This window comes from Puma concolor, chromosome C2 (assembly GCF_028749965.1).
Source record: "Puma concolor isolate L17-30 chromosome C2, mPumCon1.1.hap2, whole genome shotgun sequence".
Classification (NCBI taxonomy): domain Eukaryota; kingdom Metazoa; phylum Chordata; class Mammalia; order Carnivora; family Felidae; genus Puma; species Puma concolor.
Window position 1 is genome coordinate 72599758 of NC_141675.1, and position 72089 is coordinate 72671846.

Consider the following 72089-nt stretch of genomic DNA (forward strand, 5'->3'; position numbering starts at 1 on the left):
GTATTTTTTCTGGTTTTCTAGTTGTTTAAAGTGAATAAAGTAAACCTGTTCCTTTTCTTCATTCATCTTGGCTGAAAGCATAAATTAGTCCACTTATATTTAATGTCATTACTAATATATTTAGATTTATTTCTATCAACTTATTCTGTACTTTCATGACTTTCTTTGTTGTTTTTTTCCCCCCTGTTCTTCTTCTCTCCTTTCTTGATAGTGTGTTTTACACTATCTTCTAGGATCAGTCATATAAGAAGACCTCAGGGACCATTTTTGGAAGTGTATAGCGGTTTTGAATACCTGTAGGTAGGTGGCCCCATAATATATATAGTTTATAAAAAGAGTACAGTGCAAATAAAAAATGAAAACCAATTACCACAATTATCACAACAATAATTTGTACTGAATTATCTAGTTAATTAGGTAGCCAGTTCTCTTTATCCGTTTAATATTTACTGAACACATGGATATCATGGACAATGCCAATTTGCGTTAGTTCTTTCAGGGAGCTCATGTCTGTAGTATGCTTCAAAGACTTACTCTAATAATAAAATTTCAGGCATTTTCTTTAGTCTATTATCATATTGGTTTTCAGTGATCATATGTCCTCTGTATTGATCTGTATCTATCTATATCTATATCTATATCTATATCTATATCTATATCTACATCTACATCTACATCTACATCTACATCTACATCTACATCTACATCTATGTCTATCTATCTGTCTGTACCTGTCTCCTTTACTTGGCTTGATGGATGAGACGGTAGAGATTTAGGTACCAGCATGTGGTAAGTGCTGAAAAAATATTTCATTGAATTGCACAGAATTGTGGAAGTCAAGTTCCAGAACTATTGTCAAAACGGAAACTTTATGGTTCCTCCCCCAATTTTCCAGGCAAAAGTTGACCCTGCTTTTGTTTTATGACTTCATTATTTGTGGTCCCATGAAATCTAGGGCCTCACAGATATTAATATGACTGCATCCATATCATCTCTGTTGAGTGTTACTCTATATTATTTATAAATCTGTTGTTATTTAGATGAATATTGACTTATCTTCTTATATACTTGGCCTGTTATTATCAAGTGCAGCTCAAGCGCTTACATCAGTATCATCTGCAGTGCTTTTTAATAACACAGATTATTCTAATTTACACCAAAGAACTATACAATCAGAATCTTTATGGAGGGCTACCTGGAATTTACATTTTAAACAAGTATCCTAGGTGATTCTATGGTTTGGTAAATACTGACCTAGGCATTTGATCCTGATTTATCAAGGAAAATAGTCCATGGTTATTATTGCTGGGGAAGTTTCCACCAACTCTGTTCTGTGTTCTGATCCTTCTACCCCAGTCTTACTGATTGTTAGAAGTCTCTCCTAGAATACTAATGACTTATCCATTTATGAGTAAGTTCATTTCAGACTGCCTCCCCACCCCATATACTACTAGCAAATCAATCTTAATTAAGAATGTCAAATGAAAATGCAGTGCAGTTGTGGGTTCAGCAGCTAAGTGCTTCTCTTACTAATGAGACTAAACTCCCAGGTGTTTTGGAGGACTCGTTAGCATAAAATACATGGGTCAGAAGTCTTTGCCACAACCATATGTCAGCTCAGTCCTCAGAGATAGGCTACAATGCAGCCAGAAACTAAAGAACACTTCTCCTTTGCTTTATTTCTGTGGGCCAACCTGGACCTACTGTATGAATGAAGCCCTATATTCAGTCTGAATAGGCTCTGCATAAAATGAAGGCTAGCTGTGTGCTAAACTGGAATTGGCACTGAATTCATGGCTTGGCTGTATCACTTACTGGCTTTACGACCTTGGGCAAGTTTGTTACTTTCACTTGGTTTCAGCTTCTCTGAAAAATAAATATAATCATGCTCTACCTGTTTTAGCAGACTATCATCACAATTCAGGAGATAATACTTCATTGTTGTTCCTAGTATCTCAGGATTCAAGAAACAAAAATTTCTTCATAGGATCTTGATGTTTTGTATTCCCTAAATATATCTGTCCCTATCCTATGTTCCTACTGGTCTATATTTTACCACGTATGCGTTGGGGCAAGATGGAAAAACAATGATTTAAGTAGATGTAATGCATGATGAAGTCACTCCATTAAGCTAAAACTTTAAGTCAGCAATGATTCATTTATGAATTTTTTCATTAATTTGCTAAATATTTATTGACCTACACCTACTGGTAAATAATATGTATGTGTGTGTGTGTGTGTGTGTGTGTGTGTATATATATAAATATATATAAATATATATATATATATATATATTTGTATACATATGTATATAATTTGTATATATACATATCTGTGTGTATGTATTTGGTATGAGTGAGTAAAAAATTTTTGATTAAGCATAAATCCAATCTGTCAAGAGTCTAAGTATTAGCAATAACTTCATGGCTGAATGAGGATATGTGGAAATGCTACAGAAGTTGGCCTGCGGAAAGGTTATGTAGCAAGAACAATAAAGCATTTGTTAGAACAACAAAGCATTCTTCAAATTCAAGTTATGCTCAAGGCAAAATCATGCTTGAGTGATGAATGACAGCCTATCAATCAAAGTAAGTTTCAATGTCCAAGGTAGGAGGGAGGGAAATTTCAGCACCTTCTTTCCACATCAGATCTGCCTCTTTTGTCCACCTGTTTGCCTCCTAAAAAAATGAAGAGTTGTGACCTAATTCATGGTGGTCATTTAAGGGATGATCCTGTGTTTTACTTTGAAGTGATAAGCTGGTCTAAACAGAGCCTGGCTCCTGGGTCTGGTAGGCAAACTAAACTCTCATTTTAACCTCTTCCACACATGCTGCTATTTGGATAAGTTAAGCCCAAGTCTGATTTGCAGACCTGGTAATTTATTTTCCCTTCAGTCCTTCAACTTCAGTATTCATGGTGTGCTAGAGATGGTGAGATACCAAGATTTAGATTTGGGGGAATTAGTACCTGGCGATCTTTGAGCCTAAATAATGTGGGCTCTACCTTTTACCAGTGCTTGTACAAATTCATATATGTGGTATAATAGGAAATATTATTAATAACTAGAGACAAATGCCAAAAGGCTCTAAGTTATATAACATTTGGGTTATAAAAATCCCGAGTTAGGAACAAAAAATACAGGTATATATTGACTGACAGAATGTTTGAGCTGCAAAAGTCCTTGGATATTATCTAGTCCATTGCTCTTCACTCCTTTGGGGCTTGAACCCTTTGAAAATCTCATGAAAGCTATGGCGCCCCAATTTTTTATATGGTATGACATTCCTGTAACCCTCAAAACTGTGTACATAGATTCATGAACACACCTCCTAATCTTGTCCAACATCACCATTTCATGAATCTTGAAAGTGATTCCAGATTTGTTCATTCACAAATATTTACTGATCATCACTTATGTTCCCACTATTTTGCTAGTTGTAGGGAATATCAGGATAAATAATTTCTGCCTTCTTGACTCAGGAAATTCTCCAAAGTTTAAAGTGAATTGCCTATGATGATAAAGACAGTAAGTGATAACATGGAATCTTCTAACTCCAAATCCAATCACAGAGGTAAACAAACTGAGACACAGAAGAGTTCTAGCACATAGTATTTTACCAGATAGAGTAAAACTTTGGAGAATATCAGCAAGGGCATTTAGGCCTGGACATGTGGGAGGATTTCTGTAAGGGATTTAGAGTTATCAAAAGTATATTCCCCAACTTGGGAAGTGAAAATATTCTAAAACTGATATATGATGATGGTTGCACTGCTCAGTAAATTTCTAAAAACATTCAATTGTACATTTGAAATAGGCGAATTTTATAATATGTAAAATACAATTCAATAAGGGTGTTAAAATATGTTTTTTGAGAATGACATGTAAAGAGCTTGGAAGTTGTCACTCCCATGCTTACAACAAGAAAAACACTGAACAAGCTGAAAAGCAGTAACTTTTCTTAGATCCATCAAAGAACTGAAGTTACAGAGCAAATTGCCACACCCAAATCTAGAAAGACTGGTGAATATAGAGAACCACAGCTGAGATCAGTTTATCTGAGGCAGAAGGCACTGTAGATATAAATGGGTAGGAACGCTCACATGATAATTTTGATGAATTTCTGGAGACTGAATATAGACTAGCTTGAGAGTTGAGACACCTGTAATACAGACTCAGTTTAAGAACTTAGTTAAGCACAAAGACAAGGGGAGTAAAAACAAACAAAACAAAGAAACACATGGAAACTAGAGGAAGCTGAAGCCTATGGCACCTACAGCTACAGCAAACATTAAACACAGCCTATCTCCTAGGAGAAATATTATCATACAACCTCACCAAAAATCACATTGCTTCTCAGCCTTTTGGCTAAGATCAAGTGTAAAAATCCCATTACCTGCTCCTATTACCTAATATATCATATCTGGCTTACACCAAAAATTTACCAGCTGTGTTAAAAAAAATACAAAAAAACATGTTCTGAAAAGAAAAAGCAAACATCAGAAACTAACTCAGATATGGCACATATTTTGGAATTATTAGATAGGGAATTTTAAATAACTCTGATTAATATATTAAAGAATCCAAGGAAAAAAGTAGATAACATATAAGAACAGATGAATAATGTAAGCAAAGATATGGAAAATCTAAGAAAGAATCAAAAGTAAATGCTAGAAAACAGACTATAAAAGAAATGAAAAATGCTTTTAATGGGCTCATTTCAAAGACTGGACACTGCTGAGGGAAGAATCTGTGACCTTGAAGACACATCAGCAGAAATTTCCCAAACTCAAATGCAAAGAGAAAAGATTAAAAAAAAAAGATAATATCCAAGAACTGTGGGACAATTAGAAAAGGGATAACATAGATGTAATGGGAATACGGAAAGAGAGGAAAGAAAGGAATGAAAGAAATGTTTGACTATAAATTTTTCAAAATTAATGACGGATACCAAACCATAGATTCAGAAAGCTCATAGAATATCAAATAAGATTAATACCAAAAAGTAATTACACTTATACATACCACATTCAAACTTCAGAAAAGCAAAAGCAAAGAGAAAATCTTGAAAGAAGCCAGATAAAAATAACATTTTACCTGTGAAGAACAAATATAAGAATGACATCAGACTTCTAGTGAAGAACCATGCAAATGTAATGGGAGTAGAGTGATATATTTAAGATTTTTAAAGGAAAACTACCAACACAAAAAAAAATTGTATAAAAAATTGTATTCAGTGAAATCATGATTCAAATAGGAAGGAAAAATAGACTTTCTTAGACAAACAAAAGCTGAGGGAGTCACCATTACACCTATACTACAAGGTTTGTTAAGAGTTCTTCAGAGAAAAACAAAATGATACAGGTCAGAAACTCAGATCTACATAAAGAAAGGAAGAATACCTGGGAAGAAATAAACGAAGGCAAAGAAAAATAGTTTGTTTTTCTAATTCTTTTCTATTATTGAAGTATAATTGACATACAACTCTCTAATTCTTAATTTATCTAATCAATTACTGTTTCTTCAAAGCAATCATAGCAACAATGTTCTGGGAGATTATAGCATATAGATAGGTGAAATGAATGACAGCAATGTTATAAGGGATGGGAGGGAAGAGTTGGAAATACCTTGTTATAAGGTACCTGCACTCTCTATGAAGTAGTATAGTGTTACTTGAAAGTAGAATTAAAAAAAAAAAAGCAGAATTAGATTACTTGTAAATGTATATTGCAAACTCTAGGGCACCTCTAAAAATACTTAATGCAGTATTTAAAAAATAATTTAAAAAGTGGGGAGCACCTGGGTTGCTCAGTCGATTAAGCATCTAACTTCAGCTTAGGTCATGATCTCGTGGTTCATGGGTTTGAGCCCCGCATTGGGCTCTATGCTGACAGCTCAGAGCCTGGAGCCTGCTTCAGATTCTGTGTCTCCCTCTCTGTGCCCCTCACTCACTCACCCTCTGTCTTTCTCTGTCTCTCAAAAATGAATGAACATTAAAATTTTTTTTTAATTTATGCAATTGATATGCTAAAAGAGGATAGAAAATAGAATTAAAATGTTCAACTAAAACCGTAGAGGGCAGACAAACAGGAAAAGACAAGAAACAAACAAGAGTGGAAAAAAATAGAAAAGAGTTACAAACATGACAGATATTATTCCAACAATATCAATAACTACTTAAAATGTGAATATGCCAATTAAAAGACAAATTGTTAAAACAGATAAAAAATACACAACTATGTTTTCCACAGGAAGCTCGCTTTAGATAGAAACATGCAGATAGATTAAAAAGTAAAGGAATGGAGAAAGATATACCATGTTAACACTAACAAATGAAAATTGGAATAGTTATTTTCAGGCAAAGCAGACTTCAGAACAAGAAAAATCTTTATCTGATGATAAAGAGGGGTATTGAATAATGAACAAAGGGGTCAAATCTATAAGAAGAAATTAAAATCTTTAATGTGTATGCACCTAACAACACAGTATCAAAATACATGAGGCAAAACCCAATAGAATTGCAAGGAGAAACAGACAAAGCCACTATTGTAGTTGAAAACTTCAACACCCCTCTCTTAATAATTGACAGATCCTGCAGGCAGAAAAGGACTAAGAATACAATTAACTGAATAGTATCATCAATCAATTAGATCAAATTAGCATGTATAGAAGACTTCATACAACAGCAGACTACACATTCTTCTCAAACTCACAGAGATCATTCACCAAGATAAACTACACTCTGGATGATAAAACACATCTTAACACTTTTAAGATAGTAGAAATCAAATAAAGAATGATCTCAGACAATAGTGCACAGAAAGACAGCTGAAAAATCCCATAACTAGACATTAAACAACACACTTCTAAAGAACAAGCGGATGAAAGAAGTCACCAAAGAAATGTTTAAAATATTTCAAACTAAATATCAAAATTTGTGGGATACAGCAAAAACAATGTTTCCAGGGAAATTTATGGCATTGAATAATTATACTAAAAAAGAAGAAAGATCTAAAATCAATAATCTATTTCCACCTAAGACAATTAGAGTAGGAAGAGCAGTTTAAGTGAAAGCAAGCAGAGGAGAAGAAAATGAGAAGAAATTAATGAATTCGAAAACCAGAAATCAAAGAAACCAAGAGCTGCTTCTTTGAAAAGATCAGCAAAAATGATAAACCTTAGTTAACCTAACCATGAAAAAAAAAGGAAAGGAGACACAAATAAGCATATAAAAAGGTACTCAACATCACATGCAATCAGTGAATTTTAAATTGAAACAGTAATGGGATACCAACTCTAATTCCAAAATAGTAACAACACCAAATGCTGGGAAGGATGCAGAACAACAGGAACTCTCATTGTTGGTGAGAATGCAAAGTGGTATATAGCACTTGGGAAGATGGTTTGGCAGTTTGATATAAAGCTAAACATATGCATACTATATGATCAAACAATTGCACTTGTAAGTATTTACCCAAATAAATTGAACATTTATGTGCACACAAAACCCTACACATAAATATTTGTAGCAGCTTTATTTATAATTTTCCCAAACCAGAAACAACCAAGATGTCCTTCAATAGGTGAATGGATAAATGTATACTGTGGTACATCCATACAATGGAATATAGTTTAGTGATAAAAATAAATGAACTATCAAGCTACAAAGCAACACAGGAATCTTAAATGCATATTAGTAAGTGACAGAAGCCAATCTGGAAAACCTATATCTCTATGATCCCAATTACATGACAGTCTGGAAGTGTGGCTGAATGGATTAAAAAAAAAAAGAGAGGACTCAAATAAATCAGAAATGAAAGAAAAGATGTTAAAATCGATACCACAGAAATACAAAGGACAGTAAAAGACTACTAACGGGGTGCCTGGGTGGCTCAGTCAGTTAAGAATCTGATGTCGGCTCTGGTCACGATCTCACTGTTCATGGATTTGAGCCCCACTCCAGGCTCTCTGCTGTTGGTACAGAGCCTTTTTGGATCCTTTGTCCCCCTCTCTATCTGCCCCTCCCCCACTCACATGAGTGCTCTCTCTCTCTCTCTCTCTCTTTCTCAAAAATAAACATTAAAAAAAAAAGGACCACGATGAACAATTGTATGCCAAAAAATTGGGCAGCCTAGAATAAATGGATAAATTCCTAGAAATATGCAACCTATGAGGTTGAATTATGAAGAAATAGAACATCTGAACAGACTGATTACTAGTAAGGAGATTGAATCAGTAATCAAAAACCTCTTAACAAACAAAAATCTAGGATGAAATTGCTTCACTGGTGAATTCTATCATATACTCAAAGAAGAATTAATACCAATAATTTTCAAAATAGAAGAAAAAAAAATAGAAGAGGAGAGAACTTTTTCAAACTCATTTTATGAAGCTAGCTATACCCTGATGCAAAACCAGACAAGGATGCCACAAAAAATATATATATACATGCCAATATATATGCCAATATCCCTGATGAATCTAGATGCAAAATTTCTCAGCAAAATAAGTAAACAAATTCAACAATAAATTTAAAGAGTCATACACAATGATCAAGCGGGATTATTCGAAGGATGCGATGTTGGCTCAACATGTGCAAATCAATCAATGTGATACCACATTAACAAAATGAAGGATAAAATCATATGATCATCTCAATAGATGCAGAAAAAGAATTTGACAAAATTCAACTTCTGTTTATGATAAAAACTCTCAACAAAGTGGGTCTAGTGGGAATATCAGTCAACATAATAAAGGACATATATGACAAGTCCACAGCTAACATTGTACTGACTGATGAAAGGGTGAAAGTTTTTCCTCTAAGATGAAGAATAAGACAAGGATGCCCACTCTCTCCACTTCTACCCTGCAGAGTATTGAATAGGAGCCGGTGGATAAGTGCCCCAGCTTCCTGTCCTTTGGCTGGAAAATTCTGGGAAGTATTTTGCAAATGTATCACAATCCCAGTAAAATTGAGATCCCAATGCTCCCAATAGTGACATTGACAAAACACTCTTATACTGACTTTTTCTCTTTCCTGTTTCACTGTCTCTACTCCCTCATTCCTGATTCTTAAGATCACCTCCTAAATAAACTACTTGAACTCTGGCTCTTACTTCTGGCTCTGCTTTCAGGGACAATTAAACTAAATAACATTTGTTTCACTAAGATATCTTTAAGACACAGGGCAATAGTTATGTTTCGTGGAATCATTATCCATAACAACCATATCACAGAAAATTCTTTAGGGACTTAGAAGCATGAATTAGGTACACGTTCTAATACATTCAAGAAGAATATTTTTCAGGGTTTGTTCAATAAACACTTCATGCAAAGCAGTACTTAAAAAACACTCATGTCCTGACCGGTTTTCTCCTTCTGTTGTGGGATTTATAAAGGCAAGAGGCATGAAAGAAAATCAGCAAAGCACTTTATGACAACCATATCGGTAAGCCAGAAACTCAAAGAAAGGTAATTATTAGAATCATCAGAAAGTGTTCTCAGTCCTGATGAAAGCTTTTCCTTGGGGAAGTTTTTGGTGGTGGTTATTCACACAAATTATTTCTCAGGAGCCCACAGCAGATTGACTGGACTAATTTTCAATTAAACTGCAGTGCTACTAAAGTGGTGGAAAAGTGAAAGACATTTTTTAAAGAGAGCAGTTTCCTATCTAATAAATAAATGCCTGCCATAGTATGAAATTTAATAGTAGTTGTGGCATTGTACATCAAAAAGTAAATTGTAGTATACAAAGTTAACAAATTCTCAATGTGGATGCTGCCAGCTTACTCTTTTCTAGAAGCATCAAGCAGTGGTAGATCATGAAAAACCACTACCTCAGCTGTTGATTCTGTATTATATTATGACCCACCTAAAGTAAGGCTATTCACCTTAGCAAGAATTATGAGTGAGGTCTTTGTTTTTTTCAAACTCGTGTGTACTAGCATGTTAGTGGTGGGAATTAATGTGAAATTTAATAACAAAATCATAGCCAAGGCATCTGCGAACATAACTGATGGACCTAGTATGTATTTTCATAGCTTATTTTGTTTGTATTCCTTTAGTGGAACCTAGTATATCATAATAATAATGTATTAATATTATTTTTAAAAGCTATAATTTCCTCGAAGGCAGACTGTGCTGTAATATTTTTTATTCTCTTAATGTTTGAATGAATGAATGAAATAACAGAATATGTTTCATCACATTTTTTATCATGCATGATAAACATCTGTTTTTGCTTGCCTGCTATCCCTTCCTTCTTCTGGTAATGCCACTTTGATTATCCTATAGAAAATATCCTTTCTTTATTCTCAATTCACTTATTTTTGGGCATGGAGTGAAGTAGAAACATGACTTTAACTCCATCTCCAAGACTGGGAAAAACTGTATTTTCCCTTCTTTGGGAACAGTGATTCAAGGATAGGTATATAAACAAAGTTGGTTTAATTAGAGTGAATCTTGGGACTTTTGCTGGATTCACTGGAAAAGTGGCACCTAGTCCAAAAATTAGTACTTATCTGCTCTGTTGTAGACTTCTCATCTACGAGAGCCAGTAAGTTCCCAGTTACTTGACCAGTCTGAGTTGAGTTTGTATCTTTGACTCCTGTTCCACTTTCTCCAAGATTTGGTAAATCTTCCAGATAAGATTCCAGTGGTGTCCTGTGATGCTGGAGTAGTCAATGGGGATTAATTAGCCTTCGCCATATTTTCCCCAGAAGTTTGGTGTTTGTCAAATGGACTGATAAACAACTAAATAAATAAGGGGACAGAGGGGAGAGAGAGGGAGAGGGAGAGAGAGAGAGGGGGGGGGAGAGAGAGAGAGAGAGAGAGAGAGAGATAGAGAGAGAGAGAGAGAGAGGAGAACCTGCCCAAAATCCTGAAACCTAAACCATAAAAAACTGATCATGTAACCATATGTTCCTACATCTATCATTTCACATGGAGCTCTTAGAGGTTAGGTCATCTTATGCTTAACATGGCACTGAAATACTAAGTCAGTTTCTTGAATTACTCGAGAGGTTTATATTACACGTGGCCCAGCATTCTTTAGGTCAACAAGCCAAGTTATGTATTCTCCTGTCTAGAAAATGGAAGGCTGACACCTTCCAGAACTTATCTCAACTCCATCTTAGATAAGAGCTTGGAGAAAATAGTAATTTTTGATGCTGAATTTCCTCATCCATAAAGGGAGAAGATTTATTTGTTATGGGTATAGCAAGGAACACAAGGCTGAATAAGACAGTCCTTTTAGTGTGAAAACACCGTGGTGATTTCATTTTCATTACTTTATTAAGGAGTGTGAACAAAGAAAAAAATACTGAAGACCTTAATGGAAAAGCTTCAGGGCTTTGCCTCAAAATTGACTGGATATTCTAGGATACAATGACAACTAATGGTATTATGTTTCACTGTTTCTAGAGTGACTGAGGACATATAATAAAGTACTGACAGAGAGAATACAGGTCAGTTTTATTGCGACAAAGGATTTTGGGTCATTAAAGTCAATCAATCTAGAGAAATAATCGATAGAAGAGGCACAAGAAAAAGTTGGGAGATCTCTATTTTGGTCAGTAGTAGATTTAGAAAGCATGTAATTTTAGGATTTAGAGCTATAAACAGGTGGCTTTTTTGGAATGTTCTCAAAACAGGGTTTGAATCTCACCCTTCTTCCAGCAACAGCCTCACTATGGAAATTGGGAAAGACATAAAACCTTGGTTTCTGTAAAGTGAAAATAAAAATAAATTTTCATCATATAGTTGTTAAAATAAATGAAATTATGATCATCATTACAGTTAACAATAACTATTATTTAGTACCTAATCGGCACATACAATATGCTAAGTGCCAGCCATATAATCTCATTTAGTTCTCAAGACACCCCAATGAAGCAGAGCTACTATTATTTACATTTTACAGATAGGGAAAATGGGGAGGAGGAGGTAGCTGCACAGAGAGTTCATGCATCTTGTTTAAGTTCCACATCTAGTAAGTGACAAAACAGGCTTTTCACTGAGACAATTTACTCCAGGATTTTACAAGGATTTTACAAGTGTCTCTATATTGCTTTTCTCCCAGAGCAGACAGTAACAACTTAATACATCAGAGTTGAAGCTGAATCATGCACATAAACTAAGAAAGATGACTGAAGATCACCCAAATAGGCATATAAGTAGACACGTAACTTGTCTCTGGCTCCATTTTCATAAATGTAGTGTTGATTCAAGATCTTCGTGCTTTGCTCTAGATCCAATGCCAAATCTGTTTTTTTTCCCTTTATCTGTGTTGGCTTTTCTTTTTTAAAAAATTTTTTTTTTCAACGTTTTTATTATTTATTTTTGGGACAGAGAGAGACAGAGCATGAACGGGGGAGGGGCAGAGAGAGAGGCAGACACAGAATCGGAAACAGGCTCCAGGCTCTGAGCCATCAGCCCAGAGCCCGACGCGGGGCTCGAACTCACGGACTGCGAGATCGTGACCTGGCTGAAGTCGGACGCTTAACCGACTGCGCCACCCAGGCGCCCCTGTGTTGGCTTTTCTATTGACTCTCCCAAATGATAACTCCCTCATTTCTTTAGTTTTAGGCAGAATGGGGCAGAAATTTACACAGTAACATTTACTTAACAGTCTCCAAATTTCTTAAATTATGATGACTACAAAAGTCACCATTTTAAATCACCAGTTTACCGAAATTCTCTCTGCATCCAGCAAAAAGCCTGGACATTGGAGTATCCAAAATCTATAAAGAACTTGTCAAACTCCACACCCAAAAAACCCCAAATAATCCAGTGAAGAAATGGGCAAAAGACGTGAATAGACACTTTTCCAAAGAAGACATCCAGATGGCAAACAGACACATGAAAAAATTCTCAACATCACTCATCATTGGGGTAATACAAATCAAAACCACAGTGAGATACCACTTCACACCAGTCAGAATGGCTAAAATTAACAACTCAGGCAACAACAGATATTGGCAAGGATGCAGAGGAAGAGGAACCCTTTTGCACTGCTGGTAGGAATTCAAACTGGTGCAGCCACTCTGGAAAACAGGAGGGGGGTTCCTCAAAAAATTAAAAATGGATTTACCTTATGACCCAGTAATTGCACTACTAGGTATCTATCCAAAGGATACAGGAGGCACATGCACCCCAATGTTTATAGCAGCACTATCAACAATAGCCAAAGTATGGAAAGAGCCCAAGTGTCCATCAACTGATGAATGGATAAAGAAGACATGGTATATGTATACAGTGGAATGTTATTCAGCCATCAAAAAGAATGAAATCTTGCCATTTGCAATGTGGATGGAACTAGAATGTACTATGCTAAGTGAAATAAGTCAGCTATAGAGAGAAAAATATCAAATGATTTCACTCATATGGGAAATTTAAGATACAAAACAGATGAACATAAGGGAAGGGAAGCAAAAATAATATAAAAATAGAGAGGGAGATAAACCATAAGAGACTCTTAAATATAAAGAACAAGCTGAGGGTTACTGGAGGGGTATTAGGTGGGGGAATGGGCTAAATGGACAAGGGGCATTAAGGAGGACACTTGTTGGGATAAGCACTGGGTATTTTAAGTAAGTGATGAATTACTAAATTCTATTCCTGAAGTCATTATTACACCATATGTTAACTAACTTGTATAAAAAAAAAAAAAAAAAAAGCCTGGACATTGGATACTGACTCCATGCTTGCATAGACTATGACTCACCCAATGCCTTTTCCTGTTAAATGGATATTAAAGAAGATGGCCTACATCTGCAGTTTCAGAACCTCTTGAGATCCTAAAGTCATTAAAGTACTAAAGATAAGATTAACAAGGGAGAGATGTCTTACCAGAGAGTAAACATATTACAAAGGAATAATACTTGCATCACAAGGCATAGAGTAGACACAGATCAATGGAACAGAATACAAAGCCCAGAAATAGACACAAATAAATTAAACAGTTTAGTAGACTGTAAAGGTGCTCAAATCCATAGATTAATTATTCAGAAATTTCTTTCTAGCTATGACATAAAACTCAAAATCCATAAATTAAAAGCTTGATAAATTCACTTTCGTATATTCTTTAAATTGGAAAGATGACCATAAACAAAGACAAAAGGCAAGTGATACAATAGGAAGATATTTGCAGCTTAGCTTGCAAAAAGAGGGCTAGTTTTCCTGAAATAATGAAGCATTTCTACAAATGAATAAGAAAAAGACTATTAAACCAATTGAAAAAATAATAGACAAAGAATATGGATCAGTGGTTCACAGAAAAGGAGATAAAAATAGTACTTAATCATACAAAAATGCTTATCTTCATTTATAATATAAGAATTTCTTTTATTACACTGATTATGACAGTTTCTTCACCTGTCAAAGATCAAAAGCTTAACACACTGTGATGGTGAGAATGTGAGGAAACTGATACTCTTATACATTGATGATATAAATTTTCCTATGGAGGATGATTTGGCAATACCCATCAGAATTTCTAAAACTATAACCTTTAATCCAGTAACTCCACTTCTAGGAATTTATCCTATGTGTGGGGGAATTGACATTTATTTATGTACTGATATGAAGTGATCTCCAGTATATATTAAGTGAAAAAAGCAAGAGGCAAAGCAGGATATATGGATATACTATCATGCATAAAATATATTTGGAAAAATACATGAGAGCTGAATCTAGGGAAAAGAACTGAATGGCTGAAGCACACAGATGGGAAGGAGGTTTTTCACTATTTACCATTTTTATATTTTGTATTTTTAACCATAGGAAAATGTTACCTTTTCACTAAATGACTAAATAAAATTTATTAAATAAATATATTATTTAAAACATTAACATAAAATTTCTGAAATAACTACTAATACATCATACAGATAGAAACATTTTAAAATAAATTTTATAGCTATCTAAAAGTAATGAAGCATGTTAGGGCAAGTACTGAAATAAAAATTATAGGACAGGTATATTTTTCAGCAGGGTTATTTTGTAAGTACAGGGCCTAAGATTCCCCTCTTTAATTCCTATTTACAAAGCTAGAAAGAGAAAGCATAGAAAGGAGAAATTTTTAGGAGCCTTGGAAAGCAAAGCTAAGTATCAACCATCTACCAGGCATTTGGAGAAATGTTTATAAGGTAAAACACTGATAAGATGAGGGGAAAGGGATGGGAGACCCATGGTGTTATTCCAGGTAACTAAGTAGAAACAAGCCCACTTACATGACACATTTATAATGAGAGGCAAAGGTTTTGTGACCTGCATTAAGATACAAAGACAGTCTGAGGAACTCTAGAGTATCCCTTTGGCTTCCCCTCATGTTTACAGACTGGCTGCAGTAAGAGTATACTGACTACTTGGAAAGGGCCCAACCTGGATCCAGACACAATCTATCACCTAGCAGAGATCCAGTTTGGTAGAGGGTTTTCCTTAGAGATCCTATCCATGATGTTTTATAGATCTGAAGCTACCACTAAAGACCATGGCTTTGTTTTCTTCTTTTTTTCCCAGATAGTTTGACCTCAAAATGCTCTGATGTCAATATTTATATATTTTTAAATTTTATGCCATTTATTTGAAACTAAAGTCCTCTCTGTAATTTCTGAAAGGTTTAACTCTTATTTAAGACTATATGAGCACAGTGGACAGACACAAAACTTCCTATTTATGGAATAGTAAGCAAGGAAAATCACAGGACTTTTGAAAAAAAAAATTCTGCAGCTCCATGTATTACTGAGCATTTGGAGCAGTTGGCTCCCTCTGCAATAATGGATTTACTAAAAGGAGCATGTGTGGTCATTTGTCCATCTGCTGTCAGCTTCATTTCTGCACCATCATGTTTTGCTGTATATTGGAGGAAGATAGAAGTCTGAAAACTACATTTCAAAGACTCCCTTGACAGTGTAGTTCTTCTGGTCAGGTTCTATCAATGGGAAGACTGCAGGAGACTAGACTGACAGGCAAGAGGAAAAGAAGAAGCCATTTTTCCTCCTATTTTAGGATTTTAGTAGCTCCTCTGGCAGTGACAGCTGTACAGAGTGAATGCAGGCTCATGGGTTCTTCTCAGACAATTCAGTCCAGCAGCAGTGGCAGAAGGGAGTGCTTTATCATCCCCATCAGCATAGTGCTAAGGTATTCTGGTTCCAACAGCAACAGTGACAGAAGTCTTCTCAGTTACTGCAGCATTAGTGCAAATGTGAGTTCCACGCTTCGTGTAGTGGTGGTAATAGCAGTGGCTCCAGTGTCAGTTGCAGGTGCTCCAGTGGCCTTAGTGATAAAATTATTGTGGACACTGCACACCACCACTTTCCTTTTGTCCTTCAGCCTACATGGGTGGTAGTTTCTTGCTGTTACTAATATCTTTACCTCTGTATTTCTTTAGACCTCCCACCCCTTTTGTAACCAATGTTCTAGATTACATTTCCACCAATTGAAAAAGCTAGCATGGCTTCTTTTCCTTCCTGACTTATACAAAGAAGAAGAATTTTCAGTAGATTCATGATTTATGGTCTCAAGAAGATTTAAGATTTAAGAGAATGTTCCTTTTTGAAATCAGACTGAGATGTCATAGAAAAGGAACCATATGGGGCGCCTGGGTGGCGCAGTCGGTTAAGTGTCCGACTTCAACCAGGTCACGATCTCACGGTCCGTGAGTTCGAGCCCCGCGTCGGGCTCTGGGCTGATGGCTCAGAGCCTGGAGCCTGTTTCCGATTCTGTGTCTCCCTCTCTCTCTGCCCCTCGCCCGTTCATGCTCTGTCTCTCTCTGTCCCAAAAATAAATAAACGTTGAAAAAAAAAAAATTAAAAAAAAAAAAAAAAGAAAAGGAACCATGTAAGATAAAGAAGTGCTAAATGAAAATGAAAAATAATATTGTGATATTTTAAACCATCATAAAGACCCAGTAGAAAAGCAACATAGGGCACCAACTCATTATTTTCAAAATTGATAAATAAAGGTAGAGGATCAATCATTTATTTTTCTTTTTGGGGATGAACACTATTTTAGGGCACCAAATAGTTGGTGAAGGAAAATTCTTCTTTAAGAAAAGAATCACAGGGGCGCCTGGGTGGCGCAGTCGGTTAAGCGTCCGACTTCAGCCAGGTCACGATCTCGCGGTCCGCGAGTTCGAGCCCCGCGTCAGGCTCTGGGCTGATGGCTCGGAGCCTGGAGCCTGTTTCCGATTCTGTGTCTCCCTCTCTCTCTGCCCCTCCCCCGTTCATGCTCTGTCTCTCTCTGTCCCAAAAATAAATAATAAATGTAGAAAAAAAAAATTAAAAAAAAAAAGAAAAGAATCACAGCTAATAAATTCAGGATAAATGACAGAATTAGAAAATAACTATTTTGCAATACCTAATGAACTAATGAATGTAGGTTACAATCAACAGTGTCTGCTAAAACCATTAGGTGAATGATTAATGGAAAATTATAATGAATGGATCTTAACTGACACCACCTGAGCCCTGTAATTAATCTTAATGTCACCAAATGTAAACCAAACACATATTATGTGTCACATGATGTAAAGTAATAGAAATTACACAGTACTACCTATAAAATATCCCTGAAAAAAAGGACTTGATTTAACTAAGCCTGCAGATATAAGTACTAGTTTTAAGAAATTTAAAAAAAGGGGAAACAGAATCCTGTATGCTAATTTACACTGCAAAAATATATAAGCCAAATCCAGAATGTAAGAAATTCTAGTTTTCCCCCAAAATAAATGATATTAAAAAGGGGGGGGGGTGAGTACAAGGATGCCCATTAAAAGAGACTTAATAGAAAAATCTACCAGTTGCAAAATGGTCCTTTATCAATTGTTAAAAAGACAATTTTTGAGACAGTTGGGGAAAATTAAACATAAACAAGGAATTAGATATTAAAGAACTATTGTTAATTGTGTTGGGTGTCATAATATTATTTTGTGTGTGTGTGTATGTTCTTTAAGAATAATCTTTCTATTAAGGTATCAAGTTTTTATGGGAGAAATGATACAATTCTGTGGATTTGCTTTAAAATGCTCTAGCACTTTCCATAAAAGAACAAAAAGGAAAAAGAAAAAAAAAGATGAAACAAAGAGAGTGGACTGGTTATAACTGGCTAAGTGATGGGTACATGGGGACTCATTACACTATTTTTGCATGAAATTATTTTAGTAAATAGTTTAAAATAATTTTCTTTATAAAATACTTTTAAAACCAAGAGGCCTATGTTCATTTGTTCTTAATTTTCAGTTAACAGCTAATTTCCATATTTTATAAAATATTTATGAGCATAACAAATTTGGGGACTTCTTATTCCAATTGGTTTGAGTTCAAGTTTAAGCTGAGAAACCCTGCTCCAAATACACTTCATGGTAAATCATTCATACAGAGAACATTTAAAAGACATAATTGCTCTAAAGTAAGATAAACACCTAGATGGACCAGAAGGGAACATAAGATTGAAGCTGTAGGTCTTTTGGGGTTTGGATTGTTTATAGGAATATAAAGACAAATATTTGTTTATCAACCTGTTACTTTTATAAGATGATGTGTTTCTTGAGGACGGCACTGTATTTCTTCATCTTAATATGCCTAGAAAAGTGCCTGGAACGTATTAGGCAATAATTGAGTAAATCACGAACAAGCAAAAACCTTTAGGAAAAGAAAGCAAAAACCTTCTGGAAAAGACCAGAAATATGCTTCATCAGAAGAAAAATGTAAGTTTGAATTTGCCCAGGCACTAAATGGACATGTATTATTACTCTTCTATTATAGAAGACCAGTGAAAAAGAAGTTCTCTATGGGGTTGAGTTCCTACATGATTTTTTTCTTTCCATCAGAAGAAGATAGATGGAAAGATTGTGACCATGATTGACTTCTCTGAAGCAAAGTACTGCCAGGTCATGTATCCCTTCCCAAAAGAAGTACTGTACATCTGCCACGAGGATGGGGAAGGGGTAGATCTCTACTAAAGCCTCTTTAGAAATCCTGCTTGCTTACTGTTGTGATACACATATATACACATGTTGATGTACAAATAAATCAGACAGAAACTCATCCTGTATATCACAAACAAAATAAAAAGAATTTATTATTGAATAGCATGTGGACACATGATTTCTGCCCCATTTAAAGGTACAAAAGAGGTCAACCACTCCTTCCCACTCCTCAGCCACTTTTCCTGTAACTGTCCTATAGTTTTTCTTATAGGGACTTACCTGGACATTGCTGGCAAATTTCTGTGCTCACCCCTTTTACCACACAAGTTATATCACCTCCAGGGGTCAGGACTGTTTGCACTATCAAAGAAGGCTTTGGAGGTCTGCAATAATTACAGAAAATATCTAGAGATTGCTTGCATTATATGTGATATAAAGAGAATGAAATTCTTTTTATTTAATTTTCAATACAAAGGGTCAAATTATGGTCTAGCCAGAGAGGACAGATAGCCTAGTAATGAAAGGTCCTACAAAACCACCTCAAAATGAAATGCTAGACTGCCTAAATATTACAAATCTGAGTAAAATTCAGACTTCACACATCATATAAGTGGTCAATTGCTGGGTAATGTGCAGGAAAGGTCATTACTCCTAAGAGGAAACCTTTCAACTTATGTTGAGAGAAGAATCATGACTTTTTCTATTTATTGCTAGATGCTAATTAATGAAAAATACTAACATCCACATTTATAATGTTTAATTTTTTTATTTTTTATTTTTTAAACTTTTTATTTATATTCGAGACAGAGAGAGACAGAGCATGAGCAGGGCAGGGGCAGAGAGAGAGGGAGACACAGAATTCGAAGCAGGCTCCAGGCTCTGAGCTGTCAGCATAGAGCCCTATGCGGGGCTCTAATTGAGATCATGACCTGAGCCAAAGTCGGATGCTTAACCGACAGAGCCACTTAGGTGCCCCAAATTTATGGTGTTTTATAAAATGGAAAAATCCTTGGATAGAACGCTAAATTCTTGTGCCAATTCTGACCAGCCAGCAATGTAATCTTGGGAAAGTCACCTGACTCCTTGAGCTTTAGATTTCTTTATAAAATGAGGGGGCTTGAGTCAAGGCTCAATTAGGTGGTCTCTAAAGTTCCTATAAGCTCTGTCATGTGAATTTAGGCTCTGTAACATATGTGTGTACATTATATAAAGCACAGAGACATGCAGAGAAGTCAATGAGTAATAATACTGAGAAATTTTGGCACCATTATTGTAAAAGATGATACAGCAAGAAGGAGAGACAAAGAGAAAAGTAAATAGCATTTTTGCTTTTTATTTTCACTGAAGTTCATAAAATGGTCCAATTTAAAAGCTGTGGAAGATAGAAAATGAATTAAAATTGTAGGTACTAAGTGCATAACGAAACACTTAAGTCTTCTAAATATAAAATACAAAGTAGCTAGTTTTAAATGAAAGTCATTTCACGAGCATGAACTTTTCAGAACAAAAATAACCACTCTACAACCTATATCTTTTTTTTTTTTTGCAATCAACTGCCACTCTTTCTTTATAGAGGATATATGATGGCTGCCAAAATTAATTATAATGGTGTGTGTGTGTGTTTGTGTGTGTGTGTGTGTATTCTTAATCTCCCTGCTACATTTCAGCAGTCAGGAACACAAACCCCACAAATCTGGATGCTATTGTCAATAAGTGGTAGTTAGGAATTGCTATCAGAATTCCTAGAGTCTGTAGATATTATCATGAGATATGAATAAATGATACCCATTTATAACCTGCCAGCTCCTTTTGGCACTTCGTAATTTTATCTTCAAAGTCTAGTGACATGGTTAACAATTTTCTATCCATGCAAAGTTGTGCACTGAAGTGGGAGCAGCAGTGGCAACAAGTGAGAGATAGTGACTGACATGGCATACAATTACTTTAGGTATCAAGACTTTGGCATGTTGTTTATGGGAAATTCTATCTCATTAGAAAAGCATTAAGGGATGTGTTGGTGGGATTGCACCAGTGTAACTGATGACCTAAAGGCAACAGGACATTTTAAAATTGCTATTTGAAAATTTGTTTTATGATAGATGTAGAGTCATAGAAAATTAACATATTGTACCATAACTTTAAAAAATTTAGGAATAATAATAGGCAGTACCGTGTGGTGTTGAGGATGCTGGGCTGAATCAGATGAACTTTTATGCTTATTGTGCTTTCCTACTACTGGCTGAATGAGCTTGTGCAAACCATGTTACCTCTCCTAGCTTTGTTTTCCTCATCTGTAAGTTGATTGGCTCTACCTACCTCATGGGGCTGCATATGTAAGCTATTAGATATGAATGCACTTTTGCCTATGGTGAAGAAGTTAACTAATATAAAGGATTCTTCTTCATTACTATAAAAATGTTATTGCTAGACCTATTACTACAACCATAGAAGGGTTTAGAAAAGTCAAATTCCCTTTTTCTAGTATCTGTTCATGAAATATGGACTCCTCTAGCTTTGTCACCAGTCACAATTCCCCTGGATTCTATATACAATCTGAAATTGTTAATTTCATGTGTCACCTTGACTGAGTCACAGATGCCCAGATATTTGGTTAAACATTATTTCTGCATATATCTGTGAGGGTGTTTCTGGAAGAGATTAGCATTTGAATCTGCAGACTGAGTAAAGTAAATTGCCCTCCCCACTGTGGATAGGCATCATCTATCTCACTGAGGACTAAACAGAACGAACAGAACAAACTGTTGGAAGGGGAAAATTCCCTCTCTGCCTGACTGATTGAGTTGGGAGCAACATCAGTTTCTTCCCACCTTTAGATCACTGGTGCTCCTGGTTCACAGGACTTCATACTCTGACTGGAATTTATACAATTGGCTTTCCAGTTCTCAGGCCTTCAGATTTGGACTAGAACTTGCACCAATGATTCTTCTTGTTTTTGGAATTTCAGACTCAGAGTGCAACCATACCACCAGCTTTCCTGGGTCTGTAGGTTCCAGATGTCAGATAATGGGACTTCTCAGCTTCTATGACTTTTTTTTTTCTGAATAACCCTGACTACTATGCAATTCCTCCATGTTTTTCAAATATTTATGAGGGAATGGCTTACCTGTACTGTAGCTCTTGTTAAAAGTATTTGGTTAAAAAAAAATGTACTTGGCTAATTTAGGGATCTGCTTTATCTAACTCCTCATAATAACTTTCATCTCAAAGACTAAAGAAATGTGTGTTCTGGTTGTTTGGTCTAATGTGCATCTGAAATTTTATGTATTTGAAACTGACATCAAATCCTCATCTCCCAGACATGTTCTGCCTGTCCCATCAGAATCATACTTGTCCAGGGTACCTGGGTAGCTCAGTGTGTTAAGCGTCTGACTGGCTCAGGTCATGATCTCAGGGTTTGTGAGTTTGAGCCACACATCAGGCTCTGTGCTGACAGCTCAGAGCCTGGAGCCTCCTTTACATTCTGTGTCTCCCTCTCTCTCTGCCCCTCCCCTGCTCACACTCTGTCTCTGTCTCTCAAAAATAAGTAAACGTTGAAACAAACCTTTTTTTTAAAAGAATCACATTTTTCCTCATTGAAATCATTTCTAGAGACTGCTTCCTCACCGCTTGCATTCACTCTATAAACAATGCTACAACCAAACTAAGAAATATGAGAGCTGCTATTTATTGGCCTTTTACCTATGAGAAATTTACATCTTTTATCTCATTTAATCCTCACAGCCATCCAATAATATCATTTCCTCATTTTACAGATGAGGAAACTCTGGCTCATAATGGGTGATTGACTTACTCAAAGAAACATAGTAAACAGTAGAACAAAGCCACCCAACAGAAAAGTCTGTGTGGGCTCAGTTACCAGGCATATCTCTTGCTCCCATATCCCCTTTCTTTCTTTCCTCAGTTGCATATTTTAGTAAACAGTAGAACAAAGCCACCCAACAGAAAAGTCTGTGTGGGCTCAGTTACCAGGCATATCTCTTGCTCCCATATCCCCTTTCTTTCTTTCCTCAGTTGCATATTTTTTGTCCATCTAAGTTACTTAGACACAAAACAACTCATTATAGCCTGGGTTTAATATATTTTCTTCTGATATTTTATGCAAGAGTTTCAAAACATCCCAGACATGCATGATGACCATGTTTTTGCCTGTCAGCAATCTTTTTTTCTTTTGAAAGGATTCTATCAAATATGATAAGGTTGATATGTTCTGTAAATCCCTACTGACTCTTTTAATGCAATGATAACTTCCTGGGGCTGGTTCCTAGGGACAAAGCTTTATAGTGCATAACTTTTCAGTGAAAGATTTACTATGTGATGGAATTAATAGGTGCAGTGCATTTCACAGCTTTTCCACCTCAAATGGCATTTCTTAGTCAGCACAGTAGGTTTCCCATATGTATTGCCACAAATAGTAATTCTTCCTCAGAGTTCAGGAAGATTTTTGGAAACAAGTATTTCCAAATTAAATCTTATTCACAGTTTCCACTCAGCATAAACCAGCCTAACTTGATGAGTGTCTTTGACATGTTGAAGAATAATTAAATTTAATTTTCATGTACAAAATAGAAATACAAAAACATTTTTGCAGCCCTGCAGTGGCTGACACTATGCTATTGCTTTTGTGTCCTCAAAAGGGAAGGGAAATGGAATTCTAAGAGAATAGTGCATTCCACAAAGTTCTAGGAGAAAAAATTCTAGAATAATACAATCTCTGCTGATATGGCGGCTTTTATATTAGCTCTTAGCAATGAAAGTGGGAATGTACTTGATGGAATTTTTTTCTTTTGAAAAGGTAGAAATATAATTTGACCTATTTATTATCAAAATGTTCTTCAAAAATTCACTAATTTTTAAAGGATAGACCTGAGAGGGAAGCCATAGAATCATATATTCCAAATTGTCAGCAAGCTACTGGGATGGAATGGGCAATTTCCGATTATTGGATTCTTTAATATAATTAATAACACTAAAACAATAGCTCCATGTATTTAGAATCCTTTACAAATCAAGGCCCATGCTAAACTGCTTCTAAACTTCCCAATAATGCTTGGAGACATCTTGTTGTTATATATACATTTGAGGAATTTGAGCCTCAGAGTGGTGAAGCAATTTTCCTGATGTTACACAGATAGTACATGATTAAGCTGGGATTTGGCTCTGGAGTATGGATATCTCCAAAACTTATGATCTTTCTAATACAATATATCATAATTAAAAGCACAGTTTCAAAAAGCAGACTTGGACTTCCAAACTCTGGCACTGCCACTTATTGGCTGTGTAAACTCAACTTTCTTAACATATTTGAGGCTCAGAAACCTCATGTATAAATAATAATAATAACATTAATAATAAAACATTTAGTTGGGCTAAATGTGGGGATTAAATGAGATAATATACAGAGAATGCTTTTTACTCTCTGCCTGGCCCATACATAGCACTTGATGAGTGTTAGCTATTTTTTTTGTGCTCTCATACCAGGTAGGCCCTCTTTATAGATGTTAAGGCATAGGTAGAGAGTTGGGGATTCAATAGGGCTATTTCCTTTACACATAGTTGAATTAGTTTGGGGTCAATAAAAAGATATATTGATAACCTAAAAGAGAGTAAAATGTGCTTTGGCCCACAAACTAAAACTGTATTGCCAATGTTATTCAATTTGAACATAAGCAATAATTATGGAAGGGTATTATTTATTCATTCATTCATTCATTCATTCATCCAACAGATTTGACTCCTTTAAAAAAAATATTTATTTATTTTGAGAGAGAGAGAGAGAATGAGTGGGGAGGGGCAGAGAGAGAGAAGGAGAGAGAAAATCCCAAGCAGGGTCCACACTGTCAGCACAGAGCCTAATGCAGGGTTCTATCTTGGGAGCTGTGAAATCATGACCTGAGCTTATATCAAGAGTTGGATGCTTAACTGACTGAGCCATCTAAGAGCCCCCAGATTCAACTCTTTCATTTGCTTTTTTTCTCCTCTAGAGTATGAAAGTATGTGTCAAATTCACCTCTGGGTGGCAGACAGCCTGGGAGGCTCAATCTGTTGTGTCCAGACTCTTGGTTTCAGCTCAGGTCATGAGCTCATGATTTGCGAGTTTGAACTGCGTGTCGGGCTCTGCACTGACAGAGTGGAACCTGCTTGGGATCCTCTCTCTTCCTCTCTCTGCCCCTCCCCTGCTCTCTCTCTCTCTCATTCTCTCTCTCTCAAAATAAATAAATAAAATAAAATAAATCACCTCTGGGCAAGAGTTGGCCCTCTCTGAAAATTCCAATCTGTGTCAGAGCCATGAGTAAAGAGATGAATTTTATAAAACTTGAGGCAGCTTGCCTTCTTTAAACTTATAACTTGTATTCTGCTCTTTTATCTTAAAGATGTTTTTAAAGTGAGGTAGCTTCTGAAAAGAAAGCAGAGTGTCCTTATTGTCTAACTAATTTGGTTCTCTTTATTCAGGGTTCTCTTTAGTCTCTATTTTTTTCTGATTGTTTGAGTGGAGACACTAAAGGTAGAAGGAAAATGACTCTGAGGGACATGATGCCAAAACTCGAAAGTCCCTGCTCACATCTGCTTCCCTGAAACAGCTTTGCTCTTATACACAACTGTATAAATTATGCTGATTTGAAAGAAACAAAACACCTTTTGTGCTTGTCTTACTCTGAGTTTTCATCCATGCCAGAACTCTTTCTCTGTAAGAATAATAGCGAAGATTTGCTTTCAAAACTGTGCTCAGAGCTGGAAGTGGAGGTTGGGAAGAAAGAAGAAATTTGATTCTGTGGTGTATTTTTTTTTTAAATCATGTAGTAGGCTGAGATTCCCCCTGGTGAGATAAAAAATAAAATAAGGCCAGATGGTAGGATTGTTTATGGGTTCTGAAGTAAAAGTATTAAGTCATTAAAATTTGGAGGCTTCTCTCATTTATTCCAGCTTCTTCTTCTCATTAAATCCCTGTTTTATGTAGTTGGATGTATAGGGAGAAGATATCTAGGTGTCTGATGTGAATGCTTTCTTCCACTGGGCCTCAGAGCATTTCTTTGCTTCTCTCAGGTCTCCAGCCTGGAATGAATATAAAGGAGTATGCTTTCCTAATAAGAGTCTAGAAAGGTGCATGGCAATCCCTGTACTGGAGATAGAAGAAAGTTATCTACCCTAACTTTTAAGGCACTTAAAATCTGAATAAACTTTGAATCATTTCTTGACACAGGCTTTTCTGAGGGCTCCTTAGAGAAGAATTTATTCTCATTGATGAATATAGGAGGGAGGTTTTCCAGAATAATGAATCATGAATGGACATGCTTTAAGTTGATTTTAAACCTCTTGGCTGGTATTACCTGTAACATGGGAAAGATGACATGGTTTTGCTGGCAGAATTTTCAAGAATGAAATCAGTAAGTTCACTCATACTGTTGGATGTGATCCTGCTATTTCATGTAACTCTGGTCATGTAAATATCCTCAGAAGTAAGTAAATTGCTTGCATTAAAATGTTGTAAGCCACAGGTTGCATTTTTTTGAGTAATAATATTTCCTTGTTGAGCCCATATTTATCCTTATGTGGTGGTTAAGTCTACAGGGTTAGGGATCAGACTGATTGGATTTGAATTTGGGGTTAAATCTTAACTCTACAACTCATTAACCAAGTGAACTTGGATAATTACTCAACACCGTTAAGCTACTGTTTGTTTACTCATCTGTAAAATGAGGATATTAATAACTTGTATCTCACAATTAACTTAGGAAGCTAAATAGAGTAATGTATATACATATTTTTGCATTTTCTGGGCCACAGCTCCTGGCTCCTATTAAACAGAACTACTCATCTTAACTAAATGATATCTAACCTTTACTGTTCCCGATAAGGAGTCGTTGGTAGGAAAATTTACCAAAACAGATGAGTAGCCTGAAAAAAGGACACGGACAACTGAGCATCTCCTTGACGCACTCAATGACCACACGCTTTTTATATATGGTGAGAAAAGGAGTGTCTGTCTTAGGCTGGTGGGTGTGGTATGGTGTGGTATGGCTGCTGATGGTGGGACTACCATGTTAAGCTCACGGGACTCCAACCTAAGTAAGCAGAGCTTGTTGAAGGTTTGTCAAAAATTTGGATCAGAAAAGATTGTGGGAGATTTTCATTGCTTTGGATTAATCCTTTCCTAGGACTTTCTCATTCTTGACCAGTGCTATGGGGACAACCAGGGAGAAAAGGAGAAAAGAACAGGAAATAGAAGTCCTCAAAAGCCCTAGGGAGAATCTCCTCTTTTGAAGTGAGGAAAGAGTATGGATAGACCCTGCAATGCACAGTATTACTGGAGTCTTCATTCAGGCCTTTCTTGATTCTGAACTACATATTGTGAGCTTTCAGAACCTCTGGATTTCAGGGGTGCCTGGGTGGCTCAGTCAGTTAAGCGTCCAATCCTGATTTCAGCTCAGGTCATGATCTTACAGTTTGTGGGATTGAGTCCCCATGTCGGGCTCTATGTTGACAGTACGGAGCCTGCTTGAGATTCTCTCTCTCCCTCCTTTACTTCTGCTCTCTCTCTCAAAATAAATAAATATTAAAAAAAAAGAAACTCTGGGGTGCCTGGGTGGGTCAGTCGATTGAGCATCCGACTTCAGCTCAGGTCATGATCTCACAGCTGGTGAGTTGGAGCCCCGCGTTGGCCTCTGTGCTGACAGCTCAGAGCCTGGAACCTGCTTTGGATTCTGTGTCTCCCTTTCTCTCTGCCCCTAACCCACTCGCATTCTGTCTCTGTCTCTCTCAAAAATAAATAAACATGAAAAAAATTTTTTTAAAAAAGAAACTCTGAATTTCAAAACCTCTGAGTCTATGTTTCCCTATTTAAAAATTTTTCTTCTAACAATACACAAGTGTTTGCATTCCATATATTCTAAAAATAAAATACATGAATACATTCTTGGGAAAAATATCGTGTGTGGGGGGAAAAAGACTCCCTTTATTACCACTCAGAAACAAATTAGATATGGCTTTTTTGGGTAATTTTATCGTAATTTTTAAAATTTTTAAAAAATGTTTTATTTTTTTTTGAGAGAGAGAGAGAGTCAGCATATGAGCAGGGGAGGGGTAGAGAGAAAAGGAGACACAGAATCTGAAGCAAGCTCCAGGCTAAGGACAGTTAACTGACTGAGCCACCCATATGCCCCAATTTTATTGTAATTTTTATTGTAAAATTATAAAAATGAGCTCATACTATAGGTATTTTTCTACATTTTTTTCTTTTTACTCACTAAATCTATGAGACTTCCGTGATAGTATTTATACATCTAACTTGTCATAGACTCTGGGTCTGGAGCTCTTTCTTATCCACCAAGACAGCAGGCGCAGAATTAAAATGCAAGAGAGGCTAATGTTCAGGAGGAGACAAGAGTAATGGTCCTTGGTCCATTCTTATTAGGATCAGAAGGTCTACAAGTGTGATGGACATGCAGAAAGAGACAATGAAACCGTGAATATAACTTATGTGTGTGAGAGAAAGGGGGTTTCGAAGATATGCAGTGTTAGGGGTTTGGGTCAATACAAAACAAAATCCTGGGGCGCCTGGGTGGCGCAGTCGGTTAAGCGTCGGACTTCAGCCAGGTCACGATCTCGCGGTCCGTGAGGTCGAGCCCCGCGTCAGGCTCTGGGCTGATGGCTCGGAGCCTGGAGCCTGTTTCCGATTCTGTGTCTCCCTCTCTCTCTGCCCCTCCCCTGTTCATGCTCTGTCTCTCTCTGTCCCAAAAATAAATAAAAAAACGTTGAAAAAAAATTAAAAAAAAAAAAAATAAATAAATAAATAAACCAAAATCCTAGTGCTGGGCAGATGGCTATTTACAGCAGGCACCAGACACCTTCTGTTTATCTTAACTTGCCTAGGGGATAAGAGAGATAGAACATGCTACCTTAGGGTCAACAAGTCACCTTTCTTTTGCTAATTAGCTCAGCTTTGGGCAACTTCACCCTGCTGGCAGTCTATATCCCTATTTACCTATTTACCTATCCTGGTCCTTCCCTCCTGTGAAAGCAGCTTTCTGTTATTGTACTATGTTGGGGCACTTCCGCCTTTATTATCAAATCTTGGATGTTTTCATCCTGTGGCTTCTTATTTCTCTATGCCTTTGTTCTATACTGGGGCTGGGGGTGCTTTTGCCCTGTTTACCTAATCTTGGATGCTTTCATCCTAAACCTTGTTAACCCATTGGTGCAAAATTCCTAAGCCTATTCCCCACACTAGTTCATTATTTTTAACTGTTGTATGGTATTCCATAGTATTAACAACTGACAATTTAAGAATTTCTCTATGGATGCTTGTTTAGTTTTCAATGGTTTATTATTACAATCATATTGTAGTGAACATCTTTTTTTTATATATCAAATAAATTCTTACAAATAATTGTTGGTCATCGGATATGCCATTTTTAAAAATTTTATTATTTTTTTAATGCTTGTTTATTTTTGAGAGGAGAGAGAGAGAGAGAGAGCGAGCATGAAAGGGGTAGGACAGAGAGAGAGGGAGACACAGAATCTAAATCAGGCTCCAGGCTCTGCCAAGCTGTCAGCACAGAGCCCTTGACATGGAGCTTGAACCTATGAACCTTGAGATTATGACCTAAGCTGAAGTTGGATGCTTAACTGACTGAGCCACCCAGGAGCCCCAAGATATGCCAATTTTAAATTCTGATCAAGCTTGTGATTGCCCTTAAAAAATTTGGTACCAATTTATATTTCCTTACAGTGGTGAGGAACTTGCCTTGCCAACTCTGCATATTATTTCTCTTAAATTTTTATTATGAATCTAATAGTAAAAATTATTCCATTAATATTTTTAAATGCATTTCCCTGATTATTTATAAAGTTATCCCTTCATGTTTGTTAGCCATTTGTATTTCTTCTGTGAATTATTCAAATTCTTGACTTTCTTCCATTTGCTTTATTTTTTTCTTTTATAATTAATTGATAGGTGTTCTTTATATGATTTGTATACTAATCTGCCATCATGATTTTACTTTTTTATGGTGTCTTGTAGATGGGGTTAAAATTTGGGGTTAGTCAAATCTGTTGATGTTCTCCTTATAGTTTCTGGATTTGGTATCTTATGTAGCAAGCATTTCTAAAATGTGCTCTATTTTCTGCTAAATTTTGTAGTTAGTTTGTTGTGTTTAATAATCAATGTGGAATTAGTTTTGTATGGTTTTGAGGCGTGTGCTCTGAATTGTCTGTTCAGATCATTTGTCCATTTTCTATTTGGTTTACTTGCTTTCTCATTGTTTGGAAGGGATTCTTTTATAGTATGAAATAATAGTATGAATTTTATTCCTTTATATAATCTATTAATTTTATTTATTGTGTCTTTTCTTGTTCAAACTTAAAAATATTCCATATTTTCTTCCAGTGTTTTTGTTCTAGTTTGTTATATTTCTTACTTTAATCATGAGGAATTTATTTATTTATTTATTTGATAGAGAGAGTGCAAGTGGGGTAGGGGCAGAGAGAGAGAGAGAGAGAGAGAAGAGAGATAATCCCAAGCAGGCTCTGTGCTGTCAATGCAGAGCCCATAGTGCAGGGCTTGAACCCACAAACTGTGAGATCGTGACCTGAGCTGAAATCAAGAGTCAGATGCTTAACTGACTGAGCCACCCAGGTGCCCCAGGGATTTTTTTATCCTGGTAAGATATATATAAAATTTATCATTTTAACCTTTTTTACATATACAGTTCAGTGACATTAAATATATGTTGTGCAGTCATCACCACCATCAATTTCCAGAACTTCTACTTCCCAAACTCTATACCCATTAAATAATAACTCCCCATTTCCTTCCACCCCCGAGTTCCACCTTCTACTTTCTGTCTTTATTAATTTGACTACTCTAGGTACCTCATATAAGTGAAATCATATAGTATTTGTCCTTTTGTATCTAGCTTATTTCACTTTTGTGAATAAAGCCACTAAGAAGATGAAAGTGTACAAACATCTGCTCAAGTAGGAATACTTAAACCCATAAATTCAATAATTTAGATGAAATGAATCAATTTCTTGAAAGACACAAACTGCCAAAGAAGTTATTTATTTTTTTTGAATTTGAGAAGGCCATGAGAACCCTGAGAATTTCAGAGTAAGGTATTTGTGTCTCTGTTTCAAAGAACCTAGCACAGTACTTGCTTCATGCTAGATGCTTGATAAATTGTGGTTATTGTTATAATATAACATTACATAAAGCATGTGAAGAATGAACGAAGAAAGGAATGGCATACTAAGTTGGATTTGGGTATGTCTTGCTTAGAAGAGTTGCATTGCTTACATACTTTTGGGACCAAATTATTCATTTATTCACTGGTCTGTCATTCTTTTAAGTTCTTTAGAATGCTTATTGGATAAATGAATTAGTCTGTGATACTAGGTACTAGGAATATGCAGATAAAAAACATGACACCCATCCCTGAGTAGCTCATAATTTAGCAGGCCCTAATTGGGCATATGTAGTGAGATACAGAACCAAGATATTCCCAAACAGAATAATATAAAGTGGTTTATCTGGAATAGAAACAACACCCAGTACAGTGGAGTTCAGCTGAGAAGTTAGGGAAGTCTTCCTAGAGCTAATAGTTGAAATATGCTCTGAAGGGTTTATACTTTGTGTGAATTCACTTTATAGGTATATAGGCAGAGAAATGAGCAGAGAGAAGACTGGGAAGAGTATTTCAGGAACTGGCTTGAGCATAGGTCCATAGCAATGAAATGCTGAGGAATGTCAAGCAGTCCAGTGGGTTAGAGCATAAGGTATGGAGGGATTAGCTAGAAAAAATAGACATGGAAGAAAATGCAAGTCCAAAGGTAAAGGATTGGATTTCTTACAGAATTACTACTCACCAAGTGTAAGTCCATATTAATATTATAAGGGGAACTATTTGGTGGTAATGGTAGAAGAAAGAAGATTCTTCAGCATGTCTTCAAACCCTATACAAACAGCAACCCATTTGTCATCACATAAAGGTGCCCTTGATTTCATCAACTGCACATTTATTTTGAATTATGCCTTTATAGTATTTTTAGATATGAAAGGTCTATATTATTGAATCAGAAAATGTGTCTATATTTTATAATTCCACATCAAAGATGTTCCATAATTACTCTTAATAGGAGTTAAATCCATTATCTCAATTTATAAAGATCAGGAACTTAATTGCAAACCACATTAGTATTTGAAATCATGTGGCAGTTTAAGGTTTGCAATCTACAAGAATGTGACTCTGAGAATTAAAGGAAGGAGGAAGAAATAGGCCCAGAATGAAAAACATACACCAAAGAAATCATTGCAGAAAGACACCTCATACAGTAAAAAAAAAAAAAAAAAAAAAAAAAAAAAAAATATATATATATATATATATATATATATATTAATCTTAGAGAACTTGGGAGAAAAGTTGCTAAAATACAGTCAATCTAGGGATGAGAATAATAAAACACTTGTAGGAAATCTCACTTCCATGACGTATAGGATACATACTTATTAGTTATTTCCCCACAGCCAGATTTTTAAAAATACAGTCTTTATAATGTACGCAATACATTTAAGTCTACTTGGGAGGCTGAAAGTTATTCTGTAGTGAGGCCTCTTGGAAAAACCACCATTTCTTCTTCCTAAATCCATGCTCAACTCCTTAAGGCATCAAAATCTAAATAATGTTCCATTAAGATTAAATACTATGAGGATCATATAATGTATAATTAATCAGTTGGATAGGATAATAAGTCATTACATCCACAGACATTTATTGAATACCTATAATGTTCCACAGACACTGTTTTGGGTGCTTGGGATACATCTGTGCAAAAACAATTCTTGCCTTCATTAAGCTTATACTGGATAGGAAAAAGTTTCCTCTACTCTTATATTCAGTAAATGGGGGTCTCCAAATTAAACTAACAATAGACATTAATAGGAGAAAAAACACACAATTTTTACTAATATTCATGTGCCCAGGAGTTCATAGAAAAGAAGTAAAACTCAAAGAAATAGTTAGACTCTGGGCTTATAGACTCTTTTAACAAAGAGGGTTTGGGGCACCAAGGGACAATAAATTGTGGGGAAATGACTAAGAAATATATGGGGGAACTAATAAAAGATAAGGACTATTTTATTTTATTTTATTTCTTTTTTTAAAGTTTATATATTTATTTAGAGAGAGAGAGAGAGAGAATGAATGCACGTGCATGTGAGCCAGTGGAAGAGGGCCAGAGAGAGAGAGAGAGAGAGATTGAGAATCTCAAGCAGGTTCCACACTGTCAGCACAGAACCCGATGTGGGGCTCTAACTTACAAATCATGAGATCATGACCTGAGCTGAAATCAAGAGTTGGCCACTTAACCAACTGAACTACTCAGGCACCCCAAGATGAGGGCTATTTTAGTAAGGTCTGTTTATGCAAACTCATCTTGGTGTCAACTCCCCATCTTAGATGACAAAAGTATCTCTTCTTTCCCTGGTATGGGAGGTGGGCACCTTCTTCAAAGGAAAATTGATGCTCTGCTTTTAGGCACATAAAGGGAAGGCATCTGTTGATTTTCAATGGCTTCAGCTAAAAATAATCCTTATGCTAAAGTGGCATATTTTGGGGTGGCCTATTCTGATCCTCTCCACTTAAATTGCAGAAAGATGACAATGCATTACACTTATCTAAACATAAGTATTTTTCACATTGGACCCAGAATTATCTTCTAACTAAAGGGTTCTCAAACTTGGATATGCAAAGTATCACCCTGGGAATCTTACAGATACTAATTCAGCAGGTCTGGGCAGTGCCTGAGATTCAGCCTTTCTAATATAGAAGGTGATGCCCATTCTGCCAAGGTGCCTGGTCCACATCTCAATAGCAAGGTGACCCATGATCAATCTCTAGGTTTGCTATCCAGAAAACTACTCAAGGAAGATTCTCCAAGAAAAAAAAATAGGTATTTTCAATCAGGTAAATTTGAGAAGGGCTGTACGCTATATTTTTCTCTCAAAGATTCATAGTGAATATAACCATAGGGAAAGCTCTAAGAATTTCTTCAGTAAAAAACAAAACAAAACAAAACAAAAAACTGTCTAACTTGCTTTGCCTATTTTGTTATAAATTAACACCAAAATTGTCCAAAAGATACTTGCCCAGGAGACATTTTAAAATTTCCACTTAAGGAATGTTTCATGTTTACCATTAGCCACTCTATAAACCTTGCTTTTATTTAGCTGCTACTCAATAATCTGTTTTGGAGTCAAAATCATATGCTTTAAAACTGAAACTAGTCTTGGTTAAAATTAAACTAACCTATAGATCATAATAGCATTTGATAAGGAACCCTTGGAGAAAATAATCTTGTTGACAAAAAAAATAACTCTTTGAAATTTCCAGAACTGTGCTATTTACTGCTCTTTGTAGTAAGATAAAGAAGGTAAGGATAACAAATATTAACATTCCAGGAATCATAAAAGTACAGTGAGTGAAGAGATATGGACTCAATAATTGTAGCAAATATTTTATATAGCTTCTATTCATCTTGTTTCTTGTTATCATGATCACAGTTTTTTTCTTCCATATTCAAAGGAAAAAGAACAAGAATCTTTGTGACATTCAACTGTTTACATAGTTAAAAAATCTGTTAGAGAAAAAAAATTAATTGTGTGGTTTGCAATAGCCGTAAAACTTGCACAATTTATTGCTATAAGCAATTTTATTTGTTCACTTACGCTATAGCCAATTCCTGTAAATGAACTATTCAAAAGTCTTATGTAAATTAGCCCACTACATTATATTATGTGGATTCTTTTGTTAAAGGTACTAGACAACAGCTGACTTCCTCCTTGAAGGCCTGCTGGAAGTAAAGGGTGTCTCTCTAATAGATTCTGATCTGAACACAGTGGGAAGCTATATCCTTTCACACTTTGTATTCCACCATTTTGTGGATGTTTGAGATTAATCTCCTCCGTAATCTGTTGTAGAAGGTACAAATGTAGTAATGTGATTTGCATAGCAGTACCCAGTTCACCTCCAGCCTTGAAGGGTATGGACAGAGAAAATAAAAATACTTTTAGTATTCCTTTACTACCTACAGAGATTAGTGGGGGGTAGGGCTTGTCCCAGTGAAACAAAATCCTTCACTTTTAAATCTTCTACTGATATGTGATTCAGAGTTGCCATCAGGGTGATTATGTTGTTTGGCAGGACTCTGTAATGTGCCTCATTCCTTATTTTCTTTTAGGTATCTGCAACTCCACATAATCATGTATACCAATCTCTCCTTTTGTGGCAGAACAATTTCCCCAGATTTTGTCAAATTTAGGAAAACTGTTTCTCTTCTTGAATGTGACTTTAAGCTGTATTATTTAAAAAAAACCCAAAAAATAAAACTATTAGTCCTTGAGGATCATGCATGTATGTCTGCACTTTTGAGTGATTATTCTGGGCAAAACTTATACCATGAAGAATAGTACTAGAAGAGGAATGAAGGGACAGAGGGACATATTGTACAAAGCACTGGTGAAACAGATTTCAAAGAGGATCAAATCTTAAATCCAAATCCTAAGTGCCAAACCCATCTGGGATTCTTGTACCAGGCCCATAATTCCAAAATTCATCTGGACTGTCAAGTGCACGCTCTGGCCTACCCTCTGGGAAGTTTTTATAGGTGATGCTTCACAACCCAGGGTGCACATTGGAAATACCTGAACAGTTTTAAGAAAATGCCCATGCTGACAGCCCACCCCAGAGATCCTGAAGTAGTTGATTGGGAGTGAATCTTAGGCATAGTCCTAATTGAAACAATTTTTAAAAGTTAAATTGGAGTGACCATAACAGCAGTTTATCCCATGATAATAGCCAGTTACCCATGGTCCAAGAGTTGCTAAGGCTGAGTTGAAAAGGACCACAGTCCTAGAGAAGCAACTGCTGACAGATGGCTCAGGAGGAGACAGGGGCCAAATCTCCTCTCTCCCCCCATGCTCTGGAGAGAAGCTGACCCTTAAATATCACTTGAAGATGGGGAAAGGCTGATACTGGGCTACAGTTTGAAGGCTTGAAAATTTTCACTCCAGGAAGTCTATTATTTTCTTTTTTCTTTTTTAATATTCATTTATTTATTTTGAGAAGTCGGGGGGGGGGGTGCAGAGAGAGAGAAGAGAGAGAATCTCAAGCAGGCTCCATGCTCTCAGCACAGAACCCAACACAGGGTTGCATCCCAGGAACCATGAGACCATGAGCTGAAATCAAGAGTCTGATGCTCAACCAACTGACCCACCTAGGCAACCCCAATTTTCTTTGTTCTTAATCAGAGATTTGATAGGATCATGAAATAGAAGCCTAAATGTTGTTTGCTGTTGTTGCTCTTAACCAGGGAACAAGAGCAAAGTGTATCTGTCATTAAACTAGTAGGTCTCAAGATCAAGGATGGTTTCCTTTATTTTTCCAACTTCATCTACAACAGATTGCATATAGCACATGCTCAATAGAGGGGTTTTCTTTAAAAAATAAATTTTTTAAGGGATGTTTGGAGGCTTGAAGACTTCTATAAAGATGCAAACGCTAGCTCTCTTTTCCTTGAGTGTTATGTAAATGAGGTATCCAAAAGTAGTAGTTTAATTTTGATGGTGTTTTTTCTTTGAGTTTCTATAGGGTGTTTTGTTACTTTTGGGTTCCTGTAATTGTGTACTGTAATGATTTCAAATGGCACTGGCATAAAGATGTTCTTGTTCCACTAAAAGACTTCTCTTGAAGCCTATTTACTTAAACTGATTATACTATTACAAAAACCACTTACTTGAATAATGTAGCTATGCAAAGCCTCTCAACCTAGCAAAATAAGGAGGGAATCAATCAGTAAACTCTCATATTTTGCATACATTTTGCCTGACTTTTCATACATAAAAGACTTTCTTCTAAAAGAAATTTTATACAGTTCATGTCTAATATCTGCAAATTATTGTGCTTTTTGCCAAATGTTATTTGTAAAGATAATCTCTCAAAAAGTCACTTTAATGAAAAAAAAGGCAATTATCTTGAAAACGTCCTATTTGGTGTTCATTTTTCTACTCTTGGAAAACATAAGGAATGTAGTCCCCCTGCCCCCAAGTATCCTCTTTCTAGAAGGCATACACATCAGCAGAACTTATCATTATAAGAAGTAAATGTTCCAACTGTGATACTGTGATGCAGACTTGGGTTTTAAAGCAAATCATTAGGTCTTAACAATATCATTTAACAGGAGTGGACTATTTTTGTAAAGGTGATTTCTGTAAACTAAATAGAATTTTCCTTAGCTTATCATATGGTGAACAGGTCCAAATAAATACTAAGTTGTAGAACAAAAAGTATTCTCAGAGGGTCTCTTGCATTCCATTATTAAACATACAGTCTACAGTTGATTTCACTCAATGGAAAAGTGTAGTTTGAGAAGATGTGCTACTTTTCATAAAACGGCAAGTACAAATATTCAGAGACAATATATTGGAGAAACTAAGGAAGTCATAATGGTTACTAAATCATTTTAGACATCAGGATTCACTAGATATTTTTTATGTTTTATTTGTTGAGGTACCACAGTTTTTGGTTTGTTGCTTTATTACATTTTACCACTTAATTTATCTTCAACTCTACATTTAGCAACTCTTAGCTTTTGTCTCAGACAATGTTTCCAAGGTTTTACTTCTTCCAAACTTCCATTTAGAAGACTTGAGATATAAACTGCACCAAATACAGGCCTTAGTGTGTTAGCATTGTTTTTCATTGGTTTATAATTATTTTATTCATATTTTTAAAGGCAGAACATTGCTTTTTAAGGCACTAAAGAATTTATTTATGATAATTCTCAAAACTCATTAAAAAAAAGATTATTGTAGGTGCAACCATAAAGGCTAAGTTTTAAGTACATCACTTCCTTTGATAGCAAAGTCAGCAGTTACCATTTCTTCTCTATGTGCTAGTTCTAGAGTGTGTGTGTGTATGTCTATGTCTATGCCTATGTCTGTCTATGTCTATGTCCCTGTCTATATCTGTCTATAATGGAAAGAGTGTATGTATGTACACTCATTCAGTCTTCATAACAAGCCTGCTCTCTGAGACCTGACCATGGACATTGACAGAAGAAGAAACTGAGTTTGAAAGGACTTTCTCAGGATTATACAGCTTACTAAAAAACAAAGCCAGAAATTCGATCCCATCCTTGATAAACTATAATTCCTGTGCTCTATCTGCCCTTACACTTCAAAGCCACCTCTTCCTTCATGCTGTGAGAGATTAAATTTTAGGCAAAAGAAACCAGAACATTTTTTACAACTCACTCTGCTAATATCCCCTCACCTAAACCTGAATGGGGGAAAGGTGACACATTTTAGTCAGTATTGAGACGTTTTCTGGTATGGCTGATGTGATTGCTATTTTTTTCCTAATTATTTTATCAAAGACATCAATTTCTGAGAATTAGGAGAGACGATCACATATAGAGTTTTTATTTCGTTCTCTATTATTTCGTCTTTCATGCTTTGCTGAGAAAAAATATTTTAAAAAGAGCTTAAAAGCCAGAGATGAAGGGCAAGGGGAACTTCTGACTGTGCTAAATGTCTGCATCATTCAGAAGGATCTCATTCTAATTTAAAATTGAGGCAAAAATAGAGGGCATTTTAATGTAAAATGACTCGAAATCTTAGAGTCACACACTTGGGACTGAAGATTCAAGGGTTGCTTAGAAACAACAACAACAACAACAACAACAACAACAACACCCTGCTACTTTTCTAACAAAGGCTAGAAAAACATGATGAGTGGAGACTGACCACAGTTGAGCACCTCTTGAGAGAAGCACCAAGTGTGCTCTGTAGGTACCAACCATAAACCCCAAAGAGACTATCCTGTGGAAGATAAACTATTAAAAAAGATGAGTCTGAGAAACAAGGGATTCAGCCAACTGATCAACAGATATTTAATAGTTGTATCAGCCTCAAGGTATTCAGTGGCAAATGACAGAACATCAGAATAATATTGGCTTAAACAGAGAGGGCTTTATTTGTCTCCAAAAGAGCCAGTCTAGAGCCTGATGGTCTGGATGGCTTAACAATGTCAGCAAGGACCCAAACTTTTTCTGTCTTTAATAGATAGGCATATGTATGTATGTATGTATGTATGTATGTATGTATGTATGTATTCATTGTCTCACAGTCTCCAAAGTTTTCTCAGATCCGTAAGTCTTGTGTCCACATTCCAGGCAGGAAGAAGGCAGAAGAACACGGAAGCAAAAAAGATACTTTCACCTGTTGTTTCAATTATCTATTACTATAAAACAAACTGCCCCCAAATTTAATGGCTTTAGTCAACAAATTAAAAATATTTTGTCATGATTCTGTGGAGCAGAGAACTAAAATTACTGAGGGTTGGTCAGGCATCTCTCTTTCACTCTTGACACAGTCTCTCCACATGGCTAGTGTGGGCTTGCTCACACCACAGTTCCCTCAGAGTAATCAGATCTTTTGCAGAATGACTCATGACTCCCCCAAAAAAGGAAGAAGAAAGTGCTGGGTGTCATAAAGGCTAATCCTGGAGGTGACAAAGCATTAGTTCCACTGCATTCTGTTGGTCCAAGCAGTTACAGTTCATCCCAGATTCAAGGTAAGTAGCTACAGACACCCTTCTATTCTCCCATCCTCCACCTCTCAATGGGAGGAGTATCAAAGAATTTACCTTCATCTTTAACACAGTCTGCACTGTTGTCATAAATTGTTTGTTTCCTCCACATGCAAAATACACTAACTCCCTCCCTTTTTTGAGACCCTAAAAAGTATCATCCCATTATGACATTAGGCTTGGGCTCAAGGTATAGGATCTCATAATCTCTATCACACCCGGGTGGAGATAAGGCTTCTAAAGTGTAGTTCTTTAATCCTAGTTTCCTGAGTATAATTCCTCTTATGCTAAAGGGCTCTGAGCTAAAGAGATAAGTTATCTGTCCCCCATATTTCACTGAGCAATAATTGGATCTCCAAGATGCGGAAAAGCAACAAGGCAAGGACAGATGATGCTATAAAGTCAGAAAGTAAACAGATAAAATGGCCTGAGAAGGTACTTTGTCATTTCTTCCAAAGGATCTTCATCCAGAGGCCTCTATATTATGCCATTATATTTTGGATCTAATTGAAAACACTCTAATATTCCTTGAGGTAAGAACTGAGTCTTGGGGTGCCTGGATAGCTCAGTTAGTTAAGCGTCAGGTCATGATCTCACAGTCCATGGGTTTGAGCCCCGCGTCAGGCTCTGTGCTGACAGCTCAGAGCTTGGAGCCTGCTTCGGATTCTGTGTCTCCCTCTCTCTCTGCCCCTCCCCCAGTCATGCTCTGTCTCTCTCTGTCTCTCAAAAATGAATTAAAAAAATTAAAAGAATGAATTGAGTCTTTGCACAGAATAAAACACAAAAGACATAATTTACCAATGATCAAATTAGAAATAAAATTTTGTGTATAACTCTACTTTTCTATAATTTAAATAATTTTAAAATTTAAAATCCAAGGCACTTAGAACCAAGATTTTCATCACATGATGACTGCAAGTTATGATTGTCAGGCATTATATCATGTATTTTCAATTTATACTGTTTCCATTTAAGCCATTTCCATCACCACATAAGTTCTGACTTTTATTGTACACTAGCATTATTTATAAAAGCAACAGTAACATTTAATAAAATAAAATTTTTCAGATGCTTATTTTTGGAGCAACATCTTTCTAATGGGTAAATACAATTGTCATAAGACTTTGGATAAGTGTGTTTGATAAATATCTGCCCTGCTTCCTTATATAACTTTCCTTGTCTACTCCTTTCCCCTTTCTTCTTTTTCTCTCCATTCTCTTTCCTTCCTTCTTTACTTCCTACCCTCTTTCTTATCTCCCTTATTCCTTTCTTTTTCCCTCCCCTCATTCTCTACTTTGTTACTTATAGTTTTCACTCCACTTTTTTCCTTTTAGATAGTCTGAAAATGCCAAGGATTACCATGTCAAATGTCATACACAAATGTCTAAAAAATGGAAAATCCCTGAAGGCAGTAAATCCACCTGTCACTTTTATGCTTTTCTTTCTTTTTAAAAAAATATTTATTTATTTTGAGAGAGACAGAGAGTGAGAGTGGGGGGAGGGGCAGAGAGAATGGGAGAGAGATAATCCCAGGCAGGCTCCACACCTTCAGCACAGAGCCTGACATGGGGCTCAATCTCATGTGAGATCATGACCTGAGCTGAAACTAAGAGTTGGAGGCTCAACTGTCTGAGCCACCTAGGCACCCCTATTCTTTTATTTCTTAATTGTAGTCAACCCATTTCAGCCATATGTCCTTTGCCTTGCCACTAAAGAGAAAAAGAATACTCTAAACTGGAAAAGAAACCAATGTCCTCTTTATAGCAGTTTAAAGTCAAAACAACTTATCCATAGTTACTGACTATTGTGCACAGCAGTTCATGTATTGACATTAAAAAAAATCTTCTTTCAGGTTGAAATTCAGTATATTTTGTGGCCTCCATTTATTTAAAACTTTTATAATATACTGAAGTGATATAATTTTATGAATAAAAGACCATCTGGCTCCCCAGAGTGTGTGAGTTTCTTTCAGCCTCTCTGAATGGGGCTTTATTTTCAGTAACAAGCTACATTTAAAAAATGGGTTTGTGATGAATAAGCCAGGGAGGCCTCATAAAATGCCAATTTTGTCTTTTCAGGAGTCTTTATCTCTTGTTTCCACCTCTTTATCCTTCATATGTTCATAGGAAATGGAGATTTTTATTACCTTCCTTCTCTTTGTCTTGAGTTCTTACAGAGGAGTCTAGGATGGAATCACTGAACCAAAGTTACTAGTACCATTCAATATGGACGCCTTCTGTTTTAAGTTGGGGAAGGTTGCATAAGATACCCTACCCTGTAAAGATTCCTGTGTGAATAATCCAGTCAATAGTGAAAACTAGAGATATACCAATAGCAATTCTAGAAATGAGAAATGGTGTCATTCACTTTATAGAAGCAACAACAATGTTTTGCTATTAGAATGTAAGGGGAACAGGGCTGATAGAGTTCACTCATAACTGTCCTCTAAGAAACATAAATTGTGCTGGGGATTGCTAGTTATGTTGTGTAACAAACAATCCCAGAATCTCAGTGGCTTACAAAACAAATAATTATTCCAACATGTAAAAGCTCATGTATGGCAATACTAGAAGACATAGATGAAGTAGTTAAATGTCCATAGCTTTACATAAAATAACTGATTGCCAAAGCTAGAAAGGTAGACTGATAGAGGTATGTTATATTGGTGACTCAAACTTTATAAGCAACATTACCACTGGAGAAGTTATTTCCAAAAGAGTGACCAGAATTTGGTTAAGTACAAAAGAAAGTAGTTGTATTTTATAACATTCAGTATTTATTAAAAATTATTTTTAAAATCATGTTCCTGTCTGAAATCAATCTATGGTCTAAAACTGCTATAGTTTTTACTTACATGACTGTGCACTAGGATATTTAAAATTGTATGGCACAAGAAAATTCTTTAATATGTGGAACTTTCCTTTGTGTTGCAAGATGTCTAGCACTGAGTATTTATTATCTACCCATTTAAGAGTAACAGTCTCTTTGAATCACTGGGACAAACAAAATTGTCCCAACAAATTTTTAAAATGCCCTTTCTAAGGGTAGTACATCTCTACTGAGAACAAGTACACTAAAAGGACAAAACAAGAGAGCTATTAAAACATAAAACCAAAAATGAAAGGAAACAATACAAATATCAATATGATAAAGGCAATAACAAGAAAATTTCAGAACAGAAGAACCACAACAAAGAGTAGAAAAATGTTGTTCTGGTTGTCAATAACCACAATAATGAAGAAAAGCAAAATAAACCATAAAATCCTAACTTTCCTTGAAATGGTTAGAAAACTGTCATTTTAGGTCCGCTCAGTACTTAGAAATTAGATTTCAGTAGACACTTGAAATCTAAGTGTCTCCAAGTAGATGGGGCATGAATAATGGTTCTCTTTTGGCAGAGCACAGGAGGAAGATATGCCAGGCACCATTCAAGCAGAGAAGAATGTAGCTAAAGTTCTGAACATATTACTAAAAACCAAATATGGGCTTGTGTGAAAATGTAAAACCTCCAGAGATAACAGATACAAGGAGATATTGTACCAACTCATAGGATCTTCTAATATGCCTCTGTGGGGATACTTTTGAGAAAGACCCAGTGGAAGACCAAAGGAAACCTCTGTCAGTAGTACAGATTTGAGAGAAGGAGTGGCCTCCCCTGTGGGAAAGGCATACACTGCTTGGGTCCTATGTACCTAGAGAACAAAAGACTTAAGCTTCTTAGGGAAGGGAAGCAAATCTTGCTACCTCTAGGACATTGATGAAGATTTACTACAGCTGGAGAAATGGTAAAAGCAAAACAAAAAACAAAACAAAACAAACAAAAAAAGAAAACAACAACAAAAAAGAAAGCTCTCAATCTTAGAAGTGGTAAGAAACTTTCCTGGTCCTAAATCATTACAGTTTTTCTGTTGGGGAGAGAGCAGTAATTTCACTCCCACACAAGACCTCCTGAAAATAAAAGGCAGGATTTGGCTTCCATGGGGGAGAAGAGAGGAGAAACCACTGGAAAAGCCACATCTCACAAACCCAGGGATCCAAGGCCTGCTTAAACAGGCCAGATTGGGAGGATCCTGGGAAGATGGCGGCATAGGAGGACGCTGGGCTCACTGCGCGTCCTGCTGGTCACTTAGATTCCACCTACACCTGCCTAAATAACCCAGAAAACCGCCAGAAGACTAGCAGCATGAAGTCTCCGGAGCCAAGCGCAGACGAGAGGCCCACGGAAGAGGGTAGGAAGGGCGGAGAGGCGGTGCGTGCTCCACGGACTGGAGGGAGGGAGCCGGTACGGAGGGGCGGCCCACCCGCCAAGCAGAGCCCCGGAGTCTGGCTTGCAAAAGCGGAGGGGCCGGACGGAGTGTGTTCCGACAGCAAGCTGGACTTGACATCTGGAAGGTTATAAGCTAACAGCTCTGCTCGGAGAACGGGAGGGCTGGAGGACAATGGGAGGGAGAGTTGTTGAGCCCCGGACGACAGAGCTCAGCTTGGCGGGGAACAAAGGCGCTGACCAGCGCCATCTCCCTCGCCCATCCCCCAGCCAAAATCCCAAAGGGAACCAGTTCCTGCCAGGGAACTTGCTTGCACCCCACAAACACCCAAAGCTGTGCTTCTGCGGATCCATCCCTCCAGCGGGTCTGACTCCCTCCTGGTGCCGCAGGGCCCCCCCCCCCCAAAGCGGATCTCCAAAGGAAAAGCGAGCTGAGCCTGCCCCTCCCGCCCCTGTGTACCTTGCCGATCCACTCCAGCTAATACGCCAGATCCCCAGCACCACAAGCCTGGCAGTGTGCAAGTAGCCCAGATGGGCCATGCCACCCCACAGTGAATCCCGCCCCTAGGAGAGGGGAAGAGAAGGCACACACCAGTCTGACTGTGGCCCCAGCGGTGGGCTGGGGGCAGATATCAGGTCTGACTGCGGCCCCGCCCACCAAGGCAAGTTATTCAAGACAGCACAGGGGAAGTGCCCTGCAGTGCCGCACCACTCCAGGGACTATTCAAAATGATGAAACAGAAGAATTCCCCTCAGAAAAATATCCAGGAAATAACAACAGCTAATGAACTGATCAAAAATGATTTAAACAATATAACAGAAAGTGAATTAGAATAATAGTCATAAAATTAATCGCTGGGCTTGAAAACAGTATAAAGGACAGCAGAGAATCTCTTGCTACAGAGATCAAGGGACTAAGGAACAGCCAGGAGGAGCTAAAAAATGCTATCAACGAGTTGCAAAATAAAATGGAGACAACTACGGCTCAGATCGAAGAGGCAGAGGAGAGAATAGGTGAACTAGAAGATAAAATTATGGAAAAAGAAGAAGCTGAGAAAAAGAGAGATAAAAAAAATCCAGGAGTATGAGGGGAAAATTAGAGAACTAAGTGATGCACTAAAGAGAAATAATGTACACATAATTGGTATTCCAGAGGAGGAAGAGAGACGGAAAGGTGCTGAAGGTGTACTCGAAGAAATAATAGCTGAGAACTTCCCTGATCTGGGGAAGGAAAAAGACATTGAAATCCAAGAGGCACAGAGAACTCCCTTCAGACATAACTTGAATCGATCTTCTGCACGACATATCATAGTGAAACTGGCAAAATACAAGGATAAAGAGAAAATTCTGAAAGCAGCTAGAGATAAACGTGCTCTAACATATAAAGGGAGACCTATAAGACTCGTGACAGATCTCTCTACTGAAACCTGGCAGGCCAGAAAGGAATGGCAGGAGATCTTCAATGTGATGAACAGAAAAAATATGCAGCCAAGAATCCTTTATCCAGCAAGTCTGTCATTTAGAATAGAAGGAGAGATAAAGGTCTTCCCAAACAAACAAAAACTGAAGGAATTCGTCACCACTAAACCAGCCCTACAAGAGATCCTAAGGGGGATCCTGTGAGACAAAGTACCAGAGACATCGGTACAAGCATGAAACCTACAGACATCACAATGACTCTAAACCCATATCTTTCTATAATAACACTGAATGTAAATGGACTAAATGCGCCAACCAAAAGACATAGGGTATCAGAATGGATAAAAAAAACAAGACCCATCTATTTGCTGTCTACAAGAGACTCATTTTAGACCTGAGGACACCTTCAGATTGAGAGTGAGGGGATGGAGAACTATTTATCATGCCACTGGAAGTCAAAAGAAAGCTGGAGTAGCCATACTTATATCAGACAAACTAGACTTTAAATTAAAGGCTGTAACAAGAGATGAAGAAGGGCATTATATAATAATCACAGGGTCTATCCATCAGGAAGAGCTAACAATTATAAATGTCTATGCGCCGAATACAGGAGCCCCCAAATATATAAAACAATTACTCACAAACATAAGCAACCTTATTGATAAGAATGTGTTCATTGCAGGGGACTTTAACACTCCACTTACAGAAATGGATAGATCATCTAGACACACAGTCAATAAAGAAACAAGGGCCCTGAATGATACATTGGATCAGATGGACTTGACAGATATATGTAGAACTCTGCATCCCAAAGCAACAGAATATACTTTCTTCTCGAGTGCACATGGAACATTCTCCAAGATAGATCATATACTGGGTCACAAAACAGCCCTTCATAAGTATACAAGAATTGAAATCATACCATGCATACTTTCAGACCACAATGCTATGAAGCTTGAAATCAACCACAGAAAAAAGTCTGGAAAACCTCCAAAAGCACGGAGGTTAAAGAACACCCTACTAAAGAATGAATGGGCCAACCAGGCAATTAGAGAAGAAATTAAAAAATATATGGAAACAAGTGAAAATGAAACTACAACAATCCAAACACTTTGGGATGCAACGAAGGCAGTCCTGAGAGGAAAATACATTGCAGTCCAGGCCTATCTCAAGAAACAAGAAAAATCCCAAATACAAAATCTAACAGCACACCTAAAGGAACTAGAAGCAGAACAGCAAAGACAGCCTAAATCCAGCAGAAGAAGAGAAATAATAAAGATCAGAGCAGAAATAAACAATATAGAATCTAAAAAAAACTGTAGAGCAGATCAACGAAACCAAGAGTTGGTTTTTTGAAAAAATAAACAAAATTGACAAACCTCTAGCCAGGCTTCTCAAAAAGAAAAGGGAGATGACCCAAATAGATAAAATCATGAGTGAAAATGGAATGATTACAACCAATCCCTCAGAGATACAAGCAATTATCAGGGAATACTATGAAAAATTATATGCCAACAAACTGGACAACCTGGAAGAAATGGACAAATTCCTAAACACCCACACCTTCCAAAACTCAATCAGGAGGAAATAGAAAGCTTGAACAGACTCATAACCAGTGAAGAAATTGGATCAGTCATCAAAAATCTCCCAACAAATAAGAGTCCAGGACCAGATGGCTTCCCAGGGGAGTTCTACCAGACGTTTAAAGCAGAGATAATACCTATCCTTCTCAAGCTATTCCAAGAAATAGAAAGGGAAGGAAAACTTCCAGACTCATTCTATGAAGCCAGTATTACTTTGATTCCTAAACCAGACAGAGACCCAGTAAAAAAAGAGAACTACCGGCCAATATCCCTGATGAATATGGATGCAAAAATTCTCAATAAGATACTAGCAAATCGAATTCAACAGCATATAAAAAGAATTATTCACCATGATCAAGTGGGATTCATTCCTGGGATGCAGGGCTGGTTCAACATTCGCAAATCAATCAGTGTGATACGTCACATTAATAAAAGAAAAGATAAGAACCATATGATCCTGTCAATCGATACAGAAAAGGCCTTTGACAAAATTCAGCAAACTTTCTTAATAAAAACCCTCGAGAAAGTCGGGATAGAAGGAACATACTTAAAGATCATAAAAGCCATTTATGAAAAGCCCACAGCTAACATCATCCTCAATGGGGAAAAACTGAGAGCTTTTTCCCTGAGATCAGGAACACGACAGAGATGTCCACTCTCACCGCTGTTGTTTAACATAGTGTTGGAAGTTCTAGTATCAGCAATTAGACAACAAAAGGAAATCAAAGGCATGAAAATAGGCAAAGATGAAGTTAAGCTTTCACTTTTTGCAGATGACATGATATTATACATGGAAAATCCTATAGACTCCGCCAGAAGTCTGCTAGAACTGGTACATGAATTTAGCAAAGTTGCAGGATACAAAATCAATGTACAGAAATCAGTTGCATTCTTATACACTAATAATGAAGCAACAGAAAGACAAATAAAGAAACTGATCCCATTCACAATTGCACCAAGAAGCATAAAATACCTAGGAATAAATCTAACCAAAGATGTAAAAGATCTGTATGCTGAAAACTATAGAAAGCTTATGAAGGAAATTGAAGAAGATGAGAATTTCAGTAGAGTGAAATGGACATGCTAGAAATATCAATGCAATCACAGAGATGAGGAATGCCTTTAGCCGGCAGACTTGACTAAGCCAAAGAAAGAATCAGTGTGCTTGGAATATAGGATAATAAAAATTATAAAGTAAAAATTTCTTAAAAACAACACACAGCACCAAAAGCTGTGGGACATATCAAAAGGTCTAAAATGTGTGTAATTTTAATTTCAGAAGGAGAAGAGAGAGAGAATGGAACATAGAAGAAATATTAGAGGAGATAATAGTTAAGAAATTTCCATTAATAATAATAAAGGGTTAACAGATCCAATAACTCAGAGAACCCCAAACTGGGTAAATACAAAACAAACGAAACTCATATAACTACATATATCTAGGCCTATAATATTAAATTGTTAAATCCAAAGAGAAAGAGAAAATCTTAAAAGTAGCCAAAGGTCGGGGAGGGGGGAAGAATGACACATTACACATATTAGAACAAAAATAAGAATTACAGCAGACTTCTGATTAAAAACCCTATAAGCTAGAACACAATGGGATGACATACTTAAAGTGCTGAAAGAAAAAAAATTCAGGCCCAGATTCTATACCACTGAAAGTATCTTTTGAACAAAAAGGCAATGGAAGGTTCTCCCTTTCTTGGGTCCTAAGGCTGGGATACCTTTCTTCCTCTTCCTCCTCTTCCTGCTGTACACCAGAGGAAGTGATACAACATTCAAAATGGTGGCTGCTTCATCAGCCTGGGTTCTGGAGAGAGAAGATATAGAGCAGAGTCTGGCTGATAATAAATAGCAAGAGTAATCTTATGTAGTACATGGAAGAATATAATTCCTAAAAATAGAGAAGTATGAAAAAGAATGAAGTGAGATCTGAATTATTAGATATCTGAATATTTTCTAAAGCACATCAACCCAAAATAATGATATTTAGTATTGATAAAGGAACCAAATAACACCTCAAGAAATACATGGAAACTCAATATTTGTTAATAGTGAGAAAAATTATCAAATTTACCTGGTGGTGGTATAACTATCAATATGAAAAAAAGTGTACACCAATATTATACAACATGTAAAAACAGCTTTCAAAATAGAGTTAGGTCTTGAATATAAAAACAAAACAAAACAAGAGCCCACTTGTAATGAAATCTAGGAGAATAAAAATCCAATTAAGGAACAGGAAAGACCATCAAATAATAGAAGCCCACAAACTAAAGGGAGGATGTGGTTGCTTCATTTACTGTGTAGACTGAACAGAGTCAAACAAATTGAAGAAAAAGAAGAATATGTTCCTAATAAAAGAACAAGATAAAGCCTCTGGGGGGGGGGGGAGGGACTTAATAATAAAATGGACTTAAGCAATTTATCTGATAAAGAGTCTAAAGTAATGGTCATAAAAATGCTCACTAAACTGGAGAGAAGGGTGGATGAACACAAGACTTCTACAAAGAGAAAATATAAGGAAGTACTAAACAAGTCAAAGATGAAAACTATAATAACTCACTGAAAAATATACTAGATGGGTTCAATAGAAGACTGAAGTCTAAGAAAGAATAAGCCAACTTGAAGATAAAGCAAGTGGAACTCAATTCATCAGAGTAGTAAAAAGAATTTAAAAATTAAACACAGCTTAAGAGAACAACATCAAATGGACTAACACTCACAACATAGGTGTGATCAGTGATTTGACAAGTTTATGCATCATGCTATGCTAACTACAGGTGCAGCTACTATCTGTTGCCATACAATTCTACTACAATACCATCAACTATATTCTCTATGTTTTACCTTTTATTCTTGTGTCTTAATCATTTCATAACTGGAAATCTATACCTCCCACAACTCTTCCTTTTGCCCGTCACTATACCCTCCTCACCACTGGCAACCATTACTTTGTTCTATGTATTTATGGGTCTGTTTCTGTGTTGTGTTTATTTGTTTATTCATTTGTTTTGTATTGTAGATTCTATATATGAATGAAATCATAAGGTATTTTTCCTTCTCTGATTTATTTCTTTTAGCAAATACACTTTAGGTCCATCCTAAAGTCCATCTTACAAATGGCAAGATCTCATTTTTCTTTCTGTCTAAGCAATATTCCATCATAGATATATATATGGATGGAATATATATATATATAGTATATATATATATATATATATATAGTATATATAGTATATAGTATAGAAGAAGTATATATAGTATATATATATACTATATATATACACTATATCTTCCCTATCCATTCAACTATTGAACACTTAGGTTGCCTCTATATCTTGACTATTGTAAATAATGCTGCAATAAATGGAGGGCACATGTATTTTTTTTAAAGAAAATATCTTTCAACAGTAGTAAGGAAACACTTAGGTATCAAAATATATCTTTAATAAGTCAACATTATAAATAAAAAACCTTCCAAACACTTTTATACTTCTTCCACTCTATGCCAAATTTAATCTCTGATATCTAACCCCAAATCCTAGTTCCAAACACTAACTAGCTCTACCCTAATCTCCAATTCTAACTACTAATTTCACCTCCTAACCCTAGCTATCATCTCCTTAAAACTATTATAAACCATGCACAATGATCTTACAAACGCCTCTTTTATTTTTATTTTTTTTACAAACACCTCTTTATAATTCAGTTTATGATGCAAAAACAAAAAAGTAAAAAGAAACCTACAAAATTACATTTCCCACTTCAAATAAGCCTGTCTCTTGAGTATTTGATACAACTTTGTAAACAATTTAAATGGCTTTAAATAAATGCATTTTTAAAAAAAGACTTCTAGAATCAATTTATCAGTAATCAATTTTTAAAAGTTGTTACACATTTGCTTTAAAATAAATATACTCTGTTTCTGAAACCTCCATTTAAAGTGTCTTTCATATCTTTCATGAATGTGATTAAAACATATTTTTCAATGTATATCAACTTCAGAAATGAAATTTTATCTTTTGTTTGACTGTCAAAAACATTCCCATTTTTACCTCTCTCTCACCATTTTCCCTTCTCAAGTCCTCCCTCAACCCATTTTTATTGATGTTTTTTGAGATTTTTTTTATTCCATAAATATTTATTTCATTCTATACTATTACATGGAAACATTATGATCTTAAATTATGGAATTTAAACTCAAGAATTGAAATGATTACTTTGTTTTGTAGCCACAGTGATGGCTATGTTTAAATGGATTCAGAACTTCCTGCCAGTTTCCTTATCCTTATTGTGTCATCACCTTTTGTGAGTTAGTTTGTTGATTCATCTTTAAGATGGCTGGATTGTGTCTTCAAACAGATTTTTCAGACAAGATTTATGAGTTCCTGAGTATTTGAGACTATCCTGTATATATATAGGATATATGTATATATATATTCATTTGTCAGTGATAGCCTAGTAGAGCAAACAAATTTTAATTCATGTCATTTACCCCTTGGTACTCTGGAGATATCATCTCTCTTTCTTTTTCATTAAAAATATTTTTAGGCCTAGCACTGGGTGTTGTATGGAAACCAATTTGACAATAAATTTCATATTTAAATTAAAAAAAAAAAAAAAAGACAAATATACACTTCTTAAATAATTACACCTTTATATTAGTGGCCAACATGCTAATGTTTTAGTGAGACTTGACTGTGATCCCCCAGATTTGTATATAATTGTGCCTTTAAGCAAATATCATCCTAGTCCTTAGGGTGAGAGCAGACCCCAAGTGTTCTGTGGGTACAGATATATGTTTGTAGCAACTATTAGTTTTTTGTTTGTTTCTTTGTTTATGATATTGAAGATAAATTTTCTTTAGATAATAAAAGGTAATAAAATTTTGGAAAAAAAAATATTTTTAGGCCTATGTAATAAATGTAATAAAGATGTACCTTAGTTCTTTAATTATCAGCTAAAATGTTCACGGCTTACATGAAATAATTCTAAGAAGCCTGGACTCTCATTGCAGTCTCTTCTAGTATTTATTAGTATTTGAATTTCTCATAGCTTGATATCATTGTTATCTTAAATTATTGTTATAAAAAAGAAGTTTGAAATTGAAAGAGTCAAATTAATGAATCGACTTGAGAGTCAAACCTTTGGAAACCAAAAACAAAAGAGAGGAATAAAACAGACAATTTCTCTAACAAATCTAGTTTAAAAGAAAGAAAACATACAAAAATTAGAAGTTGAAGTATATACAAAGTAGGTGAGAAGGTAATTAAAATTATAGAAATTATAGAAATTATATACAACTTTATACCACTCCAGTTGAAAATCTCAAATGGATGGTTTGTAGGAAAGAAAACAATGAAATTATTTCTTTTATTTTAATGAAAAATTGCTTAATATCCTTAGTCAACAAAAAAATACAAGTCAAAATCATAATGAGATAATCACCTCATAACTTTTAGGATGGCTATTATCAAAAAATAAAAACATAACAAGTCTTGATAAGGATGCAGATATATTGGAATTCTTGTACACTGTTGGTGGGAATGTAAACTGGTTCAGCCATTAAGGAAAACAGTGTGGAGATTCCTTAAAATTTTTTAAATAAAACTGCCATATGATCTAGCAATTTCACTTCCAACTATATATCCAAAAGAATTAAAATCAGGATCCTGAATATCTTCACTCCCATGTTCACTGTAGCACTATTCACAATAGCCAAGATACGGAAACAACTCAAATGTTCATTGACAGATGAGTAAATAAAGAAAATGTGGTTTATATATATACAATGGAATATTATTCAGTCTTAAAAAAGAAGGAAATCCTTCCAATTGTGACAAAATAGATGACTCTGGAGGACACTGCTAGGTGAAAAAAGCGTCTCAGAAGGACAAATACTGCATGATTTCCCTTACACGAGGCATCTAAAATAGTAAAAATCTTAGAAGCAGAGAATAGAACGGTGGTTACTGGGGGTAAAGGAAAAGGAAAATGTTAAATGGGTATAAAGTTTTAGTTTTGCAAGATGAATAAATTCTGGAACTGTAAGTTATTAAAACAGGTCTAAGATGTAGAAACTAAATAGTAGTAAATCATAGGAATTAGAAAATATATCTCACAATCATACATGAAGGATAAGACCAGATCAATTATAAATATAAATGTAAAATATAAAGCTATAATATAAATAGGAGAAATAGGTAGGAAGTAGTTCTTAAATAAAATTCATCAGACCAAGTCATTGGTTTTTTTTTTTTAAGCCATTAATTAAGAGTGATTGATTATATCAAAATTAAGGATTTCTGTTTGTGGACATCATGAACAAAATTAGATAGAGGTGACTTATTAGGAAAAGGTTATGAGAAACAGATAATACCAAAATATAGTTAAAAGCCGTGGTTCATAAGTCTAAATGGTTTTATACATAATAATAAGAATTGTAAAAGGAGAAAATGAGGGAGAGGCAATATTCAGAGATAATGTCAAGAAAGGTCTGAGTCCTGGGGAGCCTGGGTGGCTCAGTCAGTTGAGCATCTAACTCTTGATTTCGGCTCAGATCATGATCCCAGGGTTGTGGGATTGAGCCCCAAGTTGGGCTCCACGCTGAGCATGCAGCCTGCTTAAGATTCTCTTTCTCCCTCTGCCCCTCTCCATTGCTCATGCTCTCTCTCTAAAAATAGATAGATAGATAGATAGATAGATATATAGATACATACATACATACATACATACATACATACATAGTTCTGAACCCCAATATTGAAGAGACACAGTACCAGTGAGGAATAGTAAAAATATGGGTGAAGTTGGTCAAGGCACAAACTTCCAGTTATAAGATAAATAAGTCCTGGGGATGTAATACACAGCATGCCAACTACTGTTAACAATACTGTATTGTGTTTTAAAAGATCTATGGGAATAAATCTTAAAAGTTCTCATCATAAGAAAAAAAGCATATATGATGATAAATGATAAGTTATTGCAATGACCATTTTGTAATATACACATACATCGAATCATTATTTTGTATACTTAAAACGAACACAATGCTATATGTCAAAGACATCTCAATTTTAAAAGTTTATTTTGTTGTGAAATTGTAGAATATCAAGGATATAGAGAAAATCTTAAAAGTAACCAAAGAAAAAAACAAAGTCTCCCAAATAGCAACAAGTAGACCAATAACAAGTGGATTTCTTGGGGGCAACAGTGGATGCCTGAGGCCAATGGAATAATATTTTCAAAGTGCAGAGAATACCTATCATATAAAGTATTAATCAAGAGTGCATACAGAATTTCTTAAAACACTAACAAAGTTTGCCATTCATAGACATTTACTGAAGGAACTATTTACAGATGTAATTTTAAGGCAGCCTACTATTTGGGAACAAAAGAACTAATAAAGCTTAATTTATTCCAGAAATAGAGGAAGGGAAAAATATGGTAAACTGAAAACAAAATAGTGTGGTAAAAACAAGCACAAATGTATGCGTAATCAAAACAAATGCACATGGAATAAACTCAGAAATTAAAAGGCAGAGTTGAAATTGGGAAAAACAAAACAAAATCTAGGTATTTAATATTTCTAAGTGGCATGCTTAAATTATAATAATATAAATCAATAATGAAATTTATCAGGTTCTAGGTGGCATTTTTAAATCCTGCAAACATGGTGATTTTCTTCTTATCTATAAATTTCATGAAATTCCAACAATAAAAATTTGATTCAGAAAGTTAGGAGAAGCCCAAGAACTGGCAAGACAATTCTAGGAAAAACACCACTGAAAATAATAAAAATGTATGAATAAACTAAGTCTCTAAAACATAATGTTGAATTTTTAAAAAGCTGTAAAAAGAAACATAAGTATAATATAATTGAGAGAAAATTTTAAAATACCAAGAAATGTTATATATATATGCACATTTGCATATTCATGTTATTATGTAATAAATAAATAGATACATAGACTGAAGAAATATACGACAAATTCATTCTTGTTTGAGGGGAGAGAAAGGAGAATAGGCTTCGCTGAGGATCAAATGGAATCCAACTTTATATTATTTACGTCATTTCATTTAAATAAAATTTTATTTAGTTTTAATTAACTAAATAAAATGTTATTTTTGTTTTTTAAAGAACTGTAGCAAATATAACAAATATTTTATGTTCATTCTGGGTGGTGTGTAATGTGGATTTTGAAATACTAGCTTTGCTTTTTCATTAATATTTTACAAATTAAAAATGGAATATATGGAAAATAAAAACATTGTTAGTACTGCTGTAAAGGGAGAGTTTAGTGGAAATCTCTCAGTCATTGACAGATCAACATCACAAAAATTAGTAAGATTGAAATATTTTGAACATGTTATTATTAAACCTGATTATATATATGTGTGTGTATGTATAATATTCATGAAATATTTATAAAAACTAATCATATAAGCCACAAATTGCATCTTAATTTATCTTCAAGAGTGAAAATTGTACAGGTCACAGCCCCTGATATCAATAGAATCAAATAGTAATTTAGTTAGAAGAGTTTAAATCCAACAAAACAAAAGAAAATCAACAGAAATAGCTCTTTCAATTAAAAGTTATTTAAATATTTTTGCCTCAATGAGGAAATCCAAGTTACATTTATAGGTTTTTAAATATAAATGAAAACACAAAGATCACCAGACATTTGAGGAAAGCCTGCAGCATGATAAAAAAAAAAAACAAAAAAAAAAAACAAAACAAAACAAAACAAAAAAACCAAGAGAATAAAATGGAAAAACTGTCTCTAGAGAAAACAGAAATAAATTATGGAAAAGAAAAGAACTTGAAAAAGAAAGCTCCAATTATTAATCTCAGAAAAATTCAAGACTATAATTAATGCATGCAATAAAACTAGTACTGTCTATCTTCAATGGGAAAGGCAAACTCAATAAGATAAAACTCTTAAAAATTAAATAAATGCTTACTGGATTAAAAAAAAATAATGATTATTTGAAACATAAAGTTAAAAAACTTAGAATGTGTAATAAAAAGACAAGCATAAAAATATATGGAAAAGGATAAGAGACACAGAGGGTCAATTCTGGGAGTCCAATATCCAATTACTAGATCATCCAAAAAGAGAGGACAGAGAAGAGCTGGAAAGAATGGTATTAAATTATAAATATAAATAAGTTATAAATATAAAAGTATAATTTCCTAGAACTGAAGGAAAAATTTTCAAGTGTTGACAAGATAGATGAATAAAAGATTCAAATTTGACAGATCCATGTGAAGTATTAGAAAATCAAGCATAAAAAGGAGTGCCTGAAATTTCCAAAGGGAACCAAAAATAATCTACAAAAGAATGAGAATCCAACTGAAGTCATATTTCTCAGAAATGCTGGATACTATGAAACAAAGGAGCAAATGCCTTCATGTAGCTGAGGAAAAGCAATTTTCATACTCAACTCTTCCCAGTCATATTATCAATCAAGTGTGAGGACAGGATAAAAATATCTTATGACATGTAAGGGCTTAGATATTGTCTTTTTTAGGCTTTATTTTTCAAGAAGATGTATTCCATTGAAATAAGGGAATGAACTAAAACGTGAGGTCAGGGAACAATGAGGGAAAGTGCAGTTCTATCCGTGGCCTCCAAATCCACATTGGAGAGATGGGAGAACAAAGGACTCTGGGGAAAAACCAAAACAATTTAGAATGTGATGGAAAATAAACTCTGATGGAGAGCTTGGGAATATTTTATATGATAACAGCACACAGACAAAGGCAAGCAGAGATTCTATTACTACAAAACACACACACACAAAACTATACAAGGAAGACCTAATCCAGGGAGTCAGCCATCTAACTTGTATCATTCAGTAGAGTGTAGACAAAAATAATAAATATGAACTTGGCCCAAGAATATTCTTTTATGGTACAGGTAGTCTGACAAAACTGTTTAAAAGAACAGCCGAAAAACTCAGTCATTAGAATGTCGTTACTGTGTATTGGTTTTAATCATAGAATCTTATAACCAGTTTATAGTTAAACCATGAAAAAACTAAGGTTAGAGAAGAAAATAAAAATGTTATTAAAAATGACAATGGAAAAGTTATGATAAAACTGATACCATTTGGGATTTGGAAAAGCAATGGAAGAGGAATAATGATAATGTTCTTATCATACAAAGAGATTAGTTAAAATGTGTATATTGTTAGTTGGAAAAGAAGTGATGGTTTAAGAATGTTACTATAAATGGAAATTGAAAACAATGGTATAATTCTAGTGAGGAAAGAGGGAGTGACAGAAGTATGCTAATTCTTTATCTATTAAAACAAGAAGTCAATAGATATTATTTAAATTATTTGAATCCTGAAATAGAAGTTCATCGATCTTATTTAGAGATAAATAGATTATCACTAGAGGAATTAAAACAAAATTGGTTAAAATGGCTAACACTAGTTAGTGACATTTGAGTGGTGATATTAGGTCCTAAGTTGGTTAATTTTCTTTACAGATCCTTCAGAACTCTATTATGTAACCCTGTGCATATATTACTCTGAAAAATATCTGCAACTCAAAGTTTATGTAAAATAAAATAAAACAAAAATATATAAGGAAAATATAGAATGTGGTCATAAGTGAATTTAGAGATAAATTAATAGTCTTAAAGGCTATTAGTAAATAAGAAAATTAAAATACATGAAATAAGTACTCAATGCAAGTTAGAAAAACATGACTAAGGAGACCAGAAAGAAGGGCACAATAAGGATACAATAAAAAGTTACAAATTAGAGAAAAAGAAAATTGCAATGATTGTAATGTATCTCATACTATTTTAAATACTTTATACATTTTAATCCCTTTCATCTTCATAACAAATTATGAGGGAGTCGTTAGTGTTTCTCTCACTCTCAAATGAGGAAATTGAGATATAGATAGATAACTTGCCCAGAGTTACCTAGTAAGCAACAGAATAAGGATTCAAACTAGTGGCGTGCTGGTAAATGCTTGGCAATGCTTAACAAACAGCCTATCTCCTCGCTCTCCCTTCCCCTCTCTCCGAAAGTCCCTGACTTGTAGTGTCTGCAGGTACTCCCACCATGATCAATTTCAAGTTACCAATAAATCAACACTGTGAGTGGAATTGGAAGGGGATGCACACAATTTGCTTTTATGAGCCTGTTTGAGCAGGCTCCAGCACATCACTGATTCAAATCCAGGCAATCTGGCCCCTGAGGATTAGAGCAGAAACCAACAGCAATGGCTTCCTAAGCGCATTTCCATTAATATTAATTCTAAGAGCGATATTCTGTCATTTTTAGATTGCCAGCATTACTGTAATAACACACTATTAACTAATGCAGTGAAACAAGTTAAGTGGCTACATAGCTACCAAAGTGATAAAAGTGGCATTTGATCTTTTTTATTATTTAAGTATATATTTCAAATGGAAGCCAGTGTAATAATGCAGGAAAATCAGTAAAAATCATTCTTGAAAGTCAGACAACTACTATCATTTCCAGATGATAGGATTATGTACCCAGAAAACCTAAGTGACTCAGAGGGAACCTACTAAAATACTTAGCAACCTGTAGAATTTCAAATTATAAAACGAAATTTTAAAAAATCAGTTTCTCATTGTATAAGCACATTAGAAAATATAACTTAAAAGTTTCTTTTCAAAATAAAATGCAAACATGAAATGCCTGAGAATAGATTTAGGAATTAATCAGTATTAGTATGAAAGAAACATAAAACTTTACTGAATAAATGGACTTATACAAAGTTCTTAAATGTAGAGACACTAATAGAAAAAGTCAATTTTATCAAATTGACTTATAAATTTGTTACAACTTGATTTTAAAGTTAATCTAAAAAGTGTGAGAACAGCCAAGAAAATTTTTGAAATTTTAAAAAAGAAGAATTATGATTAGGAATTATACTGCCAGATATGAAAATACATTTTAAAGTCATGATAATTAGAAATCTGGTACTGTTACATAATTAGATAGCACAGCAGAATAGATTAGAATGCTTTAAAATATTGCCAATTACATGCCAATTTTAGGGTATGATAAAAGTAGCATTTAAACCAGGAAGAAAAAGATGGGAGTGTGACTGAACAGATGTATTTATCTCCTCTCCCTATAGAATTCCTTCTGAAATATCATTAGAAGGATCTTTTAAAAGCATAGAACTACAAGGTACAAATAAATGGATCAGGAGAGAAGACAAAAGCAGATGAGTCATGATAAATTTTTGAAAAAGAGAGAAAAAATGAAGGAATAGAAACTAACTCAGCAAGGGAAGGAAGCTGTAACCTAGATGCCTGCAGAGAGTGACACTGAAATGAAATAAAATGAAGTCCAGGCACAGTGGATGGTACATAGGTTGAAAACAGAAGGATCCAGGGAGGTCTGTATCCTTAATCATGAGTCCTCTCCAACACCCTTCCCAGAACAATAGCCAGCAATTTACCTACCTCAGGCTGAAGAAAATAAGATTCTTTTCTTGCAAATTGAGAAGCGGTCCCAATGTCAGTTACATTAGGCTTTGCTATCTAAAAAGCTATCTTCATGCCTGATCACTCTATAATGAAGCCTACCAATTTAAAAGCTTATGTTTTCTCCTCCTTCCCCTAGAAAAGCTCCAGCCATATTTGTGGAATCTTTATCTTAATATGTATGGCATGCTACAGATTACAAGAAAACTAAACAAAACCTCTAACTTGAAAGTGAGAGGCCAAAACAAACAGAGAACAAAATCTTCAGAGGAAACAAAGACAAAAAAAAAAAAAAAAAAGGCTCACCCCCCTCATAATTTGTATCCTCAGAAGGATAAGAGAAGAAATTGCACCCATGAAATAATAACAGGATAATATATAAAAAGAACAACACCAAGAAAGAACTCTTAGAAACTAAAATATAAGAACCAGGAAAACAACAACAAATCAATAAAAGTGTTGGAAGACAAAGTTAAAATTAAAAAAAAAAAATTTAATGTTTATTTATTCTTGAGATAGAGAGACACAGAGCATGTGCAGGGGAGGGGCAGAGAGAGACACAGAATCGGAAGCAGGCTCCAGGCTCTGAGCCATCAGCACAGAACGTGATGCAGGCTCAAACCCATGGACCACAAGATCATGACTCAAGCTGAAGTCGGACACCTAACCGACTGAGCCACCCAAACGCCCCTGGAAGAATTTTTAGAAAGTGCAACACAAAAAACATATATGGAATGGATAAAAGTATAGAAAAAAATTTTTCAAAGATCAATCTAAGAAGAAAAACCACTGAGCTAATGAATTCCAGAAACAGATAATATAGAAAGAAATAAATTATTTAAAAAAATTTTTTTTTTTTCCCAACGTTTATTTATTTTTGGGACAGAGAGAGACAGAGCATGAACGGGGGAGGGGCAGAGAGAGAGGGAAACACAGAATCGGAAACAGGCTCCAGGCTCTGAGCCATCAGCCCAGAGCCCGACGCGGGGCTCGAACTCACGGACCGCGAGATCGTGACCTGGCTGAAGTCGGACGCCTAACCGACTGCGCCACGCAGGCGCCCCAGAAATAAATTATTAAATAATGTATGAAAGAAAATGTCCAAGTACTGAAAATCTAAGTTTCCAGATTAAAAGGGTCCACTGATTACCAGCAATCTATGACTCTTCTGGTCATTAATAATAATTGGCTACTGATGTCTACATGGCCCCTATTACCTTGGGGAACCATCACTATCATGGCCATTAAAGTGCCCAACGCTGTGACTATTTTTTCTACCATCAGCACTTCCCTACAGAAGACAGTTACTACTGGATTCTTAGTGATGCTGGTGTCCCTTTCAGTGGCAGATTCCTAATGGACTTGATGAATGGTGTGTCCTCAGCACTGTTCTTCAGTCTTTTGTTAGTCTTCTGGTCTTTCACAACATATCTACTGCAATACATTCACTTCCTTCAGCCTCTATATTCCTTTCTCTGTCACCTACCAGAACAACTCAGATATTTTTTACCACTGGACACTGGCCACCACTTTTTCCAGATGTCTAAGGGCCATCCTAGCTGCAAGTCTGCCATATTTCCTGTAGTCCTTGCCAGAGCGACATAGCCCATGTCCCAGGAAAAGTCCTCAAAGCCAGTGAATTGTTACAATAGCATTCCTCTCCACCAAAGCATTTTATCAGGCCACCACTACTGAAATATTTATCATTTGAGCTGTTAATTTTTTCCAGGGATTATCCATGAAAATAAATGCCCCACCTAACAAATAGAATGTTGTTCTCTATGTCCATCAGGTGAATGGACCATCTGTTTTCCTGGACCATTCTCAATACAACTTGCATTAGTTCTCTAAGAAGTGAGTGCCAAGATAGGATGATTCATTATACAGATATTTACTAAGGAAATGTCTATGTGGGATAACAGGATGGAATTTTGAGGAGATTAGAAGAGTCATCAGATCAGGATGTAGGTCTGATTTCTTTAAAGGAGACAGAGAAGGAAGAAATGTCACAGGCTATAGCACAAGTCTGAGGAAGTATGGCAAGGCTAATGTGGAGTCCCCAAGCCAAAGTACTTGTCAGAGGAATCTCCTGTCTCCCAGGAATGGGCCTGCTAGTGACTTGGAACAGCCTGTGAAACGTCTGGCCTTAGTATAAAGGCAGTACTGGATTCAGAGCAAAGACACTATGGCTATCAATCTAATCTGTATGCCATAGTAGGAGAGCTGAGAGGCACTTTTTATACCTACCACACTAGTTTAATGTGTCTGCCAACCTATGTTGAGGAGGAATTCCATGAACATGGAACAGCATATGAGGTAAGAAAACTTGGCGTTTCTAGATATTGAAAGCAGAAAATTAAAGCAGGCATTAGCCAGGTTAGTAACAAATTGGGATTAGGAATGAGAGGAGGAGTGATCTAGCTGGAGATAAACAGTGTATGTGTAAAGCCCTAAAGTATGAATGTAATATCACAAAACTGTAAATACCATAGCTGGCTGGACCATAACATTCAAAGAGATTTGGAGAATTAGAATGGTCTGAGATGAATGGCCTTTCAAAACCCAGTAAGCGGTTTTAATTTTATACTAAATCAATGGTATGTTGTGAAGGGCTTTAAGCAAGGGGAACTGATCACGTTTGTGTTTTAAAAGGGTCACTTTGGCTGTAGAAAATGGGATCCATTTAGAATCTACTGCAGGAATTCAGGTTAAGAGGGGATGGTGACCTGAGGTAGCGTGGTGGCAACTGGGTAAGAAAACTGAAACTTAATTCAACAGAAATTTAGGAGAGACTTAATAGAATGAAAGAATATAGGATTAACTGGATATGGGGCATGCAGGAAAAAAAAATGGATTAATCACAGATGGTGCCCATGATTCTTGCTTGGGATCTGGCAGAAGGTGTTGTCAGTAACTCCAATAGAGAATGTAGGACAGAAAATTTTGGAGAAAGATAATGGGATTTGAACAACATCAATGCAGAGGTATCCAGTAGGAATTTAAATATGTTGGGTCTAAACTTGGAAGTGAGATCTAGTCTTGAGAAACAGGCGTGGTCATCGTAGCCATGGAGTAGATCAACTGCATAGGGAAGGTATAACAAGTAAGATTAGAAGCAGGGCCCAGAATAGAACAATGGTCACATGGTATTTTGCTGTAGATTTATACAATAAATTTATGTTACCTTATTGTCAGACCTTAACGTTTTTTTCTCCAGCTTTTAACTCTTACAAATAATCTCTCCATGAACAGTTCTACCCATAAATAATTCTCTAAACTTCAGATTATTTTTTTTAAGACATCAGAAGTAGAATTACTGGGATGCTGTCCCTCCCACTTTGAAATGGTGAGATATTTAGGAAATCAGTTGATTGCTTAAAGGATTTTTATGAACAAAATAGGGTGTGATATGGTTTGAGAAAAGATCCTGATCGATCAATTCTTTCTAGGGAAAAAATGTAGTTGTGAAAAACAATCTTTTCTGTTTACTAGGGGAAAGGTGAGCCTCTTTAGAATCTCAGATGGTAGAAGTTGCTAGAGGAGTATTTGGGGCCAACAGACAAAAACAAACCCTCAAAAGCATATTCATGAGAAACTTGTGACAAGGAAACTGAGACTTCTCTCCCCAGTTTTTCCAAAGAAGAAAGTAGTTAGTGTTGAGTTTGAGATTAGGAACACAAAGGACTACCCAATGAGAAATATTTCTTTGATTCTTCTTGGTAATAGTCATAGTTCCTTTATTCTGTGCCCAGGTCTCAGCCACACTTTGGGTAAAGCTGCTCTTTTTTCTTTCTTTGTTGCTGTGTCCCTTCAAGATAGCAGGGGAGGTATATGAGCTTCAGAGTCACAAAGACCTGAGGATAGGACTCAGTTCTTCCACTTATTAGACAGTGTTCCAATTATTCATTGCTGCAAAACAAATCACCTCATGAAAGTGCAATTTGGGCAGAGCTTGGCAGGGACAGCTTGTCTCTGCTTCATTTAGAATCAGCTGGCATGGCTCAAAGACTGGAGGCTTGAGTCTTCTAAAGCAGAGTATCTCTCTACTTTAGTACTATTAACATTGTGCATTGGATATTCTCTGTTGAAAGGGACTGGAATTTGTAGGATGTTTAGCAGTATTCTGGGTCTCTACCCATTAGATGTCAGTAGTACTCTCTCTCTAGTCATAACAACCAAAAAATGTCAAATGCTCCCTCCCTCCCCAGGGAGGCAGTATTACCCACAGATGAGAACCAAGGTGAAGCTTGCTTATTCACATCTGTGGTAGTTAATGTTGGCTATTGACTAAGACCTTAGTGGAGAGTAACATATAGGATGTAATACCCACACATGGTCCCTCCAAAATGATATGCTTCCTCACAATGTGGTGGCTGAGTTCCAAGGGTAAGCATCAAGGGTAGGTGGGAATGGGGAGCAGAGAAGGCCATATTGCTTTTTATGACATAGCTCTGGATACCCTGAAACTTCACTTCTGTCACATTTATTTATCTAGGCAGCCACAAAGGTCATTCTCACTTTCAAGATTTCACTTTTTGATGGGGCACTGTAAATGACTTATATATAATTGTTGATTATTATATATTTGTGGTTATATACACCTTCTAATTCTACTGTATTATTTTGCTAGTCACTTAATTAAAGCATTTACTCTAAACTTCCCTGGGGATTTCTCCAGAGGGTTCAAGGAAAAACTCGATAATTTTCCTAAAAGGCAGATCAGGGTTCAGAACAAGAGAATGGATGGTGTTAGCAGCAGAAGAATTCCTAAGTGAATCTGTATGCAAAAGACTGCAGGATCAGGTACTCAGGGAACAACAACAACAACAAGTGAAAATGTTTATCTTGGGCTGTATGAAGGCAGTTGGTTTTCACCAAGATTGAATTCACATAATTCAAGATACACCTTGTTCCAAAAAGAAAGCACAACTTTCCTGGGGCTACTCAATCTTTATCAGGTTTTTCTTCCACAAAAGGCTGCTCTTGCTGAGCAACTTCATTGCCTTCTGGGAAAAGATGTTCTATAACACTGTCCTAACCAACCAGAGAATGCTTTCTGGAATAGTAAGTAGTTACTGATGTCTGAGTCTTCATGTTAGCAAATTATGATAAAGACAAGCCACCTTCTTGCCACCTTGCTTCACCTTACTATTTTGGAGCTGGGTTCAGCCACAAAATTTGAGATGGTAGAAATATCAGTTGTTTATCATGTGAGATCAAATCACTTAGATAAAAGTACAAGGGGACAAACTGACCAAATAAAACAGAGCGTTTCCATTTGTAGGGGAGACTGTCAATAAGATCTTGGCAGAAGGGGTCAGGAGCAATAGGGTCTTGCTCTTGGTTTCAGGAGGATTTTTCAGTTCAATAGGATTCTCAACATTCCACCAAGTAATCCCATCCTGGGGCTCTAACCTATAGAAATTTATTTCCAAATGAAGAAAATTAAAAACACTATCTCTAAAAAAATGTATATTGCAACATTTTCTATAGTGAAATGTATTAACAATGTAAAAGTACAGCAATAGGGGAGTTATTATGTAAAGTGGCATATTTGCTGGATGGGATATTTTATATTATTAAAATAGTGGTTATTAAAAGCAAAGAAAATGTTTGGATATAGTGTTGAATGAACCTGATGATATCTAAAATTACATGAATATTATAATTTCTTCAGTCCAACATTTTAAAACTTACACAACAAATATAGGTATATAATTGTATTATAAAAATTCAAATACATGTATATTATCTTATCATTAAATTTCAAAAGACTATACAAAAAAACTTCTTTATGACTTTTTCTAATCTGACTCTTGATTCCATATGTAATCATTGTCAGTACCTTCATGCACTTCCCTTCTCACCTTCTATACATTTCCATGTGCCATTTTTTTCATAATGAGATACATTAAATCTGTAGTTCTAGAACATGTTTTTATTAGTGGGTGAAATGTTTTGGAAATCTTTCCCATAACTGACATTGCTGTTATTAACATTATGTCATATTATTAAACATCTACTGTTGCCAGTATCAACATGTTGTAATTTATTTAACCATTCTTCTACTGATGCAGATTTAGATGGTATCTTTTTTAACTCTGCAAACTATTATTCAGTGAGCACTGTTACACATATATTTTTGTACATGTATGTGAACATTTCTGTAGGATGATGCCTCAAAAATAGAATTTTAATAGATACTGCCAAATTTCTCCCCCAGTGTCCTTTTTCCAATATATACTCCAGCAAATGGAATATAGCTGTGCCAGTATCCAAAAGTGAATATTTTTAATCTTTGAATTTTTGCCAATGAATAATGCCTCATTGTTTTAATTTCAATTTTCCTGATTTTCAGTGAAGCATACTTAATGTTCACTTCCATTTCTTCTTCTTCTATGAATTGCTTGCTTGCATCTTTATGGGCATTATTATTTCAACCAGGAAAAAGATAATGAAATGATGAAAAGAAATACATAAAGATATTCTTAGTAGTTGTATTAGGCAGTAGAATTATAAATGATATTTTCATCTTCTGTAATGTAGAAAATTTTGATATGGTTATATTAAAAGTTTATTGTTGTTTTGTTTTTTTAAATGAAAGCAAAAGTCAGGAATTCTTTTGTGATTATTCTTTAGTTACTTCTACTCCTTCAAAAGCCTCTTTGGGATTGTTTAAGAATAATAGGTCTATACCCTTAATAGGCCATGGGGAAAAACTCAGAACAGTTTGCTCACTGTTTGGGACTGTATGCTTTTTTGTAAGCTTGAAAAAGAAATACTGACTGTTGGTTCTGAACCTTCTGCTGTGGTGGATCTCAGATTCTGTTGTGTCATCTCCACTGAAAATTTGGCATCAGCATGTTTGGCCTACCCATGCTTTCAGGTGGTAAAACTGCATAAATTAATCGCACAAGAAACAGCAGAATCAAAGTGTGAAGAATGATCTCATAAAGAATACTTTTTATGAGGGGAAATGATTTACTATTTCTTTAAGTTGTCATTTGTTCCTTGTCCATTCTATATAAAATGTATCTGAGAACTGCAGCAGCTTTATTTGGTGTTCTTGAACCAAATCTGATACTGAAGAAGGCAAAGAATGAAGCACATGCTAACTTCAAGTCTCTGTATTGATTTTAATCCTTTCCTTATTGATCTGTGCTCACACAGGAGGCCAGAAGGAGGCTACAAGCATTTCCAGGGACAGTTGGCACATAGTTTGAGATGGGGAGAGGACTAGAGCAGGAACCTCAGTTATCAGACTGCAGGGATCTCAACATGAAGTGAGAAAAGAAAAACTCAGAATTGAATTAAATGACGAAGATTCAACACCTGGAGTTGGGCTTTGGCATTGAATTAACTTGGGCTGAAATCATGACTTGGCCTTTTTGTAGTTGTGAGACTTTGGGCAAGTAACATTTATTTTAGCCTTAGATTTTTTCCAACATAAAATGGGGATAAGAATACAATTAGCCTACTAGAGTTCATGTCAGTATTAAATGAAGTAGTTATGTGAAGTGCTTTGTACAACACATAGCATAAAGATACTGCTCAACAAATAGTGACTTTTAAATTTAAATTTAATTTAATTTAATTTTACTTTTTTATTTTAACTTTAATAAAGGCAGAATCAGGTGGTCCCAATCATGGAGACTGTCATTGGAGTTTGAATTCCATGCCCTGAAGGGCTTGAGGGAGGAAGTCCTGTCCTATATTATTTCCTTTATTCCATGCTTGTTCCTTGATTCTTGCTTGTTCCTCCAATTCTTCTAGGATTTAGAATCAGTGCAGGCTCACTTGAGAATGAAATATTAAACTTTTTGGCTTATGCCTGTTTAAATCCCTGTAGTCTAATGACAAAATTGGCTTTATGTCTTACAGTGAGGATAAAGTGGCCATGGGGGTTCTCCAGAGAGTAGGGTAGGGAGCCAGGCAGGAAAGTACTGACAGTGGATGGTCCAAGAGGCATTTTGAAGGAGAAAAAGAAACCTTACTAATAGCTCAGAGGTAACAGTGCAGGAGGAGAGAGTCAATGATGTATAAACATGTTCTGGCCTTAAAGAGATGGAGCAGTAGAGACCAGCATTCTCACCATAGCATTCCTCATACATCCAGCTGCTCATAGGACTGGACTAGCAAGCAGTCAAAGCAAGTCTTCACCTCAAGCAATGATCAGTAGCCAATGATTTTTATAAATTATCTCTGACACAAACTGCTTTCAGAAAAAAAGGCTGTATGTTTTAATCACAAACTGATTTCATAGAAAGGTTCTCTGGAAATAACCTTCTGATTGTACAAGATTTCAATGAGTCAAATTTCTTTTTTTTTTAAATGTTTATTCATTTTTTTTGAGAGAGCCAGAATGTGAGTGGGGGAGGGGCAGAGAGGGAGAGGCAGAGAGAGTGGAGACACAGAACCCAAAGCAGGCTCCAGGCTCTGAGCTGGCAGCACAGAGCCTGACAGGGCGGGGGAGGTGCTCAAACCCGCAAACTGCAAGATCATGACCTGAGCAGAAGTTGGTCGCTTAACCAACTGAGCCACTCAGGAGCCCCCAAATTTCTGATACAAGTCATGTGCTGTACCTATTGATAAAAATAGCACATTGCAGTTCACATTCTAAAATTATCTGTTATGATATTGATAGGCACTCTACTAAGAACTTTACACGCCTTACTGCATGTAAAGCATGACAACCTTATTCCCATTTTATAGATGAAAATTAAAGTTTAGAGAAATGAGATTACCTGCAGTTGCTAGGGTGCAGAGAAGGAATTAAAATCCAAGCAATTAACTTTGTACTTGGATCATGTATTTCAACCTGGGACCTAAGGTTTCACAGCAAAGTGACAGTGGTCCCTTGAAACCACATTCCCGGAATGTCAATTTTACTAATGTTAAAAAGAAAACCACAGGTCTAAAATGGGTCACTCATGTTAAGACTCCCATATCAGCAAACCAAGACTTAAAACCTAAGCTAACTGTCATTTCAACCACTCCAGAAACGTGACCTTTAACTAGCCAAGCCAGAATTTCCTGGTAGGAATTTTGTTTGTAAGTTTGAGTTCTGCTTTCTGAGTTGAGCTTCTGATCTAATTGGCTTTCTAGTCCAGGGCTCAGCAAAGCAGCTTGAGCTGCAGACAGTTCCACCTAGAACCCAAGTCCCTAGTTCTTGGTTCCGTCCACAATTCCCAGTTGTTTGGAATCCTTTTTCCCAGATCTATTCTGCAGTTTCCATTTACTGGGATTTGCTGGGTTAGTCCACACTGGGGTTTGCTGGTAGTGTGCACAGCCTTCTCTTGGCCAGTTGACAGTGATATTTTGGTTACTGCTGGTGTCTTGATGTATGCATGTTTGTTTGTCTTGTTTTGTGTGAATAAAGGCTATTGCTAATGGGGATCTCAGAGGCCAAAGAGCTGCAAAAATTGATGGGCACAGGAGGAGCATTTAAGAGCTATTAGAGCACTCACCACCTAATTCAAAGATTCCCTTGTTAAGATAAGTTGGTCATGGAACGAGTTAGAGTGACACTAGGTCACCTGCCAACCTCAAGAAAACTTTCATGCGATGAGGTACACTGGTTGCACAATCCCCGAACCAGAGGCACATCCCTTTTAGGTTTTAGCTTGGCTCTGAGAAGTCCAGAGTCTAAGCTAACAGGATCCTTAAATTCTAAAGTTAAGCACATCGCCTTCCAGCACACTTGCTTATATATGTCTAAAAACTATGGTGCTGGAAGTTGTGAATACTTACAAAAATGGCAAAATTTTTCTGAAAACAGTCTAGAATTACAATAGCCATTATGGGGAACTTCCAATCAGATAAGATTGTTCATTTGAGAAGTGCACTTGAAAGTAAGGGTTTGAAAATTAAACAAATAGAATGGGATACCTATTTTAATTGGTATATAGAAGCTTCCAAAAGGCTTCAAGATTCTAAAATAGCTTCATTAAAAGACTCATTAGAGAAGGCTAATGAAAAATTAAAGACACAAGAGGTAGTAAAACAAAAGACAATAGGACTGACTCCTAATAGCATGTGACTCCTACTGCTCCCCTCCCTCTATCTTTCTTTACCTAAGCACTCACATTTAACTAATTCTTTATCTGAACCACCTTTCTACTCTGAAGAGACTATTAAACAGTCACCTTTTAAAATAAAACTATGCAAGTTTGCAATTAACCCCTTTAGGTATTTCACCCCTCAGTAAAAGGCTGAATGAAGAACTATAGTTAAAGCATTTCCAAAACCTACAGAGAAACCCCAAATGTTTCTTGAAGAATTTACAGTCATTATCAGTGCCTATGACCCCAGGCTGCCAGATCTATATCAGCTTGTGCACAAGTTGGTAGGACCTGGGGAGGCTCAAAAATGGATGCAAGAAGCAAAATAAGTAAAACCCCAAGGAAGATAATCAAGACCTTCAACCAGAAAGGGCTTGCAAAATAACAACTTTCTTTTTACAAGCCATTCCTAGAGTCTTCTCTGCCCATGCTGATTGCTCTATTATTCCATATACAAACAAACAAAGGACAGATGAATCTGTCCATTAAAGCCCATTTGGAAGCCCTCTTTCTGAAGTATTCTGGAGTCCATATAATAAACAAGGTCACCCTACTTGCTCTTGCTGCCCTATTGTAAATAGATTATCTCCTGAGAAGAGTGGGTTATTTAAAAGACAGAAAATAGGATGAAAGGCCATCAGCCTGACTGAACTCATGGTAATAGCTGAATATTTTGAAATAGCTTTGGGCCAAGATCATAAATAAAGGACTGCCAAACTAATGGCCTTACAGCTACAGCAGCACCAGGGCCAGAGACCTCAAATAGCACCTGGGCCTCCTACTACACTCCACCAGGGTCCCAACATCAAAAAGCTGGCCCAGAGGCTGATGTCTCAATTGTACTCAATTGGGGCACTAGAGAAAAAGTTGTCCACAAAGGTCCTATACAAATTCCTTAACATTCAGTTGACTGCACCCAAGGAAAGACTCCTCTATGAGCCCCTCCTAAAACTGGTAGAGCTCTAAGGGGCTCTGGTAAACTACTGCCCTTAAACAGCCAAAGAAAAACTAAAATTAAAACTAATGGAAACCCTTGCCAAATTCTGGTAGATGTTGGGGCTACTAAAGTTTCTACTTTATTTATTTATTTATTATTAAAAATTTTTTTTTAGGGGCGCCTGGGTGGCGCAGTCGGTTAAGCGTCTGACTTCAGCCAGGTCACGATCTCGCGGTCCGTGAGTTCGAGCCCCGCGTCGGGCTCTGGGCTGATGGCTCAGAGCCTGGAGCCTGTTTCCGATTCTGTGTCTCCCTCTCTCTCTGCCCCTCCCCCGTTCATGCTCTGTCTCTCTCTGTCCCAAAAATAAATAAAACGTTGAAAAAAAAAAAATTAAAAAAAAAATTTTTTTTTATGTTTATTTTTGTGAGAGGGAGAGAGAAAGAGAGTGTGTGTGAATGAGGGGGGGAGGGGTAGAGAGAGAGGGAGACACAAAATCTGAAGCAGGCTCCAGGCTCTGAGCTGTCAGCACAGAGCCGGATGCAAGGCTCGAGCTCACAAACTGTGAGATCATGACCTGAGCTGAAGTTGGACGCCTAACTGACTGAGCCAACCAGATGCCCCTAAAGTTTCTACTTTAAACCCCACTCTCATAAGACAACAAATCCCTTGGAGTAGAAAGGCTCCTATGGTGTGTGGGGAAAGGGTATCATAAAATTCAGAGACAATTTCTATCCCAACTAGTACAAATGACTTTGGGACCTTTTACTGGAAAACATTCCTTTATGCTATGAGATACAGCTCCAGTCAATCTATTAGGTAGAGATTTCCTTTTTAAATTAAGAGTTAATATGTTTTACTTCCAATGGAGACCTTACCTTAGAGTTTCCTGTCCTTCATATAGAAGAGGAATAATTCCAACAAAAGTTCCCTAATTTAATTGAGGCACCCAAAAATCTGTGGCTACTTCCAGTATTGACATTAGGAGAAAAAAAAATGCAGAGCTTATAACAATTCAGACAGATGTGACTAAACCTCTTCCTAAATTGCTTCAATATCCATTAAAGCCTGAGGCCATACAAGGCCTCATACCAATAATAGAAGACCTAATCACCCAGGGGTTAGTCATCCCCTGCACCAGTCCTTGTAACATACAGATCTTACCAATAGGAGGGGATGGTGATTTGCTGAAGACTTAAGAGCTATCATCAAGATAGTTATTCCTGGGGTGCCTGGGTGGCTCAGTTAGTTGAGTGTCCGACTCTTGATTTCAGCTCAGGTCATTATCTCAAGGTTTGTGGGACTGAACCCTGTGGAACTCTGTGCTGACAGCATGGAGTCTGCTTGGGATTCTCTCTCTCCTCACTCTGCCCTTTCCCTGTTCATGCACTCTCTCTCAAAATTAATAAATAACATTAAAAAATAGTTATTCCTAATTTCCCAGCTATTCCAAACATGAACCTCCTTTTGTCACAAGACACTCCAGACTCAAATGGTTCACTCCTGTAGACCTTTGTTCAGCCATTTTCAGCACCCCATAGATCCCAACAGTCAATATCTATTTGCCTTTACAATCAAAAAAACTATCCTGGACAGTTATGCCTGAAGGGTTTCACTGAGGCTCCTTCTTATTTCTGCCAAGTGCTCCACCAATATTTAAGTACTCTCCAATTCCCTGGAAAATCAACCCGTTTACCCAATCAACCCAATCAATATATGCTTGCTTGCTTGCTGTGCTCATTTAC